This window comes from Muscardinus avellanarius (genome assembly GCF_963383645.1).
Source record: "Muscardinus avellanarius genome assembly, chromosome: 16".
NCBI classification, from domain to species: Eukaryota; Metazoa; Chordata; class Mammalia; order Rodentia; family Gliridae; genus Muscardinus; species Muscardinus avellanarius.
In genome coordinates, this window is record NC_137802.1 from 45,748,272 (window position 1) to 45,820,360 (window position 72,089).

The 72,089-nt window shown below is 43.2% G+C and overlaps 1 protein-coding gene across 1 annotated transcript; it reads left to right on the forward strand.

Moving 5' to 3' along the window:
* Positions 1–29,000: 29,000 nt before the first annotated feature.
* SPOP (speckle type BTB/POZ protein) lies at positions 29,001–50,539 on the forward strand (the record flags this gene model as incomplete). Its single annotated transcript, XM_080713771.1, has 9 exons — positions 29,001–29,078; positions 29,869–29,990; positions 33,125–33,276; positions 33,387–33,514; positions 40,354–40,531; positions 43,390–43,445; positions 43,937–44,059; positions 47,599–47,741; positions 50,395–50,539. 9 exons carry the CDS (start codon positions 29,001–29,003, stop codon positions 50,537–50,539), a joined length of 1,125 nt encoding a protein of 374 aa, XP_080569897.1.
* Between the last annotated feature and the right edge of the window lie 21,550 nt (positions 50,540–72,089).

A 72,089-nucleotide genomic window follows, 5' to 3' on the forward strand; every position in this document is an offset into this window, starting at 1 on the left:
TTCTGTGTAGAATCTGATAAATGTGACAACTTTGCATTGAAATGTTTTCTTTTCTCTACTATATCCAGTAGCTGGTTTTTGTAAACTTCAATAACGACTCACCTTTTCCCTTTTTTCCTTTTACTACTTTTCAATTCCTAGAATACTTTAACCCACGAAATATGGGACTATTTAGTACTCATTAATCCATTTCATATCACTCTTTTTTTGAAGGGGGTGGTACTGGGATTCTACCTACATTCCCAGGCCTATTTTTTTTTTTTTTAAACAGGGTCTCTTAAGCCAGCATGGCTGGCTTCGAACCTGCACGATCCTCCTGTCTCTGCCTCCCAAGCGCGGGGATTACAAGCGTGCGCCCCCACGCCCGGCTTCATATCACTCTTGTTACTTTAGAAGTTTAGTGTGATGCAGACATAAGTGTTATTAGCAAGGAGTTTCTTGGAGCTTAGCAAAGCAAGTATTTTAAAAATAGTCTTTACATTGATGTTACATATAAATTTTGTTTAGGTTTTATAGCAGAGTTTCCAGAGTAAAAGGGAAAATAAAACTTCATGGTATTCCAATAAGAATATAATAGTTTTCTAAAGACTTAAGATAAGATAGAGCATGCTCTTAAAAGGGTCGTATGTAGCCGGGCAGAGTGGCACACACTTGTAATCCCAGCATTCGGGAGGCTGAGACAGGAGGATGGGGTTGGCGGACAGCCTCAGCTACTTAGTGAGGGCCTCCACAACTCAGTGAGACCCTGTTTCAAAATAAAGAATAAAAAATAGGGTGGGTGGTGTAGCTCGGAGGTAGAATGCCCCTGGGATCCATCCCTAGTACTGCACACACAAAAGATCATATGTTTCAGTGACCAATGTTTTTCATATATAAATTTTTCTCAGGAGTCTTTATTCCACCGTGCTTTATTGTTATTGTGAGGATGAGGGTATTTTTAATTTTTATGCTCCACTTTTACCCCTTTAAACCTGGATCCCAATCAGCCTCCAGTACTCATAATCCTGAAGTGTTACAAATGAAAACTGTTACTCTTCTCTAATCACACGCTGCCTGCAGCAAGAGAACTTCCTTTCTTAACTAGTTTGGGCAGCCACCTGTCTCATGAATATATGAACTATCTTTAAGATTTTGAGAAGAATTTATATGCTGAGTATTTTTTTAAACCATTGGTGAGAGCTTAAAATGGAATTCAGAACAATAACTCTAACTAGAATTTCGGATACTTGTGTATTTCCTCTCAGATTTGTTCTTGTTTTAGGATATGGCTCAGGTCATAAGTATTGTGGTTGGAAAGTACCTTTGGATCTAGCTGTGATGTTAACATGAAGTAGTTCATCAAAAGTACAAGTGCTGTCTTATAATCAAGAACTACCTGTCCTGTCACCAGCGGGCAGTTAGGGTTAGTGAATTATCTTCCTTATGTCAATCAGAGTTTGAATGGAATTGGTCACTTGCTTTGTCACATCAACCCCAATTTTTTTTTTTTTTTTTTTTTTGGGTACTGGGGATTAAACCCAGGGGCACTCTACCTCTGATCTTTACCCCCAGCCCTTACTATTTTTTATTTGGAAATAGGGTCTACTCAGTTGCAGAGGCTGGTTTTGAACCTTCGAGGCTCCTGTCTCAGCCTCCCAAGTACTGAGATTATAGGCGTGTGCCAGCACACCTGATTCAATGCCACATTTTATACAGCAGAGACACTCGTATCTTAAATTTTTTTTTTTTTTTTTGCAGGTCTGGGGATGGAACCCAGAGGCATTTGACCTCCGAGTTACATCCCCTGCCCTGTGTTTTATTCTTTATTTTGAAACAGGGTCTCACTAAGTTGCAGAGGGCCTCACTAAGTAGCTGAGCCTGTCCGCTGTGATCCTCCAGTCTCAGTCTCCCAAATGCTGAGATTACAAGCTACCACGCCTGGCTTAAATCTTTATTTAGAAGAGTGTTATGTTCTTATTAAACTCATCACCATGGAGTTTTGTTTCCCCATCTACTCTGAACTCTTCTATAAAACTTATTTTAGTTCTTAATCATAATCATATAACCCTCTTGGGATATTTCATCTGGACACATAACAGCTTTTATTGCTAAAATAGAAGCCAAAATATAATGTAAAGAGCTTTCTTCTTGAAATTACATTTTGTTTGCATAATTCTTTCTTTAAAAGAAAGAATTTTTTTTCTGACAATAAAGGTAAAATGTGCTTTATTTTTACGAACTTAAAAATAACAAATGGTATGCCGGGTGTGTTGGTGCACGCTTGTAATCCCCGCGCTTTGGAGGCGGAGACAGGAGGATCACACAGGTTCGAAGCCAGCCTTGCTGGCTTAAGAGACCCTGTTTCCAAATTAAAAAAAAAAATATGTCTGGAAGTGTAGCCCGGAGGTAGAAGGGTTTCCAGGAACCCCAGTACCACCCCCCCCCACAAAAAATAGTATGAAGGAAGCAAGGAACTGAGTCTTAATGTTATGTATTTTAATTAGTTCATTAATAGTTACGACACTTGACACTTTACACTCTACCACCAATCCATGAGCATTCTTGTGTCTTTGCCCGTAGCAGCATTGTTATCATTCAAACAGGTAGTGCACATTTATTAGTGGGAAATATAATTGTTTGTATCAACTAACTTTCTCTCCCTTCCTCCTTCCCTCCCTCCCTCCCTACCTTTCTCCTTTCCTTTCCTTTCCTTTCCCTTCCCTTCCTTTCCTTTCCTTTCCTTTCTTGTATTGGGACTAGAACCCAGGGGCATTCTACCTCTGAGCTATACTCCCAGCCCAGTTTTTTATTTTTTATTTTGAAACAGGGTGCCACTAAGTTGCAGAGGGCCTCACAAAGTAGCTGAGGCTCTCTGGGACATCCTCTTGTCTCAGCCTCCCAAATGCTGGGATTACAAGCACCACGCCTGGCGACTCTGTGTCAACTTTAGAAGTGTTAACTATGACTCACTGATATTAAGAGCATAAGTCTGAAACTTGTTAGTAAAATAAGCTTTATTATTATTATTATTATTATTATTATTATTATTATTATTAGTGGTGGTACTGGGGTTCCTGGAAGCCCTTCTACCTCTGGGCTATACTCCCAGACCTATTTTTACATTTTTATTTGGAAACAGGGTCTCCTAAGCCAGCGCACGCGGCTGGCTTCGAACCTGTGAGATCCTCCTGTCTCTGCCTCCCAAGCCCGGGGATTACAAGCGTTAGCCACCACTCTGGCTAAGCTTTGTTATTTTGAGACAGAGGGGAAACATTGTGTGTGTTTTTTTTACTCTGTAGAGTAACTGTCTAATCTTTCAAGGATTGAATTGAAAAGAAAATATTAATTCAATCATTTATTTAGTAGGCATTTGTTTCTAGCCTTCCGTGTGCCAGACATTGTCTAGGTGCAACATCAAAACAGACAAGAATTGACCTTTTGTGGAACTTATTTTCCAGTTAGAGGGAATATGCTGTAAAAATACAATATGGTAGATGACTTCATGTGGTATAGAAAAACAATAATGAGGCAAGAATAGGATTGTGGCTGTGGAGGAGGGATTACATTTTTTAGGGTGTCCAAATGCCTCACAGAAATGATGACAATTAAGAGAAAACCCAGCAGTGGTGAGGGGGCATGGCCCTAGAATCTCGAGGGGAAGGGAAGGGGTTGTCCAGACAGAACATGCCAAGTGCAGAGCCCCAAGACAGAGACAGGCCTATTCTATCTATCTTAAGGAATCACGGCAGAGGAGGGCAGTGTGGCCGGGACACAGTGAGCCCAGGTGTCTATCAGACAGAGCGGCTGAGGGGTCAGGGTGCAGACGGTGCAGGGGCTCTGTGGCCATCGAAGGACTATGGCTTTTACTCTAGAATCTGATGGGAAGGTTTTAGAGATTCCAACAGAGGACAGAATGAAACTTGTAAAACAAACAAACAAACAAAAATACTATGTCATGGCTTCTCTTTTAAAGCTTTTGTTTCTTTGATAATTTGAGTATTAACTAGTGGCTATTGGTGAGTGCTCATATGTAGACTTAAACATTTCTATCAGTAGAGAAAAATTAACCTGAAAGTACAGATATTTTGAGTATTCTAATTAAAATCAAAGAGGAAGAATGCTAGGACATCCTTTCCATAGATATTAATTCCTTGGTGTCTCTGCTTTATTACCAGGTGTGGTACTTGGGAGTACCTGGGAAGCTGAGACAGGAGAATTGCAGGTTTAAGGACAGCCTTAGCTATGTAACAAGACTCTCAGCAACCTAAGGACCCCATTTCAAAACAGAAAAACATAAAAAGGGCTGGGGGTGTAGCTCAGAAGCTATGTCATGTGAAAAACATTATATTTACTCCTAGATATTGAAAGGTAGATAGGTAAATAGGCATCTACTCTATTAGTTTTTTTGTTTTGTTTTGTTTTTTTGAGGTACTAGGGTTGGAACCCAGGGGCATTCTACCTCCAAGCTACACTCCCAGCCCTAATTTTTATTCTTTATTTTGAAACAGGGTTTCACTGAGTTACAAAGGGCCTCACTAAGTAGTAGCTGAGGCTGTCTGAGAACTGCAATCCTCCTTTCTCAGCCTCTCAAATGCTGGGATTACAAGCGAGTGCCACCATACCCGGCTTCCTGTTAGATTATTTTAATAATGGGTTTTTATTTTATTTTGTGGTACTAGGGATTAAGTCCAGGGGCATTCTACCTATGAGCTACACCTCCTGCTCCATTTTTTTATTCTGAATTAAGGTCTCACTAAGTTGCTAAGAGCCTTGATAAATTGCTGAGGCTGGCTTTGAACCTGTGATCCTCCTGCCTCAGCCTCCCAAGTGTTGGGAATACAGGTGTGTACCACTACACTCAGCTTATAATGGATGTTTTGAATATTTTTATTATGAAATATGACAGAAAATATACAAACATAACTATGGTTTAGGAATTAATTTATTATAAAAAGCAAATACCTATAAAACCATCAGTCAGACCAGATATCATTACCAGCACCCAGAATAAGCTTTCTGTGTCCCATATAGATTTTAACCTATACCATAGCTCAGGGTAACCACTATTCTGTGTGTGATAATTATTTCTATCTTTTGCTTTATGATTTTTGCCATAACAAGTGTAGTCTGTTTTTTAACTGTGTTTAAATGGAGTAATACAATATGTAGACTTTTGTGTCTTTCAGAACCTAACAGTGTATCTTTCATCCAGTTTTTATATAGAAATATAGTGAAATTTCATTGCCATATTAGCATTCTGTAATGTGAACATACCACAATTTATCCATTCTGCTGTTAATGGACATGCAGATTGTTTCTAGTTGTTGGCTGTTATGGAAGATTCTGCTAGGAACATTCTTGTTTACATATGCTGGTTGACATGTATAGGAGTTTTTCTAGGTCATCTATTTGGGAGTGGAGTTGTTGATTCTTCTGTGTTAATAGATAATGATGAACTGGTTTGTACCCAGCAGGAGAAATGATAAATAGTTGAGTTGGTGGATATGCCAGTTACCCTGATAATGATCATTACATATTATCTACTTGTATTGAAACGCCACATTATGTCCATAATTATGTATGATTACATCATTTAAAATTTAAGCCGGAGCTGGGCATGGTGGCGCATGCTTGTAATCCCAGCATTTGGGAGGCTGAGACCAGAGGATCGCGGTTCACGGACAGCCTCAGCTACTTAGTAAGGCCCTCTGCAACTCAGTGAGACCCGGTTTCAAAATAAAGAATAAAAAATAGGGCAGGGGGTGTAGCTCCGAGGTCACATGCCCCTGGGTTCCATCCTCAGACCCGCAAAAAAAAAAAAAAAATATATATATATATATATATATATATATGTAATATATATAATATATATATATTACATATATATGTTGTGTGTGTGTGTGTGTGTGTGTGTGTGTGTGTGTGTGTGTGTGTGTGTAAATTTAAGCCGGGTGTGTTGGCACTCACTTGTAATCCCAGCATTTGGGAGGCTGAGACAGGAGGATCATGGTTCATACTTAGACCCTTTCCAACTTCGTGAGACCCTGTATCAAAATAAAGAATAAAAAATAGGGCTGGAGGTATAGCTTGGAGGAATGCCCCTGGATTCCATCCCCAGTACCTCAAAAAAAATTAAAATATTTTGGGCTGGGAATCTGGCTCAAAGGTAGTGATTGCCTAGTGTGTCCAAGGCCCTGGATTCAATCCCCAGTACCACAGAACATTTTTTAAACTGTTATTTTCCGGCTGGGCGTGGTGGTGCACGCTTGTAATCCCCGTGCTTGGGAGGCTGAAACAGGAGGATTGCATAGGTTCAAAGCCAGCCTCAGCTACTTAGTGAGGCTCTCAGCAATGCAGTGAGACCCTGTTTCCAAATAAAATATAAAAAAGGCCTGGGAATTTAGCCTGTAGGTAGAAGGCCCCTGGATTTCATCCCCAGCACCACACACACACACAAAAAAAAAAAAAAAAAAAAAAAAAAACCCAACCCTGTATTTTCCAAATTGATGCCACCAGTATGTCCATCTTACTGATGCTGTGAGGGTGTCCTTGTTCCTCCTATCCTTTTTGCCTCTTGCTAGGTATCAAACCCAGGGCCCCCTGCATATTAAGCAAGTCCCGAACCACTGAGCTACAACTCCAACCCCTCCTCCTAGTCCTTATTAGTACTGTGAGGCTCTTTACATTTTGCCAGTTCACTGGGCCTAAAAATGTTAATTTGGGCAAATTAACCAAGAAACCAAAACCTAAAACTTAGAAAAGGATTAAAAGTATTGGTTTCTGCTTTAAGAATCACAGATACTCAAAGGGTTTTTAATATTATAAGATGGTTATCTTCTCTGTAAGAGAAAATTACATATGTGAAGGCATTTATCTTTCTTGCTTCAGAGGTTAAGGAAACCTTTCTCCTTCACCACTATGTCTCAACAAGAACAACAATAACAACAACAACAACAAAAAATACTCTGCACAGTTGGTGCTCAGCAAATACTTGTTGAGTGAATTTGACCTGCTACTTTTTTTGGTGGTACTGGGCTTCCTGGAAACCCTTCTATAGACTCCAGGCTACACTCCCAGACCTATTTTATACTTTTTATTTGACAACAGGGTCTCTTAAGCCACCACAGCTTCAAACCTGCGCAATCCTCCTGTCTCCGCCTCCCAAGTGCAGGGATTACAAGCGTGCGCCACCATACCCGGTTGACCTACTACTTTTTTTTTTTTTTTTTGGTGGTACTGGGGTTCCTGGAAGCCCTTCTACCTCCGGGCTACACTCCCAGATCTATTTTTACATTTTTATTTGGAAACAGGGTCTCCTAAGCCAGCGCGTGTGCGGCTGGCTTTGAACCTGCGCGATCCTCCTGTCTCCGCCTCCCAAGCGCGGGGATTACAAGTGTGCTCCACCATGCCCAGTTGACCTGCTACTTTTAACTGAACTTCGTGGAACTTTTGTAGGCTTTATTTTATGGTATCTGATCAAGACTGCCCTGTGTTATTGTCAGTAGTGTAGCATAGTTTTTGATGGTGGCTCATTCTAAAATCTATCATAGTCTAAAAGAAACCTTTTTGTACTAATGTACTGGTTAATGTTGATGTTTCAGGAGATTCTATTTTACCGATGATTTATGGAGTATTTTGTTTTCAAACGGAAGGAAAGATAGTGCCAGAATTTTCTGCGTAGGTTAGGCTCCTAGAAGCCTTGCAGCCACTCTTATTCCTGTGCCTGTTTTGAGTATCTTGTCCTACCATATCTTGTAGGATATGGTAGAGGCATGGTGGTGTTGCTTAGCCAAGGAACTTCGTTCTCTGTGAAGGTATATACGAGGTCTTAGGTAACCCAGCTTTTAGTGGACCCTCGTCCCCTGTCTTATTGTAGTAGCTATTTCTTGAAACCATGGCTTTCATTAAATGTGTCTGTGGAATGACTAAACTATGTAACTTTTTAGAAAGGGATATTTCACATTAAAATTTTATGGTAATTTAGCATTTTGTTAGCTGGCAAAAGTGATCATTCCTCTCGTGTAAATACTGACATAAGCGAGTCCCTTATTTCCTCTTTTGTTGCACTCATAGGCCAACTTATTAGAACTAGCTTGGATATTTCTTTTACTTCCAAGTATAATATTTTGAGAGATGACTAAAAATAGCGCATCCAAAGCTAAGTGATGAGATATAAAAAAATGGTAATTTTGTCTAGTAAATTACCAGTCATTTCTTTGTAAATATATTACGTGTGTGTGTGTGTGTAAGCTTTTACCCTTTTAAGAATATCCAAAGTAAGGAAAAACTTGTATGAGATTTAGAATCAGTCTGATTCATCATCTGTTTGTACCAGAGATTTCCTGTTAGACAAGAGAAATTAGAGTTTTCCCACTAATTTGATGTGGTGAGTTGTTATGTAGTTTTATTTTAAATATTGAGATACATAGAAATATTTACTATGACTAAAAAATGCACAACTCGAGTGCAATCTACTGTTTCATTTTAGTGAAAATAGTAGGTATAGTTGACAGCATATAAGGTTAGCCTGTGAGATTTTTTTCAAAAATGTTAAATTTTTTTTGGTGAACTTTAAAAAGTTTTATTCTAAATATCCCTACCTGAAATAAGTTTGAGCTATTTATTCAGTCTGTTCTGCTGACTGCTAAATACTAGGGTAAGGCATTTAGCAGTGCTTCACATTAAAGGTAATGGGTAACAGATTTTTTTTGTTGTTTCTTTCTTTGTGGTACTAGAGATTGAATCTCTATGTCTGAGTTACACCTTCAGGGTTATTTTAGTTTTTATTTTGAGACAGGGGCTCACTAAAATTATTTGCTGAGGCGGACCTCAAATTTGAGGTGGTCCTGTCTCTTATAGGCCTGTGCCACCAAGCCTGGCTTGGATTTAAATATTTCAACAGTTGTTAATACATGATATGGAAACCTTAGAGTTATTTCTCCCTGGGAAAGATCTTCAGGTGTATTAGAATTATAGTTTATATAAAAGAGACACCTTTAAAGCAATGCATAGACTTCATTTTACTCGATAGAGAGTTTGATTTTGGGCAGATTGCCTTTGTGTACTATACCTTAGAGCTCATCTCTTTATAGGTAACTTAAAAAATCTTCCTACCAAAATTATTACCATCTTAAATGTTTTACATTGCAGTATGGGAATTTTACTTTGTGGTATGAGATCTTTGTCTCAAATGTCTAAATGCCTATGTATGGTTTTACAGTCTTGTTGGGTGAAATATGTGTGTGTGTGTGTGTGTGTGTGTGTGTGTGTGTGTGTGTCTGCCTGCCTGTCTATCTGTCTGTCTGTCTGTCTGTCTGTCTGTCTGTCTGTTTGTATCTGGTGCAGGAGATTGAACCCAGGGGCATTCTACCTCTGAGCTACATCCCCAAATTGGTTTCAAAACAAAACAAAACAAAAGGGGCAATTTAATCTTTTAAATTCTGACACTATTCATTAGGAGCCAGGAAATTCTAAGACAGATAACCTGTCACCTGTCCCCTGTTTTGTCTGCTGGTGTGGTTTTACTTTTTCCTTGAGTCATGAATTTTGGAATGAACATTTAAAACTGATAACTTTCTGCCCATCCTTTGTCTCACTTAGTTTTACTGAAAACCTTAACATTAACATTGAATTTGGCATATTTTCAACAACTTAACAAAACAAGGGACTAATTTTCTTCAGATGATTTCTAGGTAAAGGCAGATGGGTCCTTGTAAACAGTAGTCAGGTATCTTTCGTTAAGAACATAAAGGGGAAGATGGAACACAAACATATCTCAATCTCCATCGCAGTTGGAGGGAGCTCTGGGTGCCTCTCATTAAGAATGGGACTCCAAGGAGCGCTGCAAATGCCCGACACAAGCCTTCTGGTTGCACTTGTACTGAATTCTCTGGAGCATGTGGGACTTTTCAGTTTCCAAGTTAATGAGCCTATTCTGAACTGTATGCCCTAAGTTTAATCTAGACTTTTACCTTTTTGTGTATGTGTGTGGTACTGGGGATGGAGTCCAGAGGCATTCTACCTCCAAGCTACAGCCCCAGCCCTATTTTTTATTCTTTATTTTGCAACAGGGTCTCACTGAGTTGCAAAGGGCCTAAGTAGCTGAGGCTGTCTGCGAACCGCAATCCTCCTGTCTCAGCCTCCCAAATGCTGGGATTACAAGCGTGCGTCACCATGTCCGGCTAGACTTTTACCTTTGAAATTCATTCCTTGAATTTCTTCTGTAGACAAATAGTATTAGCAAAAAATTTTTCTAAATGGTTTGATTGAAGAAGTATAGATGGCCAAAGAGAAATGCCTGTTGAATTTGACTTATATATAAGGCCAGAGAACCCTGTGAGGTTATGTAACCTCTATTTGTTTTATGAAATAACTCTTCTGTTTTTTAATTCCTTACAGACTGGACATGTTTAAATAGTATTAGAACCAACCCTTTCATCTCTTTACTATGTAGATTTTATAAGGTCCTTCAGTCATAGCTGAAAGGAGAGGGTAAGAGACCATATCTCTTAAATGGAAAAGAACATTGGTAATATTAAGTATGTGATAAATAGAATCTTCTTAGCCATAAAGTAACCTTCTTTTTTCTGCCTCCTACTCTTAATTCTTTTCCAGTTCTTGTTTAGAATAAGTCATTTTTTTCAGTCTAGAGGAGAATCTTTGACAACATGTGGGATGGTGTTAAAATCTTCATCTTTCCCAAGTTCACTTATGTGGCCCTGGAGAATTTTGCCCAAGTCATTCAGTGGAATCAACACATGATTCTAATTTGTGAAAGTGGAGCTGTTGCTGGGTGGTAGGTTTTGCCTTTCAGACTTCATTTCTAAAGTTGTTTTCTTTTGGAACTGGGAACCACTTTGAAGTGGAATATCCTCTTTAAAATCAGGTTTGTTTCTTGATTTGAATTCATGTTGTTCCATTTCAGACATCTCCCAAGTGATGGATTTTGAAAGTGACATGTGGAGAAGCTTAATCTGATGAGCCCTATCTGCTGCTATTTTTTTTTTTTTTTTTTTTTTTTTTAGCAGCTGGTGGTTTTTCTTCCCAGGCAGGGGTTCTGTAATTAACAACTGTAGCACATCACCTGATGGTATTAACCTAGACCTTTTTGCAGCCATGTTTTATTCAGCTGGATCTTCTATCCAAGTGGAGCTAGGGATTTTTCCCTCTTGTGTTGTTACATGGATGTATTTAGCTTACTAGTCATTTGTATCTAAATTTAAAAGCATTACAGCCAGAGGGTGGTGGTTTACACTTGTAATCCCAGTACTTGGGAGGTAGAGAGAGTAAGATTGCAGGTTTAAAGACAATCTCACTAACCTAGCAAGACTGCTTATTCCCCCCCCACCCCGCGGTACTGGGGGTTGAAGCCAGGGACACTCCTCTACCTCTGAACTATACTCCTAGCCCTATTTTATAATTTATTTTAAAAAAGAGTAAGTTGCAGAGGGCATCAGTAAGTAGCAGAGCCTGGCTGCAGACCTGTGATCCTCCTGTCTCAACCCCCCAAGTACTGAGACTACAAACATGTGCCACCTCCTCCGGCTAGTTTTTGTTTTAATTTGCATATCTGTGGTGACATATGATGTTGAACATCTTCTCATGTTTATTTGCCATCTTTGTCTTTTTTTGGGGAGATGTCTGTTCAGATTTTTTGCCCATTTTTGAATTGGTTTTTCTGTTTTTTTATTGTTGAGCTTTGAGATTTCTTTGTATATTTTGAATACAAGTCCTTTTTCAGAACTGTACTCTGTGTGTGTGTGTGTGTGTGTGTGTGTGTGTGTGTGTGTGTGTGTGTGTGTTGTTGTGGATGGAACCCCAGGGGCATTCTACATCCAAGCTACACCCCCAGCCCAAATTTATTTTTTTTTTATTTTGAAACAGGGTCTCACTAAGTTGCAGAGGGATTCATTAAGTTGCTGAGGCTGACCACAAACCTGCAGTCCTTCTATCTCAGCCTCCCAAGTACTGGAATTACAAGCAGGAGCCACCATGCCCAACTCCAATTTTATTTTTTATTTTGAAACAGGACCTCACTAAGTTGCTCAGGCTGGTCTTGAACCTACAATTCCCCTGTCTCAGTCTCCCAAGTACTGGAATTATAAGTGTGAGCCACCATGACCAGCTCAGAACTGTATTTTGCAAATATGTTTCTTAGTGTAGCTTGTCTTTCCATGTACTGAACAGTGTCTTCTAAGATTTCTTTTTTCTTTTTGTGGTAATAGGAATTGAACCCAGGGGCATTTTATCTCTGAGCTACATCCCCAGACCTATTTTATTTATGTTTTGAAACAGGGTCTTGCTAGGTGTCTGAGAGTCTCTCTATGATGTTGAGGCTTTTCTCAAACCTGAGATCATTCTGTCTCAGCCTCCCAAGTCCTGGGATTACAGGCATGTACCATCATGTCTGGCTAGAATTTTTATTTAATGAAGTCTAGTTACTGTGTGTGTGTGTGTGTGTGTGTGTGTGTGTGTGTGTGTGTAGTACTGGGGTTGAACCCAGAGCCACTCTGCCTCCAATCTGCACCCTTAGCCCTATTTTATTTTTATTTTGAAGCTGGCTCTCACTAGTCTGATCAGAGTCTCACTACTTGCTGAGGCTGTCCTCCAAACTGCAATCCTCCTGTCTCAGCCTCCCAGGTACTGGGATTATAAGTGCATACCATCATGCCTGGCTATCAATTTATTCTTTAACAAATCCTGGTTTTGGTGTCATCTAAGAAATTTTCCCAGCTGGGCGTGGTGGTGCACACATGTAATCCCCGTGCTTGGGAGGCCGAGACAGAAGGATCATGCAGGTTCGAAGTCAGCCTCAGCTACTTAGTGAGGCTCTCAGCCACTTGGTGAGACCCTGTTTCCAAATAAAATAGAAAATAGATCTGGGAGTGTAGCCTAGAGGTAGAAAGCCCCAGGTTCCACCCCGAGTAACACACACACACACACACACACACACACACACGAAAGAAAAAAGAAAAGAAATTTTCTCTGTTTTTTATGCTGCAGATTGAACTCAGAGCTGCTCTACCACTAAGCTATACTCCTAGTCCTTTAAAATTTTTATTTTGACCTGGGCATGTAAACCATGCCTGTAATCCCAGTACTTGGGAGGCTGTGACAGGAGGATTGCAGGTTCAAAGACCCTGTTTCTTTTTTCTTTCCTTTCTTCCTTCCTTCCTTCCTTCCTTCCTTCCTTCCTTCCTTCCTTTCTTTCTTTCTTTCTTTCTCTCTCTCCTTTCTTTCTTTCTTTCTTTCTTTCTTTCTTTCTTTCTTTCTTTCTTTCTCTTTCTTTCTTTTTGCAGTACTGGGCATTGAACCAAGGGTGCTCTACCTCTAAACTATACCCCCAGCTCTATTTTTTATTCTTTATTTTGAAACAAGGTCTCACTGAGTTGTGGAAGGCCTAAGTTAACTGAGGCTGGCTGCGAACTTTAATCTTCCTGTCTCAGCCTCCCAAGTACTCATTACAAATATGTGCCACTATGCCCAAATGACCCTGTTTCAAAGCAAAAATTAAAATAAGGCTGGGACTGTAGCTCAGAGGTAAAATGCCCCTGGGTTCAATTCTCAGTAAAATACACACACAAAAGCAAAACAAAAACTTGAGATGCCATCCTACAAGGTGTTGAGTAGCCTCAGCCCCTTTCCAGGACAGACCTCTGCATTTGCAGTAGAGGTGCATAGCATTCTCCCTGGACATATTTGGAGTAGAGAATCATACTAATATGTCTGTATCAATAACTCTTACATAATGGATAGTTTTAGGAGGAGGGAATGATTCCTCTGCCCTTAATTTAAATCAGCAATACATTTTTCTGGTTTGTTTGGGTTTTTTTTTTTTTTTTTTTACTTTTTTGCTAACTACAAAAGTTGCATTATTATTGAAAAAGTGAGAATTATTCCATGTTTTAACCTTTGAGCTGGCAGCTAAGATCTCCTTGGGGACAAGGACAGTCTGTAGTTATTTATAATCTGAAGAAGGGCAGTACAGCTGTAAACAGCCAGCACACACTGAGAGTGGGAGTCAGTGGGAGCGTTCTGCTCTCTGCTGCATCCAGTGACTTGAGAACTTTTCATGTACCTTCCTGTTCATCTTCAACTTGACTTTCTCTGGATGAGCTTACTAGCCAGGTCACTCCTATAAAACTCTGTAACACTTACATTAAGTAAGAAGGGAAAAAGTAGCTTATAATGTACAAAAGCATATCTAATCCTCAGTAGTTTCAGAATCTGTCCTTGCTTAAGAAATATCTGCAGACTGGAAACATCTTAATGGTGCTGATCTGCTGAATGCTGTACTCATTTCTGAGTTTTCTTTTTATATAATAGTGGCAAAAACAATTCAACTCTTTTTTTTGTTTGTTTGTTTGAGTTGAGGTATTGCTGTGTTGCCTCAAACTCCAAGTTCAAGTAATCTTCCTGCAACAGACTTCCAAGAGACAAGGCTTACGGGTGCACGCCACCATGCTGGCTTTAGCTCTTAATTAGAGAAGTTTTTGACTGTGCCAGAAATATGTTCTGTATCTTAGCCTGGTCTAAAAAATTACTTATTTACCTAGACATATTATTAATAATATATGTGCATACTTGTCTACACATATCATGTGCGTTATTTAATGTTATCTTTTCTCCACATCTAAATTTTAAGGGAATCGCACCTATTGTCAGATACAAAAATTAGATCATCTTTAAATGCTAAGGAGCTGTTCAACCAATCAATATATTGGAATTTTATTATATAGAATTTAACTTGAAATAATTTGGATGTTTAGGCTGGGTTCCTGGCAACTGCTGTAATAGTACATTTGATAACCAGATTGACATTATGTGAACTGTGCTTCTGTCAGTATTGTGGGTTAGGATCCCTTATATCCCTTCAATTTTCCTTTCAGAAATTTTTTTTAAATCAAAGAATAGTATAAATAATTTTGGAATGAATTTGATTAATTTTTACAATAAGAATAAGATAAACTTTTGTTTTTGTTGTTGTTGCTTTTTTTTTTTTTTTTTTTGGTGGTACTGGAGGTGGAACCCCAGGGGCTTTCTTTCTTCCTTTTCTTCTTCCTCTTCTTCTTCTTCTTCTTCTTCTTCTTCTTCTTCTTCTTCTTCTTCTTCTTCTTCTTCTTCTTCTTCTTCTTCTTCTCCTCCTCCTCCTCCTCCTCCTCCTCCTCCTCCTCCTCCTCCTCTTCCTCCTCCTCCTTCTTCTTCTCCCTCTTTTATTTTTTTATTTTTTATTTTTTTGGTGGTACTGAAGGTGGAACCCAGAGGCTTTCTATCTCCGGGCTATACTCCCAGACCTATTTTCTATTTTATTTGGAAACAGGGTCTAAGTTGCTGAGAGCCTCACTAAGTAGCTGAGACTGGCTTCGAAACTGCACGATCCTCCTCCTGTCTCAGCCTCCTAAGTGCGGGAATTACAAGTGTGTACCACCACGCCCAGCTAAAACTGGTAATTTAAAAATATTGTTATAAAAGTATGCCTAGATACTTATAACTATATTTATTCAGCAACTCCTAAACTTCAACTTACTAAGGAAAAAAATGTCCCCCCCCCCAAAAAAAAAAGAATCTAGTTATTCAACAGAAATTTCTTGGAACAGATATTTATGAGTGCCTTTTAGGCACAGAGGAGTGCCATTCTCCCACTGAGTCTTAACGTCTATGGGGGAAGACCAGCAAGTGAGAAAATGATAATGTGATATTTTTGGGTATTATAAATAAATAAGGGTAATATAAGGAGAGGAACAGGCTGAAGTGGAAGCTACTTCAGGTTGGGTGTTGAGGGAAAGACCTTTCTGAGGATAGTACATTTTATTTGAGGTGAAAGCTACCTGAGGGAAACACTTCCCAGGCTGAGGAAAGAGCCTGTGCCACAGGATAAAATTAGAGGCGGAGGACTAAAGCACGGCTGTTGAGAAGGGCAAGTGTTGCCTGAGGTCAGGGGGCATGCCAAGGCCACTGCACTGTAGTCAGGACAAGGGGGTTGGTTATTCCTAAAGGCTCCCAATTCCCTTTAATTTTCTAAAATTTATTTTAAAAGGTAGTGTATTCACATGGCTCAAAATTCAAGAGGAATATAGTGGGAGTTTTTCTTCCCACCTGCTACTTAGTTTCTTTTCATAAACATAGCCGTTGTCTCTAGAGTTCTGTGTAGCTTTTCAGTGATGTTCTCTATGTTTTAAAACAAATATATATTTTCTGTTAAAAATTCATATATTTTTTAGCCAGGCGTGGTGGCGCACGCTTGTAATCCCCACACTTGGGAGGCAAAGACAGGAGGATTGCGCAGGTTCGAAGCCAGCCTCGCTGGCTTAAGAGACCCTGTTTCCAAATAAAAATATAATAAAATAGGTCTGGGAGTATAGCCTGGAGGTAGAAGGGTTTCCAGGAACCCCAGTAGTACCACCAAAAAAAAAAAAAAAAAAATTATGTGCGTGTGTGTGTGTGTGTGTGTGTGTGTGTGTGTGTGTGTAGCACCGGGGATTTAAACCAAGGGCATTCTACCTCTACACCCCCAGCCCTATTTTTTATACTTTATTTGGAAATAGGGTCTCACTAAGTTGCAGAGGTCCTCACTAAGTAGCCGAGCTGGCCACGAACCTGGGATCCTCCTGTCTCAGCCTCCCAAGTACTAGGATTACAAGCATGTTCCACCACACCCAGCTTATTCTTCATTTTATTTATTTGTTTTTGGGTTTTGTGGTACTGGGGATGCAACCCAGAGGCATTCTACCTCCGAGGTAGACCTTTAGCCCTATTTTTTATGAAACAGGGTCTCACTGAGTTACAAAGGGCCTCATAAGTAGCTGAGGCTGTTTGCTAACCATGATCCTTCTGTTTCAGCCTCCCAAATGCTGGGATTACAAGCATGCACAACCATACCTGGCTCTTACTCTTTATTTCTGAAACAGTCTCACTAAGTTGCAGAGGGTGTCACTAAGTAGCTAAGGCTGGCCGCAAACCTGTGATCCTCCTGTCTCAGCCTCCCAAGTACTGGGATTGCAAGTGTGCAGCCACCATGCCCGGCTTATTCATTCATATTTTTACAGATGCTTATAATTACAGCATATATCTGTATTGTAATTCATTAATCTATCCATTGTTGATGGACTTTTAGATTACTTTCATTTTTGTGTGTTTGTTCACAAGTAAATACTACAGTGAAAAATATTTTTCTTTTGGTACTGGCGATTGAACCCATGGGCATTTCTACATCTGAGCTACACTTGCAGCCCTTTGTATTTATTTTTTCAATTTTTTCAATTTTTTTTTTTTTTTTGGTGGTACTGGTGGTAGAACCCAGAGGCTTTCTACCTCCGGGCTATACTCCCAGACCCATTTTTATATTTTATTTGGAAACAGGATCTCACTAAGTTGCTGAGAGCCTCAGTAAGTAGCTGAGCCTGGCTTTGAACCTGTGCAGTCCTCCTGTCTTAGCCTCCCAAGTGCGAGTATTACAAGAGTGCGCCACCACGCCCGGCTATTTTTTCAAATTTTGAAACAAGATCTAAGCTTGGTGTAGTGGCACAAGTACTAGTAATCCTAGTACTTGGAAGGCTGAGACAGGAGGATCACATGTTCTTGGCCAGCCTCAACTACTTAGTGAGGCCTTCCACAACTTAGTGAGAACTTATTTCAAAATAAAGAATAAAAAATGCTGGCCGTTGTTGTGCGTGCTTGTAATCCCAGTACTGGAGAGGCTCAGACAGGAGTATCTCAGGTTCCCCAGCCAACCTCAAATACTTAAAGAGGCTCTTTGCAACTTAATGAGACTCTGTTTCAATATAAAGGATAAAAAATAGGCCTGGGATAGTTATAGCTCAGAGGTAGAATGCTCCTGGCTTTAATCCCCAATACTGCGATCAATCAATCAATCAATCAAACAAACAATTGGGAGTGTAGCTCAGAGGTAGGATGCCTCTGGGTTCAACCCCCAGCACCACAAAAACAAAAACAAAACAGATCTAATGCTGAGGGCCTAAGTATTCTGAGGCTGGCTTCAAACCTATGATTTGCCTCTCAAGTACTAGGATTACAGATGCACACCATCTGCCAAGCTGCAAAACCATTTTTTATTTATTCATTTTTTATTTATTTACTTTTTGTCTGTTGCTGGGGATTAAACCCATAGACTTTCTACCCTAGAACTATACCACCAGCTTTCTTTTCTTTTCTTTTCTTTTTTTTTTTTTTTTTTTTTTTTTTTTTGGTGGTACTGGGGGTGAAACCCAGGGTCTTTCTACCTCCAGGCTATACTCCCAGACCTATTTTACAGGCTTTGAACCTGTGCGATCCTCCTGTCTCAGCCTCCAAAGCGTGGGGATTATAAGCGTGCGCCACCACGCCTGGCTATCAGCTATTTTTTTCTTGGTGCATTGTAGTGGGGTTAAGATGATAGAGGCATACATGCACACATCACTCCTTTGGCCCTTCTCTAGTTCCCACCTCATTCCCTCTCCCTCCTTCTCATGTTTGGCTTAGTGATTGACTAGGATATGTTTATGAGTGAACGCCATGTACATAAGGGGATTTCCCTCTTCGTCCCTCCGTCCCCCTCAGGTAGGCCTCCTTATTTGCTCATCTGTGGTTTCTCCCTCTTCATCCAGAGTTCCTCCTGTGACCCTTCTTCTCCCTAGCTTCCACATATTAGGGAGAGCATCTCAATAGATTGCTAAGAGTCTCACTATGTTGCTGAGGCTGTCCTTGAACCTGTGATCCTTCTCTCTCAGCCTCCCAAGTACTAGGATTACAGGTGTGTGCCACCATGCCAGGCTTATTTGTCTTTTTAAATAAATCAATAGGGATAAATTTCTATCCGTGGAATTGCTGGATCAGAGGGCCTCTGCATTTCTTATTTTGAAAGACATTGCCCTTCCCAGAGATTGTTAACAATTTGTACTCCATCCAGAAATGTTCTCCTTACCCTGGGCAAGTGTTATCAAACATACTGATCTTTGCCAATTCAGTAGACGAATCAGTGTCATTTATTTGCATTTATCTATGTATGGATGAGAGTTGAGATCTTTTTATATATTTAAGAACCATTGGTAGTTCTATTTCTGTAAACCATTTGGGGTTTTTTGCTCTTTTTTTATTGGTACTGGGGATGGAACTCAGGGGCATTCTACCTCCGAGCTACACCCCCTGCCCTATTTTTTATTCTTTATTTTGAAACAGGGTCTCACTGAGTTGCAGAGGCCTCACTAAGTAGCTGAGGCTGTCGGTGAACCACAGTACTCCTGTCTCTGCCTCCCGAATGCTGGGATTACACGCGTGAGCCCCATGTGTGCCCCACGCCTGGCTTTGTTTTGTTTTTGTTTTTTTTTTCTCACTTTTTTAGTTAGGCTCTTTGTTTTCTTTTTTCTTGATCGCTAGGTTTATTTAATATTGCTAAATCCTTCCATAGGCATATTGTTTTAGAATTTTTTAAAGTAAAAGTAAAAAAAGTCAGGCCTATAATTTTTAAATTTTTATAAATCATAAACCTGGTAAAAGACTTAAGAGAAACTGCAATCCTTTCTTTGCTGATTGAGAGCTCTCTTTATCACCCTTAGTTTCATTTTTAAGAAGTATCTCTAAATTAAAAGCAAAAACACACAGGTTTAACATTTTGTTAGATTATATTGAACTGTAAAAAGTTTACTCATAACAAATATTCAAAAGTCATTCAAACCTTGCGACAAAGGAAGTCAGTATGACCTGTAATAACTGTCCTTGGGGTAATAAAGAAATTATTACCCCCTGGGCTGTACATGCTGAGTACACGATAGCAGAAGAAACAAAAGCTCCTTTTAGGTTCGTCACATTAGTTTCTCAAAAATGAGTATACCCAAGTCTTTTGTGGTTGTTGTCCTTTTTTTAATCAGCAATCTTTTTGGCATCTTTTTTGGAAAATGCAAATATCTCTCAGATTTGAAATAGATACAACATTGGGAGTTTTTTTTTTTTTCCCCTTTACTTGGAAAATGTAAAAGGCTTTAAACCAAAAATAAAAAGGAAAGGCTTTGTAAAGTCCCTAAACCACTGTCTGGCAAGAAGCTATGTTCTCAGCTTGTACATGCTGTGTATTACGTTGTACCACATGAAATTGCCGGTATTCAACTATTTTTGGCATACAAACAGTTTTATGGTTCAAGCTAATAACTTCACAGTCTCATCATTTTAAAACTGATAGCCATAGCTCTTTCTTTTTCTTTCTCTCTCTTCTCCTCTCTCTGACTGCTTCTCCTTTTGACCTGCTGCCTAAATAAATCTCTTGGCTGTAAAAACAAACAACAACAACAACAAAACAACTGATAGACATAAAGCTAACTCAGATATCATATATGAAATCCATGCCTGTCTGTAAAGCTGTGGATAAATAGATTAGATTGATGATGGAGGGATGCTTAGGGAAAACCAGTGAAAGACACACAAGTTGACTGCACGTGCTGTCTATGTAACACTTAAGAGAATGTTCTCGCCTTCCTGCATGTGCTACAGGTTAACCATTGGGACATTCCCTCCATCATCATCGTCGTCGTCGTCGTCGTCATCATCATCATCATCATTTTGTGGTACTGGGGGTGGAACCCAGAGGCTATACTCCCAGACCTATTTTTTTGCATTTTATTTGGAAACAGTGTCTCACTAAGTTGCCAAGAGCCTAAGTAGCTGAGGCTGGTTTGAACCTGTGCGATCCTCCTGTCTCAGCCTCCCAAGTGCAGGGATTACATGCGTGCACTACCATGCCCTGCTTACCCTTTTTATTTATGAGACTGAGTCTCGCTCTATTTCCCAGACTAGCCTTAAACTTGAGATCCTCTTGCTTCAGTCTTCCAGATAGCTTGGATTGGATTATAGATGTAGGCCTCCAGACTCAGCTGTACAGGAAATTTCTCTATCTTGAAAGAATTCTAGCCGGGCGTGGTGGCGCACGCTAGTAATCCCCGAGCTTGGGAGGCGGAGACAGGAGGATCGCGCAGGTTCGAAGCCAGCCGTGCGCTGGCTTAGGAGACCCTGTTTCCAAAATGAAAATGTAAAAATAGGTCTGGGAGTGTAGCCCGGAGGTAGAAGGGCTTCCAGGAACCCCAGTACCACCAAAAAAAAAAAAAAAAAAGAATTCTAACGTGTGTGTGTGTGTGTGTGTGTGTGTGTGTGTGTGGTCCATATTTACTGATTTGTGTTTCTAGAATGAAGGAAATTACAACCAGTCTTTCTCCCCTTTTAGAATGAAGATATACTTAGTATTTTCCGTTTTGTTTCTTTTGTTTTGTTTTCTAACTCACTTCTATTGAAGCTGGAATTTGAAAGTACCAGGCTAAGAGTTTGGGGCATTGTAATTTATCCAAAAGAATAAATTAATGATCCTAATTACAGTGCAAATCTTAAATGCTCAGCAATTTTAAAAGGGTGTTTTAGGGCTAGGGATGTAGCTCAGTGGTAAAGTACTTGCCTAGCATGTGATGGAACCTTGAATTCAATCCCCACCCAGCACTACAAAAAATTTAAAAAGGCTGTTTTAGAAATACGTGAAACAACAAAAATCAGAAAAGTGATGAACTTGAATGCATGGATATGTGTTTTAGTCATCAAAATATTTTTACGGAGTGAATACATTTAGTTTCAGGCAGTGTGCTAAGTGGTAAAGGATAAAACAGTTGAAAGTTCTGTTTATGTAGCTTAAAGTCTGCTGGAGGCAGAAGTGTTTATAAGTATAAAAGAAGGCAGAAGAGAAGTACAGGTTCAATTGAAAAACACTGTAGGTTCAGTTCAAAGAATTATTTGTATATCATGACAGCATTAGTACATTTTCTTTTTTCTTTCTTTCTTTTTTTTTTTTTTTTTGTACTGGGGATGGAACCTACGGGCATTGTACCTTGGAGCTACACTCTCAGCCCTATTTTTTATTCTTTATTTTGAAACACAATCTCGCTGAGTTGCTAATGGCCTCACTAAGTAGTAGCTGAGGGTGTCCTTGAACCATGACCCTTCTGTCTTAGCCTCCCAAGTGCTGGATTACAAGTGTGTGCCACCACGTCCGGCTTTATTAATTAATTAATTTATTTATTTATTTATTTTGCAGTACTGGGAATGCAACCCAGGTGCATTCTACCTCCGAGCTACACTCCCAGCCCTATTTTTTTATTCTTTATTTTGAAACAGGATCTCACTGAGTTGCAAAGGGCCTCACTAAGTAGCTGAGAATGGTCGCGAACCGTGATCCTCCTGACTCAGCCTCCCAAGTGTGGAGATTACAAGCGTGTGCCAAAGCCGGCTTTATTCTTTATTTTGAAACAGGGTCTCACTGAGTTGCGAAGGGCCTCGCTTAAGTAGCTGAGGCTGTCTGCTAACCACCATCCTCTGGTCTCTGCCCCCTGAATGCTGGGATTAGAAGTGTGCGCCACCACGCTCAGCACGTTTTCTTTCTCTCTTCCTCCCCCCACCCCCTCCTCTAATGTCTGTCCTCCAGAGTTTAACCTTCTCATTAGAAATCATATTGACTCGCCGGGCGTGGTCGCGCACACTTGTAATCCCTGTGTTTGGGAGGTGGAGACAGGAGGATCTTGCAGGTTTGAAGCCAGCCTCCCTGGCTTACAAGACCCTGTTTCCAAATAAAAAATATAAAAATGGGTCTGGAAGTGTAGCTCAGAGGTACCCCTGGGGTTCCAGGAACCCCAGTACCAAAAAAAAAGAAAGAAAGAAAGAAAGAAAGAAAGAAATCATTGACTTAAATATCTTATCAAAAATGGTTAATAGCATCTCATAATGCCTGCTAGGAGGCATTCCTTCAGAGATTCCTATTAGTTGTTAACTGATACTACTTTTTTTTTTTTTAATTTTTTTTTTTTGTGGTGCTGGGGATTGAACCCAAGAGCATTCTACCTCCAAGCTACATCCCCAGCCTTATTTTTTATTCTTTATTTTGAAACAGGGTCTAAGTTGTGGAAGGCCTTACTAAGTATCTGAGGCTGGCTGTGAACCCGCAGTCCTCCTGTCTCAGCCTTCCAAGCACTGGGATGACAAGCGTGTGTCACCACTCATAGCTTTGTTTGAATTTAAGCAGTATTACAGATGACAGAGATATTTTGAAGTACATTTCATGATGTGACTCAGAAGAGGTCTTTTCTCACAGGCCACCATTTAACAGAGTAAGTAGGAAAATAAATGGTGGTATGTGACAGATATGTTCAGCCTCAGAGTTGTCAACAATACTAGAATGTTTGGTAAGCTCTGGGAAATACATTTCTCGTTAGAGAACTTGGATAATCTTGTCTTAACTTGTTTGAAGCTACGAACAATATGTTTTGGCTGTAGTTGTCTCTTGCAAAGATTCTCAGACTCTGACCCTCAAATAGATCTCTTCTAAAATTGTTTTTTTGCTGTGCATCTGCAGCAGTTGGCATGAAGTGCTAGAGAGTGCAAAGTAGCACCAGGCTACTTTGCTGATGAACACTTTGCCCATGGTGCCTGCTATGAGTGAAATTAATTAGACTTGTGCTGTCCTAGTCAATTTCCCTCCCAGCAGGTTGTGTGGGTAGAGCTCCTGAGAGTCTGAGTCTCTAGTTCTACTAGCTGCTGGGCTGAACATTTTTAAAAATTTTAAGATGGTTGGTGATGCACACAACACACACACACACACACACACACACACACACACACACACACACGGCTACAAGATAAGTCAGAAATGGGAAAAATGGAGAGAAAGAAATGGCCAAGACCAAAATGGTATTCTTTTTCCTCCTCTTGTTTATAATAATGGACCAAGATTCAGTAGCAATAATTAAGGCACTTAAAGTAATCTTTTTAAAAATTTGGCCTTTTGGGGGGATTAGCAACTTGTAAATTGTTCATTGTTGAGTAAATTTGAAGGTTTTTTTAAACTTTGAGTTCAAATTAATATTTTATAGTGCTCAGTGCAGAGTAGAGCCTGTAGCACACACCTTCAGAGCCAGATTTCATGCTCTTAAGTAACATGTTAAATTCACACCTTCATTGCCACCTTACCCGAAAGTAGGAATCTTGAAATTTCATTCTGGCCAGTAATGGTAACTAGGATTAGTAAAATTGCCTAATTACTAGACATATAAACAGTTTTGTGAGAATGTGTTTTCTTTCAATTGCAAGCCTCCCTTGGAGGTGATCACAGTGTCATTTGATTACTTTTTTTTTTTTTTTTTTTTTCGGGTCTGAGGATGGAAACCAGGGCATTTGACTTCTGAGCTATACCCCTAACCCTATTTTTTATTCTTTATTTTGAAACAGGGTCTCACTGAGTTGCAGAGGGCCTCACCAAGTAGCTGAGGCTGTCTCTGAACCGCGATCCTCTGGTCTCAGCCTCCTAAATGCTGGGATTACAGGCGTGCGCCACCACGCCCGGCCTTGGTCGCTTTTTTTGATGTTACAATGGAATCATGAAGTGCATGAACAAAGAAATCCTAAGCGCCATTTTTTTTTTTTTTTTTTTTTTTTTTTTTTGGTGGTGGTACTGGGGTTCCTGGAAGCCCTTCTACCTCTGGGCTACACTCCCAGACCTATTTTCTGTATTTTTTTTGAAACAGGGTCTCTTAAACCAGCGCGGCTGGCCTCGATCCTCCTGCCTCTGCCTCCCAAGCGCAGGGATTACAAGCGTGCGCCACCACACCCGGCCTAAGTGCCATTTTAGTGCTTAGTTTGTTGCTTACGTGAATCAGCGCATCCCGTGTATAAGACTTCAGGTGACTACATGGGATGCTTTAATTGTGAATGCTCATAGGATAATGTTTACAACCAAAGGGAGTAGCTTTTTTTTTTTTTTTTCCTTGTGGTACTGGGGTTCCTGGAAGCCCTTCTACCTCCGGGCTACACTCCCAGACCTATTATTTTTTAACCTTTTCATTTGGAAACTGGGTCTCTTAAGCCAGGGAGGCTGGCTTCAAACCAGTGCGATCCTGTCTCAGCCTCCCAAGCACGGAGATGGGGATTACAATCCCTCCTGTGTTTATTACTTAAGTAGTCAGCAAATGTTGTCAACTGAATTGTTATTGAATGATTTTGTTGTTGTTGTTATTTGTACCTTTTTCTACCAGGGATTTGAAACATTGCAAAAATGCATTTTTTGTTTTTTGTTTTTTGTTTTATTGCGGTACTGGGGATGGAGCCCAGGGGCATGGTACCTCCGAGCTACACTCCCAGCCCTATTTTTTATTCTTTATTTTTAAACAGGGTCTCTCTGGGTTGCAGAGGGCCTCACCAAGTAGCTGAGGCTGTCCGCGAACCACGAGCCTCCCAAATGTTGGTATTACAATTGTGCACCACCATGCCTGGCTTTTTGCAAAAATACTAACATAAAAGATAACCGTTCAGAGAATTATAACAAAGGGAATGATGAAGTTAAGAAAATAAAGCTGTTACAGAGACTATACGATCATATACAAAATATATAGAAGGCATATAAATAGCCTATAGTTTTAAGAGATGAGTCGCAAATTTCTTAGGGTTTCCTAATAGCCAAGTAAATGGCAACATGGTCAGTTATAAAATTGTGTTGTCTATCCACAGCTGAAAACTAACCAGGTGTTCAAACAAGAAAATTCTTCCTTGGATATTGTAAACTAGACAATGTGTGATAAAATAGATCAGATCCTTACACTGTCACTACTCTCTCCACACACACATACACACCCCAAGGAATAGTATATATGAAAGTACCTATTGTCCCTAATAGAGACTTGTATTGGCATATTTGTTTTATATTGTCCTTATTTAATCTTATTTTATTTTTTGGCAATAGGGATGGAACCCAGAGGCAATCTACCTCCAAGCTACACCTCCAGCCCAGTTTTAGGGTCGATCTCATTAGGTTGATGAGAATCTCACCAAGTTGCCAAGGCTGGCTTTGAACCTGTGATCCTCCTGTCTCAGCCTCCTAAGTACTGGGATTACAAGCATGCACCTGGCTTATTGTCCTTGTTTTAAATCAAACAGGAGAAAGTTGAAGTGTCTTACATTCTTTACCCAGTCCTATTCTTTCCCTCCTTCTCTGATCATAAAACTGATACATGCTGAGCGTGATGGCACACATTTGTAATCCCAGCACTTGGGAGGGGGAGACAGGAAGATCCCAGATTCCCCGCCAGTCTCAACAACTTGTGAGGCCATCTAACTTAGTGACACTCTGTTTCAAAATACAGAATAAAATAGAGCAACTTAGTGAGATTCTGTTCCAAAATAAAGAGTAAAATGGGGCTGAGAGTATCTCTCCGAGGTAGAATGCCCCTGGGTTCAATCCCCAGTACTTCCCAAAAAACAAAAACGCCTGACTATAGCACGTTAGTGCGCTTCTTTTTGTGTTTGCCTCTACTGTGTGCACATGTCATTCTAAAATTTTCTTTTTTTATTAGCTCTGTGCTTGGTGTTCAAGGTGTTATGGAACTAGTTTATTCATTCTAAATTCTGAGATACAGTTTTCCATTATGTGGAAATAATTCAATTTAGTTATCTGTTCCCCTACTAATAAATTTTAGTTTGTTTCTAGTTTTCACTCTTCCAAGCTATTACATTGAACACTCCTATCTTTGTCTTCTTGTGCCTAAGTGTAGTTTCTCTAGGGCAGTGGTTCTCAGTATGGTTTTTAGGAGTAGCATAGGGTGTGCTAGTGCTAGATCACCTGGCATCTTGTTAGAAATACAGCCTCCTGCCAGGCATGGTGGTGCACGCTTGTAATCCCAGCATTTAGGAGGCTGAGACAGGAGGATGGCGTTTGTGGACAGCCTCAGCTACTTAGTGGGGCCATTTGCAACTCACTGAGACCCTGTTTCAAAATAAAAACTAAAAAATAGGGCTGGGGGTATAGCTCAGAGGTAGAATGTCCCTGGGTTCTATCCCCAGTACCACAAAAGAAAGAAAAAGGGAGGGAGGGGGGGAGGGAGGCAGGGAGGGAGGACAACCTCCTGTAACAGCCCAAACCTCAGAATCAGAAGCAACTTTGGGGATGGGGCCAGCAATCTGTTTAAGAAATGATTTTGATGCACTCCAATTGAGAAAACTCCTGCTCTGATGTGTACATAGGTATATTACTTATTACTGGACAAATAAATAGTTCTGTGAGACTTTTTTCTGTCAAATGCAAACCTATCTAATCCCATATAAAATAAGATTACTAAATTTTAGTATACATACTAAAGTACACATACTTTAAACTTGGTTAAATATGGCCAGATTTCTACATATATTACTGATTTACAGTCTTGAAAGTTTCCGTTTTTCCATACATGTTATGATTGTTTAAGAGCTATTTTCTTTCTTTTTGTGAGTGATATTTTATAGGATTGATTGCTGACTTTTGTGTTGATTTTTGTAGAAATAATTTATCAATTTTTATATATTAATAAAATAGCCCCTTGTCATGCATTTTTTCTAATTTGTCCTTTGTCTTTGTTTATGTTACTTAAAATTACCATATTCATCAGTTTTTAAAATTGTGTATATTTAAAATATGGCAATATGTTTTCGTGTGTGTATACATAATGAGCTAGTTGCTATATTAAAGCCAGTTATCTACTTGGCAAGTGTGTGTGTGCGTGCCTATGCACACCTATAAGAAAAGTACCTAAAATGTGCATAATATAATTAACTGTAGTGTTTTATGTTGTACATTAGATTTCTAGAGCTACTCTTTCTATTTGTACTTTCTGTTTACAACTTTGTGCACTTTAGCCTATATCTCCCCATTTCTTCCCCCAAATTCTTTCTTTCTCTCTTTCTTTCTTTCTTTCTTTCTTTCTTTCTTTCTTTCTTTCTTTCTTTCTTTCTGTAGTGCTGGGGATGGAACCCAGGGGCCTTCTACATCCAAGCTACACCCCCAGCCCTATTTCTTATTCTTTATTTTTGAAACAGAGTCTCACTAAGTTGCAGTGACCTCGAAGGGAAGAATTTTGAGTTGAATTTGATTTGTTATCAGTACACCCCATTGACATACATAGCAATTATTCAAAAACGTCTAGGGTTTATAAAAAGTGAGAGAGGTTTGGAAAGCATTTGTGTGTTAGGAAGCAGAAATTTGACTGTTAAGATGGATGTAGTTGCCATAAAGAGACTGTAGATTGAGAAAATAATTGAGGATTAAACAACAGGGAGCAACAGTGGAGGAAGAGAATCCCAATAAAAATGGAGGATTGATCAGCAAACAGAGAGAGCAAAGAGAAGAATCTAGAAAATTAAGTAGTGAAGAGAGTATAAAGTGGAGAGAGATCTCTAATGCTACAGTGAAAGAAGCATGTCTAAGGAAGGTGTAAAAACATTGCCCTTCAATAGAGCAGCCATAGCAGGCATAATGGTGCACACCTGTAATCCTAGTACTTGAGAGGCTGAGACAGGAGGATCACAGGTTCTCGGCCAGCCTCAGCAATTGCAAGGCCCTCAGCAACTGAGTGAGATTCTGTTTCAAATTTTAAAAAGCTGGGGTTGTAGCTTGGAGGTAGACTGCCTTGGGTTCAATCTTAGTACCACAATATAAATAAGTAAAAAGAGCAGCTAGCAAAGTATTAAGGAATAGAAGACTACTCCTGTGTTGGAAGTGAGATATAGGAGGAGATGAGGCAAAGAGGAATATCAAGGTCATTTTGTATTAAAGCATCTGTGCCCCAAGGGAAGGAGCCAGGGGAGGGAGCCATCCCCGCCCCCCCCCCCCCCACACACAACCACAGAAAAAAGGCTGGTGTTAGCCTTCAGGCAGCCTTTTCAAAGATGTGTTTTATATACCCTTTGAGTAAGTTCACTTGGTAAGATAATACCGAACATTGTGCAGAGGTTTCAAACAGGGTGATATAATTGTGAGTCTTCTCTGAGGATAATATAATAATAGGATAATAAAAGATAATCTTTCTTTTTTGGTGGTATTGGGAATTGAACCCAGGGCCTTGTGCATTTTAGGCAAACACTCTTATTACTGAAGCAGAGCCATTTAATAAATTATTTTGCTTGTTGGATCTCATCAGGGTGAAGAAAGAATAGAAATCTTTGTCCCCTGACTTTGGAAACCTTGTTTAACCTTCAAACTGGCGATGTCAAGGGTTCCAAGTCCTCCACCTCCGGCAGAAATGTCGAGTGGCCCTGTAGCTGAGAGCTGGTGCTACACACAGGTAAGATCATGCATCTTAGGGGAGGATTTGGTGGACAAAAGGAATAGAATTGCCTTTCTCCATTGAGTTTCCTGCTTCCTGGGGAAATAACTACCAAAAAGCATTTCTCAGTTTTCCACATGGAGCCTGACTCCTGGAGGCTAGTGTTTGTTAGTGGTGATTGAAAGGGGAACTCTGAATCTATATCCATTTACATCCCCTTGAAGGAAATGTGTTCCTGGGTCCTCTGCTGTGTGAGCCAGGTTTGATATTTGCAGCTCCAGGTGGTGGCAGCACTCTTAAATCGCAGGCTCGTTTTAGGAATGCTTTCCCACCTCTCCCCGTGTTTTGTTGCTGTTTTCTTTTTTTCCTGCCCATTTCCCCCCCTTACTTTCCATCTATTTCTCAGAATCTTAAAAGAGTTGTAAACGTAGTTGATCAGGCTGAGACAGGAGGATTGCAGTTTCAAAGCCAGCCTCAGCAAGACCATGTTTCCAAATAAAAGGGGCTCGGGGTGTAGCTCAGACGTAGAATGCCCCTACCCCATCACCCCCCCCCACACACACACACACACATACAGAGAAAGAGAGAGAGAGAGAGAAGTTGATCGCTGCGAGATTTTTTAAAATTATGGATGAAGGAACTAAAGCAGGAAAAAGCTGAACCTCTCTGCTGTCAACAGTGTCATCGTCCTCTCTGGGATCATGTAGAGAAAGGAGAGAGGGGAAATGCTTACCTAATCTTCAGCCTGTTTTTTTTTTCTCCAGGTTCCCTACTTCCTATTAATTTCTTCTGGGTTTTGTATCAACAGATCAAAGTAGTGAAATTCTCCTACATGTGGACCATCAATAATTTTAGCTTTTGCCGGGAGGAAATGGGCGAAGTCATTAAAAGTTCAACCTTTTCATCAGGAGCCAATGATAAGCTGAAATGGTGAGGAAGAATACCTCTAGCTGTAAACATTTTTCTATAAGTTGCCTTTTTTGTTTGGTTCAATGTAGTGCTGATTAGAATGTAAGTTCCTTGAAGGCAAGGACTGTTTTGTTCTTGGTGTATACTCAGTGCTTAGAACAGCACCGAGCCTGTAATAGGTGCTCACTGCGGAGTTGTTTCATTTGTTCAGTGAGTTTATCAGAGATCAGCAAACTCATTTTATAAGGTAACATGAATCAGTATAGAGGGCCAGTGTTAGAAATGATATCCATGTATGGCATGAGTGGTGTTGACTTGCTTTGCAAACAAGAAAGTATCCCGAAAGAAGCAGTGACTGTCAACTCTGGACAATAACAGATATCTGTGAATAAGGGCTGACCATTGCCAAAATTTTTTTCCAAGAAAAGTGAGAAATCTAGATTTTAACAGATAATCTTATCTTTTAAATTGCCTGCTGCAAGAGGATTTATTTGCCAGTGTAACTGGACTGATGAGGATGTAGGATGGGTTTCATCCCGCAGGCCAGTGGTTGGATCAAGGACACCATTTCTCTCTCTGCCCATTCTCCATGCTGTTTGACATCTCAAGTCTAGCTTCTCTTGTCCTTGAAAGAGTGGATGGTAGTGGCAGTGCTCATAACCCATCATATGCTAACAAAATCTTAGAGCTTTCTTTGAACTAACTGTGTGACCAAGATTACTTCCCGTGCTCTGAATCAGCTAGAGAGATCTGGGTTCCCTGAACCCCTGTGACAGTGATCTGAGAAACAGAGGTCAGTCTCATCTCACCCATGTGTCTTCTCGAGGAGGAGGAGCAGGCTGCTAAGGATATACCCATACGCCCATTGCCCAGACCAGTTGATTACCAACTGGAGAGCTGCTTGTTCATCCCTTTAGCATTTGTTGGCTATGTACATTTAAGCAGTATACCACTAGGTATTGAGAGAAAACATTTAATTTTAAATCCACATCTTTAGTGTATTGTATAGTGATATATGTGGCATCTGCACTCCCCAAAAAAGCATTTGAATTAGGCCACCTGTTTGATAGGTGCCTAGATCCTGGCAAAGCTCACGGATGCATATGGCCTGTGTAGTCTGTGTGGTAGAAGCAGGGTCTAAACCACATGCACTTGGGCTAATGACATTTACAGCTTAACTCAGTTGAACCTATTTAATTCTGTCTGGATTTGAGTCACCAGTAACAGATTATCATCTCTAACTACTGAGAAGCCTGGTCTGTAACTGCACCCTGTGTCATGGGAGTCTATTTGTCTGTGCTTCTTCCTCTATTCTGCTTCCTTTATTTTAATCTTAGACTGGTATTGCCAGATTGAGCCAGGCATGGTGGTGTGTGCCTGTAATCCCAGGACTTGGGAGACTCAAGAGGATTGCAGGTTCAAGACCAGCCTCAGCAATATAATGAGACCCTCATCAACTTAGCAGGACCCTGTTTCAAAATAAAAAATAAAAAGGGCTAGGAATGTAACTCAGAGGTAGAATGCCCCTGGGTTCAATCTTCACTACCCCCCCAAAAAGAAAGGAAAATAAAAAGAATATTTTTGTCAGATTGGCATATTTTAAAGATCATGTGCATGCCTGTAATGCCAAGTCCTTGGGATGTTCAGCCAGGAGGATCCCAGGTTCAAGGAGGATCTCAGAATACAGGCTTTCAACGACATTGTTTTAGAATAAAATAGGACTGGAGGTACAGCTGGAAGGTAATCCTACTGAGTTCAATCTCTAGTACCACAAAAGAAGTAAATAGTTAAGTAAGTAAGTAAAAAATGAAAATGATGATACACTGTTTAAATATTTCTCTGGAATGCTTTCTTCTCTCCTGCAGTGATGTTAAAGAATTCATTGACTTTTTTACTAGTTTTCATGGCTTCTTTATTGTCCCAACAACATTAGGGCTGCCTTTTTTTTTTTTTTTTTTTGCATTACTGGAGATTAAACCTACGGCCATTCTATATCTGAGCTATACCCACTGCCCTATTTTTTATTCTTTATTTTGAAACAGGGTCTCACTAGGTTGTGGAGGGTCTCACTAAGTAGCTAAGGCTGGCCACGAACCACGATCTTCCAATCTCAGCCTCCCCAATGCTGGGGTTACAAGGGTGTGCCACCATCCCTGTCTCAAACCTGCTTTTTCTGAGGTTGAAGATTGCACTATAACAAGACTGGGCTGAATTTTAAAATATTTTAGGAGAATGAGGGAGAAAGATGAGTGATTTTGGAGAAAAAAGGCAGAAATAAAAAGGATGTTTGGATTCTAGAATGTCCATTTGTTTGTTTGTTTGTTTATTGTGGTACTGGGTGGGTATTTAGTCCCAAGGGCACTCTACTTCCAAGATTCTGCCCAGCTCTATTTTTTAATTTTTTTTCAGGTCTGGGGATGGAACCCAGGGGCATTTGACCTCCATGCTATACCCCCTGCCCTATTTTTTATTCTTTATTTTGAAACAGAGTCTCACTAATTTGCAGAGGGCCTCACTAAGTAGCTGAGACTGTCTGAGAACCACGATCATCCAGTCTCAGCCTCCCCAATGGATTACAAGGGTGCGCCGCCACACCCATCTATTTTTTAATTTTGAAACAGGGTCTTTCTAAATTGCTGAGGCTGGTTGCAAACCTGAGATTCTCTTGTCTTAGCCTCACAAGTACTGGGATTACAGGCATGTGCCACCATGCCTGGCTTGTTATTTACTTTTAAAAAGGTAATCCAAACCGGGTGTGGTGGCGCACGCTTGTAAACCCAGCATTTGGGAGGCTGAGACAGGAGGATTGTGGTTCACAGACAGCCTCAGCTACTATTTAGTGAGGCCCTTTGTAACTCAGTGAGACCCTGTTTCAAAATAAAGAATAAAAAATAGGGCTAGGGGCATAGCTCAGAGGTATAATGCCCCTGGGTTCCATCCCCACTACCGAAAAAAAAAAAAAATTAAAATAAAAAAAAAACAGATTGTTCTAGAAAAGTAGTTCCCACGTAGTCATTCTACTGAAGCATAATCTGATATGGGCCTTGAACTTTTCTTTAAACATCTCTCTTGATTCTGATGTTTTTAGTTTTTTACTATTATTTCACAATATATGAGGATACTTTTGACACTTGTGTTTTACCTGTTTTGAGCAGGTGTTTGCGAGTAAACCCAAAAGGGCTAGATGAAGAAAGCAAAGATTACCTGTCACTTTACCTTTTATTGGTCAGCTGTCCAAAGAGTGAAGTTCGAGCAAAATTCAAATTCTCCATTCTGAATGCCAAGGGAGAAGAAACCAAAGCTATGGGTAAGTTCTTCGTACTGTTCAACTCTGCTTTCACATCCAGCAGCTGACAGGTTGTGGACTTGAACTGGTTTTTGAGTAACCCTAAATATGACTTTTTTTTTTTCATCCAGAGAGTCAACGAGCTTATAGATTTGTGCAAGGCAAGGACTGGGGATTCAAAAAGTTCATTCGTAGAGATTTTCTTTTGGATGAGGCCAACGGGCTTCTCCCCGATGACAAGCTTACCCTCTTTTGCGAGGTGAGTTCTTTTACCCTGCTGTGAGACTGGCAATTCCCAAGCCTGATGGGTATTCATAGACTTAATTGTATTGTACCAGGCATGTGAAATGAGAAAAATCCCCTGGTGGAGTGGTGCTGTACAAATGTTATTTATGTGACTGACTGAATTGTCTCATGATTTCAAGGTTATTGGGCATCTCAGCTTTCTGCTTGTTACTGTTCATAAAAATAAAGATTGTGTATGCTATCTTAGTATGTCAGTTTCCAGTTGTGTGGGTCAGGATTCCAGATTTTCACTATGGGTTTTTCAAATAGCATTTGGAAGGGCTGTCACTAAGCAGAGAGTGACCAACTGCTTGACTGTATGTGATTGTTCCTGACACTTCTGGCTCCTGCAGCGGGAAGTCCACCTGTGTTTGGCGATGGGTCGCTTTCCTTTTCTGCTCTTTGAACTAGTGACTTCCATCAGGAGTTGTATGCTTCTGGCTTGTCTTACTAGATCATCGTGGAATAGGAAAGCGGGAACTACACTTTCTAAAGGTGAAAGCTGTGTAACACTTGCTAACTCAGAGGTAGCTATAGGCAGGTAACTTTTCTCTCCGCGGGCCCAAGAACCTTTGTGGGTTTACAGGAGAAGCTGTGAAGTAAAATTCCAAGACCAAGAGTGAGTTGAGAGGTGGTTTCTTTAATGAGTACTGTCTATCCTAATTAGTCATTTCATGTTGTTTTCCATACATTTAGAAATACTCACAAACTCGTATTACTGTAAGAAATGAATAAAACCTCCAGTCAGCTGGGGTGTCAGTGCCCCTATATATTCAATGGTCTGGGAACCACTTCCTGATCAGTGGAATCAGGAGATGCACTGGAGAATCACTTTACCTTCAGGGGGAGGGTGCAGGCAAATTCCCCAGCTGCCAGTTTCTTCTGTCAAATAATAGGCTCGCACTATGAGTTACGACATTCTAAAGGCACATCAACACTGATGTAACGGAAGGATATCCCTTAGGAATCTTGCCCTTTTGCAGAAGAAGCCTGGCCAGAAGTAGCAGGCTTCTATATTTCAACAAAATAGTTGCTAATAATTAAAAAACTTTACAGGCATAGTTTATTAAAATACCATACTGAATACGTAAAGCATAGTTTGCATAATAGCTGTTACCTCTCCATTTTAATTGCTAAGTAAAGGAAGGAAATACTAGAGTGATAGTATCTATGTAACTATTAAAATGTAGCAGTTATTTTATGTCTGATGAGCTTGAAATTTAAATTACTTGCAAGTCCTACTGGTCACAGCTCATACTCAGTTGACTGAGTGAAGAAAACAATTAGATGGTGTAGTGTGAGGTTAGATGCTATGTAAATAGAACATCCGTTTTAATCTTCACTTATCTTAGAGACTTGTATTTCAAGGAAAACTTTAAAATAGTGGGAGAGTCTAATTTTGTTGGAAGTAAAAGCCAAAATTGGAACTGTTTTCTGAAGAAAAGCTCTTCTAAGTATCGTATCTGGTGTTTTAGGCAGTGCGTCCCCTTTATCACAGCATTTCCAAGTCCGCAGTGGGGCCAGCCTTTCTCCCATTCTTCTTCCTCTTTCCCCGGTCCATTCCAGCTGCTCCAGCCCCTGGGTTGGCATTCTTGATTTGGAAACAGTTGGCCTGCCCTCACTTGGCAGTCTCTTACCCTGTGGTTAAGTCTGAGGCTGTGTTCCATCGTTCTCTCTCTTCACTTCCCCATATGAAATTCTCTTAGGAGAAATCCTGTGGTTAAGTTTAGATCTGCCTTACTGACTTAGAAGGGAAGTGAGATGACACTTTGGAAACGAGGAGATGTTGAACAGGGAAACGTCTGCTGAGTTCTGCTGATGCCATCGGTTTCTTACCATCGAACCAGGTGTGCCATCTGTTCTTCTCACACTTCTCTGTTGGCCACAGGTGCTGAGTGTTGCTTCTCATACTTGGGATTGTGCCTAGTGAGACTCGTTTCTGTTCCAAGGCTCTCTGTGGACTTAGTAGCATTCAGCATTGCAAGACGGTTGCGTAGGTGTGTGTATTGGATGTGTGGGTTTTCAAAATGTCTGTAGCTCATCTAAGTTCTTAGCATTTTTCATAACTGAATCATTTTGGTACAACTTCTGTTCCTTTGACCTGTTGTTTACTATGGTTTAATTAGTGATGTGTCACGATTAGGGGTATGTAGGTGACATCCACCTGGAAATTTAAGTTGTGAGTGTGCCATTCCTCCCTCAGCCGCCGGCCCAGGCACTTAAGTGCAGTGGTTTCAAGGACTTTTGTTGTTCTCAGAGGTCAAAAGAGGGAATCCTAGGGCTAAAGACTGAGATGCGTTTGTGTGTTTGGCCTTTATATCGGTGGTATTACTATTTACCAGTGTTTAAGTGAAATTAGATTGTGAACTGAAAATGCCAAATGGATGGCCTTGTTTGTGGTGTGTCGCAGTGGGCTCACTTTCAGTTCTCAGTAATGTTTTGTCTATTAGGAAATGTGGCCATTCTTCCAGGCCGATTTTGCTTAGTTAACTTATCTGGAAGCATTTTCAAAGCTTTTTCTGAATTGTCCCTTATCACAATGCTTTGAGCTAGGTCAGTTCTGTTTTCTTCATTTCATGTTACAGGGAGAAAATCAGTGCCTTGGAGGTCAGGTAATTTCTCCTAACATTGTGCAATAAATTAATGTCAGGGCCATGTCAGCTCTCCATCTCCCGTCTCTTGTCTGCGGCACTATACCAAGTGGAGATGAATGTCGTTCACTCAAGAAAGCACAGGCTCTCCAAAATTTTCTTGGAGTATTTACTTTGGTAATGAAAGAAAAAGACATGAAAGCATGTTTAAATTACACTTTTAATGTTCTCTTTAATAATTTGTCCCATAGAAAATCTTCATGAAATTTTCAGTTCTATTGACCAGTTCTCTCTCTAGCTCTTTATATTGAAAATAAATAGCAGTCGGCAGTAAAGGTGCATGTATTCCCCCTTCATCCTATATGCCTTTGGCAGATAGGAGATTCCGTGCCTCTTTGTGATGTTCCAAGTAATGATAAAACACAGCTGGGCATGGTGGCACATTCCTGGAATCCCAGTACCTGGGCAGGAGAATTGCAGGTTCAAGACCAGCCTCATCAACTTAGCTAGACTCTCAGCAACCTAGTGAGATCCTGTTTCCAAACAGAAAAGTGAGAAGAGAAGTGCTTGAAGGTAGAAAGCCCCTGGATTCAATCTCCAGTTTTTCCCCAAAAGAATTTTAAAAATTGAAATAGGAAGAAGCATATAAAATTCCAAATATGAAATATCCAGATACTAGTTAACTCTTTTAAAACATGGTTTCTATTCTCAAACATAGACTGTTTCTTCATAACCTGGAAATACGTTTGTTTTTTTTGCAAATTTTAAATAAATGGGTCTATTTTTTATCATTATCTTACTAATGAGTTCTTTGTACATATTAGTTACACTCTATAAAGTACAAATATTTGCTTGTCCTTGACCTACAAAAATGTTTTGTTTTGTTTTGTTTTTGTGGTATTGGGGATGGAACCCAGGGACTTTCTACCTCTGGGCTATACTCCCAGACCTATTTTATATTTTATTTGGAAACAAGGTCTCACTAAGTTACTGAGAACCTAAGTAGCTGAGGCTGGCTTCGAATCTGCACACTCCTCTGGTCTTAGCCTCCCAAGGACTGGGATTATAAGTGTGCATCACCACGCCCGGCTCCAGAATTGTTCTTTTCCTATGCAACATCATTGTTGCTTATAAAGCATGATAATGTAGTAAACTTAATACCCAGTCTCTGAGATTTGTTTTTCTATTCAAAGCATGAGAAATAGCTGTTTTCAGTGTTATCCTTCCTTTGCTTATTATTTGTATGCCTGAATGATATATTGTTTATTGTTCAGATTGCCCCCCTTTTTTTGAACTTTATAAAAATGATGTTATCTTAGGCTTTTTCACATTATATTTCTAAAATTTGTATTGAGATGTAACTAATTTTTAGTGCCATGTAATCGTCTCTAGTCTGAAGGTTCAATTTATTTATTCGTGCTCTTATTGATTGACATTTAGGTTTTGCTTTTCTTTTTCCATAAGAAATAGTTCTGCTACTCAGAGTAATTTATATGTTGTATTTGTTTATTTTTTTGTCTTTTAATTATATAGAAGTTAAAACGTGTATTTCCAAGGGTTTTCCTTCGACTTTATGTGTAGATGAAATACATAAGAATTGGCACGATCTTTAGTCTTTTATGAAATTTTCTTTTTAAGAAAAGAAATTGACTTTAAAAGTGAGACCCTTTACAACTTGAAATTGAGGGGATTATGCTGCCTTCCTGAGACATTTTCATGCATTCATTTATAAGACGACATAAATGTCACAGTCACGTCATCTTCACAGCTGCAATTTTGAATGAGTCTCCATAGTCAGCTTTATAGGCATTAAAAAAATCTTTAGTTTTTCTCAAAATGGTCTCATTTTAGCATCATCATTTGAAGAGGAAAACAATCCCGTTCTAAGTTAAAAGTTTGGGCTCTGAAGACTCATTTGTGAATGCCATTTAAAATTTATTTTTAATTAAGCATATTTAATGTTGGTAAGAGGTGCCAGACATCCAGAGCTCTGGAGACTCCAGGCATCTATATATCTACAGAACAAGCCTGGCTCAGACAGGAAAGGTACAGTCTCCTTCCTGCTGTGTTCCTTTCTCTGTCCAGAGAGCAGAATTGCCCCAGTGAAGGGTATCATGGTCTTTAGGCCCCACTCATTAGGCCCCACTCATTACCAAACATGGTTCTGACCAACAGCAGGGCCACTGGTTAACCATAATTTATGTGAAATTTGGCTTATCTCTTGCCAATTCATTTTACCCAGTCTACTAAATTGCCATCAACTGTTAATGACTTTGGGCTCCTGTCAGCCTGGTTTAATTCAAACTAGGAACACAGTGCCAAAAGCATTCTCCATTCCCCTCATTGGCTGTCCCCAGAGATTTTTGCCTTTCCCTGTGAGGACGTTAGATTTAATTGGTCTTTTTCTTTTAAAAAAATTTTTTTAATCGGTATTTCAGAACTAAGAATATAACTTCTACTTTTGTTAATGTTATATAAAGAATTAAGGGTGAGCCAGGCATGGTGGTGCATGCTTGTAATCCCAGCATTTGGGAGGCTGAGACAGGAGGATTGTGGTTCGAGGACAGCCTCAGCTGCTTAGTAAGGCCCTACTGTCAGGTCAAGAAACTTATTCACTTGTTTAGAACTAGTTGTCATGGTCTTAAGCAGTGAAGTAGTCAAATTCAATTATGAATGTGCTTAGCATTCATTAGTAGCTCAGACACTAAAGGTACAGTTTCCTTCCTGCTGTGTTCCTTTCTCTGTCCAGAGAGCAGAATTGCCCCAGTGAAGGGTATCATGGTCTTTGGGCCCCACTCATTGAGGCCCTTTGCAACTCAGTGAGACCCTGTTTCAAAATAAAGAATAAAAAAATAGGGCTAGGGGTATAGCTCGAAGTTAGAATGCCCCTGGGTTCCACCCCCAATACTAAAAAAAAGGGGTGGGGGGCTGTGTTAATATGTGAAAATGGCTGAAGCAAGTTAGAAATCTTAACAGAAGACAAGAGAAAGTTTCTGTTGGGGTTATTTGTGCTTAATCCTGGGCTATTAAAATAATGTTAAAATCTGAAAAAATGTGCTACTAATGAATGCTAAGCACATAGTTGAATTTGACTACTCCACTGCTTAAGACCATGTCAAGTAGTTCTAAACAAGTGAATAAGTTTCTTGACCTGATAGTAGGGCCTCACTCTTGTATAGAAGGGTCATTGGTTGAGCCATTAACTGCCTCTGGGTTTATGACTATGGCTGAGGAATGACTTGCATCTTGAAGGTTAAAAGAAATCTGGGTCATTTAAGATGTTCCTCAGCTGTCTTTCTTGTCTGACTCTTAGGAATAGCAGGAGTAGGGAGCTGGTTTTCAAGGTTTGCAAGTCCTGCTTAGATTCAGCTTTTCAACCTGAATGTGATGTAGGAGATGAAGTGCGGAGATGGTTGTCAGGCAGACAGCTGCTTTGTGGGGTCTTACTTTTCATTTGGTAACTCTCGTTGAGAATGTTATGTGATTTATAAATTCTTGTAGTTGGTACTGCAACAGTTCTATTTTTCACTGACCTATCTGAAGTTAGCTTCGTTTCTATCTGGACTGAAACGATTCAGTTGATTCAGCTGGTTAAAACATTCTCCTGCTGAAGCTGTGGTTGGATCCCTTTGTAACATGGTATTGTCATTCTGTTCCAAAGCTATAAGTGTATATACAGCTGTGTCCAGCCAGAGAGAGACAGAAAGATTTTAAAATCTATATGTAAGGCCGGGCGTGGTGGCGCACGCTTGTAATCCCCGCGCTTGGGGGCTGAGACAGGAGGATCACACAGTTTCAAAGCCAGCCTCAGCTACTTAGGCTCTCAGCAACTTAGTGAGACCCTGTTTCCAAATAAAATATGAAATAGATCTGGGAGTATAGGCTGGAGGTAGAAAGCCCCTGGGTTCCACCCCCAGTACCACCAAAAATAAAAATAAAAATAAAAATAAAAGAAATAAAGAAAAGAAATTATAGGAGTAGGAGATTTGTGGGGCTCTCTTGCCATTGTCCTGAGATGGTATAAAATATGTATGATTTTGATAAATAAATTACTTGATCCAGAGGGTAAAGCCTTGATTTGGGGAGGAATTTTCAGTAGAATATGACTAACATTGGTTTCTGAATATTTCTATAGCAAAGAGGCAAACGCCATTTCTCTATCTGGTAGAAAGAAAATTCCTGGTAACAAAAACTTTTGATTGTGTTTTCTTATCTTACACAGGTGAGCGTGGTACAAGATTCTGTCAACATTTCTGGGCAGAATACTATGAATATGGTGAAGGTTCCTGAGTGCAGGTTGGCAGATGAGTTGGGAGGACTATGGGAAAACTCCCGGTTCACAGACTGCTGCTTGTGTGTTGCCGGCCAGGAGTTCCAGGCTCATAAAGCTATTTTAGCAGGTTAGTATTTTTATTCCTGAGTTGCTTGTAGTTTTAGCAAAATAAGGAAAAACAGTGGCTGTATAATCACCTTTTGAACAGCTTTCACTTTTTTAAATTGGCAACAAAAACCCTACAACTAAATAGACTTTTATATTCTGATGACATTAATTCTCCTAAGCAGAAAGACGGTTCTCCATAAAAAATGATATTTCTGATTTTCCTCTCTGTAGTGGACTTAAGCTACCATTTTCTTTCTTGTTCTCTTTTTTTTAGGAGGTACTAGGGATTGAACCCATTGAGCTACATCCCCAGCCTATTTTATTTTTTATTTTGAAACAGTTGCTGAGAGCTTCCTGAAGTTGCTGAGGCTGTCCTCAAACCTACTAGGCCACCATTTTCAAGGACATGTTATTGGTGTACAGAGGTGTTTTGAAAGGCTGTGCACCTATTAAGAGCAGGCATCATCCCTTAGGGGCTGCGGTTGTAATAAAGAGGATTCTCTATTTAGGACTGAATACCATCTAGCCGAGTCCCCAGCCCTAAAGGGCTTAGCCCTGTCTACCATATATAATCATACTAGAAGAATGAGACTGTTGCCACTCAGGATCAGGTCTTGTTCTAGTAGGTTCTTGGTCTATAAGACCAGAAAGAATGATCCAGAGAAGCAACTGACAAGAGAGGACAGACTTCACCCCACAAGAAGGGGTAGCAGAGAGCCACAAGCCATCAGACCTGTGAGGAGATCACGTGAACTTCAAGGGACTCTTCTTACCACCCTCTCAGATATGCACCTGGCAGGCACAGTCTGCTTCATTTCTTATCTCATTCATTCCCTTCCCAGCTAGGTGTCACTGTTCATGTTAAGTCAAGTTGTTGGCTCTTAGGTTAGTGGCTGCATGCTTAGTGGGGCCTCAACATTGCCAGTGTGTCTTGATTTTTATTTATATATTTGTGTGTTTGTATGGTTCTGGGAATTGAACCCAGGGGCATTTTGCCTCTGAGCTACTCCCCCAGCCCTAGTTTTTAATTCTTAATTTGGAAATAGGGCCTTACTAAGTTGTGGAGGTCCTCACTAAGTAACTGAGGCTGGCTGTGATCCTCCTGTCTCAGCCTCCCTCCCAAGTACTGGCTTGGCATTGTTTCTTTCTACATATGTAGGATCAGCTCCCTTTATTTCTCTCAACAGTACACATTTCAGACGTTAGCCACTGTCTTTTAACGTCCTCCAGCTCCTAAAGGATGACCTTGCATACCGCATCCAGGAGAACGTCAAGGCCTCTTTGCAGGAGCACCCTCTTGCCACTCACCTGCATCCTCAAGGGGGAGGGGAAAACTTCTTTACGTACAGAGCAAACTATTTTTTCCTGCCTCTGCTCTGTTCATATCCCATCCTGCCTTTCCAGAATCCTTACTCCGGCAGTTATTCATATCCCCCACTTCCAGAGTGAAGTTTCTTGAGTTAGCACGTTGACTCTCTACTTCTTTCCTTCCAGTTATCCTCAGTTCACCTCCATACAATGAAAGCAGTTTTCTAAAGTTATATGCATGACCCGCTAGTTCCTAAATCTGAGAGACTCTTTTATTTCCTGTATTACATGGCTCTCCTCCCTGGTTTTCTGGACTCCTAATGCATGGCCTCCCGTCTCCTACTTTACTTGTTTATTTAAACATAAGTAGGGCGTAAGGGTCTACTTGAGTTTCATTTTCACTCTACTTACCTTCCCTGGGTGATTGTATTTATTCCCACTCTGCCAGATGTTGTCTCTCTACTGATACACAGTTGTAAGACATGCCTTCCCTGTTTATTAAAAGCATCAACTCTCTAGTCTTCAACTTCTATAATATGTTTCTTTAGTGCCTTATAGTTTATGACTCTTCTGAGATAAGAACAATGAGAATTACTATCCTTTTGGTAGAGACTCAAATACTGAGGTTAAAAGGGTTAAGTGATTTGCCCAAGAAAATAGTTAAGAAAAGGCAGAGCTAAAATTAGTTATTTCTGACATGAATTAAAGGCCAAAAGTTCCAGTTCCCTGTTAGCTCAAAGGCCTCCTACATATTCCATCTGCTCTTTCACTCTTAGGTAGTGGTTGGTTGTCTCAACTTTGACCCAAACCCCATTTTACTCAGCAACATAAAAACAGTTGAATTCTTAGCCATTTTATTACTTTTCATAGTTGAAATTAAGTTCACTTATTTTTCATGTGTTCATTAGACATTTACATGGGTGGGAATATTATTTCTCAATCTTTCTTCATTACACCCCCCCCCCAGGAGAAAAACTAGGTTTATATTCTCCCTAATGAGAAAAATTAAATAATTTATCAGGAAGAGTCAGCTCTGTAGGGCCACAAGTCATTGTACTGTCTATGATCTTTTCCCCACCTCTTTGAGGCAGCGTCATCTCTATTAAGACTGCACAGCTTAGCAGGCGGTACCTTGCCATGGATGAGCATGCACACCCTCTGGCTGGCTCATGCTGTGGAGCGCGGCACTTGGCCTTGCTGCTGTGTGGCCGGGAGTGGAGAATGTATGGTGTCTGGTTCCACTTAAAACCCAGCTTAGACCATGCAGATCTATACAGATCTATACAGTGTTGCCACCCAACATAGACAGCTTAGTAATTAATTTCCTTTAAATATGGATGAGTGGGAAAGAGCTAATAAATTGTTTTAAAAGTGATACTTTCACCTTTTCCTTTATGTATCATAATTACTCATTTGGTATAATATATGAAGAAAGGAATTTTATAATTCTAGTGTAACCTGGGGCTATATAGGACTGGGACAGGAAGGGAAATGATTTCTTCATAACAGAGGAGAAATAAGAGATTCCCATGTGATAACCTCATCTGTTTGTTCTCGTTCACTTTGTAGCTCGTTCTCCAGTTTTTAGTGCCATGTTTGAACATGAAATGGAGGAGAGCAAAAAGGTATGTAAGTGGATGGAGACGGGTCTTTTTAGCCAGGTGATTAGTTAGATGATTTCCCAGTTTGACAGCAGATTTGTTTTCCTTATTTTCCCCTTACTTTGTAATTAAATTGTACTCCATTCTAATAACACAGACACCTTCTGAGAGCAAAGAGAGGTGGTCTGTGAGTACTCCAAGTAAAGTGGACTCAGTCCCCAGGCAGACCATCCAGCGTCAGGTGAAGATATTGGACAACATTTCTATTTAGAAAGTTCAGAAAAATAAAGGTGAAAAAATCAAAGAGTAGTTTTGCTGTTGTATTTGAGAAAGCAAAGGGTACTACTTCAGATGGGAAAAAAGGGTATCATCAAATAGGACAAGGAGACATTTTCTATTTGTGTTAGGTTTTAAATGACACAAGCTTTTCTCCTCACCAGAGCTTAGAATCATGAAAATAGTTTAGGAAATTTGTTCTGTTGGAATGTTTCTCATTTTCAGTTTTTCTGGCATAGAATCGGGTTGAAATCAATGATGTGGAGCCTGAAGTTTTTAAGGAAATGATGTGCTTCATTTACACGGGGAAGGCTCCAAACCTGGACAAAATGGCTGATGATTTGCTGGCAGCTGCTGACAAGGTGAGATAAGAACAGAAAAATCATTGCAGGACTTAGGAGTTACTGCCTCTCTGAGCTTTGTGAATGGGTTTCTGTGTTGCACCATGGATAAAATAAGCATATATTCTAATTCAGCCAAAACAATCTCATTTATACCTGGTGCTCCAACACAATTATTAATAGCATCTTTTTTACTCTCAAAAATCTACTGCTTCGTTGCCGGGCGTGGTGGCGCACGCTTGTAATCCCAGCATTTGGGAGGCTGAGGCAGGAGGGTCGTGGTTACAGCCTCAGCTATTTAGCGAGGCCCTTTGCAACTCAGTGAGATCCTGTTTCAAAATAAAGAATAAAAAGTCGGGGTAGGGGCGTAACCTGGAGGTAGAATGCCTCTGGGTTCCATCCCTAGTACCGCAATAAAAAGAAAATATATTGCTTCAAATGGTAAACTGTAGTGTCACCCTAACTATGGAAAAAAAAAAGATAATTTTAATGTTTAACTCTCTTCCCCATCTCAAATTTAACCGCACTGAGAGTAAAGATTCAAGTAATACTCACATTTGACTTATGCTTTATAATTGCAAGAATTTTTTAAGTTCATTTAAACTTTGTCAATAAGAGGATAGTCTTTTACCTAGTGTCCTGGTTAGTATTTTCTATGTTTGCTAAGCAGTTATTGAAATACACCATAGTTCTTCTAAAAGATAAGATAATCAATAGCTCTTTGTCAGAAAAAAGAGACACTGAATTTATCCAAGTCAAAGAGTTGCTGTTTTACTGCAGGATTTTTCAACCTATAGCATGCTAATGTGTACTGTGAGTTTTCTAAAGGGAATGTGAGAGCATTTCTCCAGTTTAGTTAGCCCTGGAGTCTTTTTTCTTAGGGATCACCTCTGAGGATTAGTTGTCCCCAAAACACACTCTGGGAAGTTGATTTTCACTGTGAGGTCACCGCTGCAAGGCCGAGGGCCTGTGGAAATACCACCTGCAGAGCAAAAGCTTGGTATTTACCCTATAGAACCTTTACTTATGTAGGGGGCAGAGACAGTTGATGTGAGGATGTTAAAAGGTCTTAACCCACCAGCAGCAAACCCCTTGAGAAATAAAACACCCGGCTGAAAGTGCCCCTCTTCTTGCCATGGGACTACAGCGCCCATCTGGTAAGTGGGCTCCATCTGAAGGGTACCAGAGCCTTCTCAGGCAGAAAGTCTCCTGGTGCCTCCCTTTGCTCCTGAGGACAGGAAGTCACAGTGGAGGCTTTATTTGTATTGATCAGCTTTTTGGAGTGCTTGTAGATAATAAGCTATATAGACCCAATTAATGCTCCTGATGAAGACTGGAGCAATAACCATGTCCTTCTTACAATCTTTCAAGACTTTACTAATGTAATTAGCAGTGTGAAAACTCTATACTCTTCCAGGCTACATCAGTTCTGACCAGAAAAAACTTGCTTTCAATAGAGATGGTAAGAAAACACTCACTGTGAGCTCTGGGAAAGTAGAAGACACAGCCCAATACCTGCTTTTCATAAAGTCTATATGGTTCTGCTTAATCTACCCCTGGTTTTTAATGAAGTAGTCACTTATTCTTATATCACGTATTTATTCCCCTCATCTTCTATATTCTGTTAGAACAAGTAGCATCTTAAGGCCCACTTGTTAGACAGGAATACTGAGACTCATAGTTGTATGTCCTGTTTAGACCCAAGCTTAAACTTCTGTGTCCCTAGGTTATCATTCTTGCTTCTCAGCCAGAGAACCTGCTGGCGACCTACTGCAAGCACACAGGGCATGAGAATCAGCCTGCCATTCCAAGGATGTTATTTCCAACACAACGTGTAAACTTGTGTTTTTAAAAGACAAAGCAGCTGAATCACAGCAGTACTTTAAATTTATGAATGAGAAGTAACTGAAGAGTGTACTTTGAAATTCCATTCAGAATTTCCTGTTAAGACAGTCTTTGTTCCAAGCCCATTTGAAAACGTTTTTACCTTTACACCTCCCTGTGAGTTTTAGGAAAACAGAGTAAGAAATCTTTCATGGAAGGATCTAAACATCTAAAATTTACCCAAGAGGCTGAAACAGCTTCTTTTGAGCTTTTCCAGTCTCCTGGGGACATGTGTAATTAGACCAAAAACAAAACAAAACACGTCGGCCAGGCCTGGGAGACACAATTTCAATCTCTCGAGTAAGTACTGCCATTAGGCAGGTTTTTCAGAAGCATAATTAAGAAAAAAACTTTGTCCCCCAAGGGACAAGAATGGCTACTTTTGTCTAATTATGCAGTAGGGATCAGAGCTATTCAGAGTGAACGTCCTTTTAAAAGAATATATTAGAAAGGATAAGAGGAATCGTCTGTGCAGCACCGTGTGGAGTGAACATTTACTCAACCTTTTCCAGCCTTTTAAAACAAAAATGGCAACCTCATTTCTTGCTTGTCTAGTGTCATTCCCGTTTTCCATGGAAACTGTTTTCCAGTTACTCAAATGTAAAAAATTAAAGCTGCACCAAAACCAATAAAACTTTTTTTTTTTGCTGCAGGAGGTGATAGTGCCAGCAGATATAGCTCCCCTCCCCCAAAATTCATAACAGTAAAATTGTCCTGGTTGATTGCCATAATTCAGCCCAGAGGGTGCCATGCCACTGAGCTTTGAGGCCCTCAAAATGGGACCTGTAAGGAGGCCGTGGAGAGCCTCCGCGCAAACCGTTCTCCTGTTAACTGAATAATGACACTTTGTTTTGCGTCTGCTTTTATTTCCTCCTCCTTTTTTATCCTGGAAGTTCCTTAGTGAGTTCATAATCTCATACTAGAGAGCAAGTAGTTAAGTTGCATCCAACCCATTAGCTAGTCCAGGTGTGCCCAGCATTAAGTGAGATCCTTTTCTGCCCCTTACTTAGAAAAGAGAAGTTTTCAAACTGAGTCGGATCCAGGGGTTCTGCTGCTTTGTCCTTTTACCCTGAGAATCCTAACCTCAACCCCAATAAAACAGGACTTCATTTGTCCTTTCTGTTGAAAAGAGGCCCTTTTTCAAGAATAACTAGTGGCAGGGATGCTAGTGAAAGTCACCGTGGGGTTTCTTTTCACAGCCTGGGGGGCCAGTTGCAGTATCCTGCCAGCATGCTGACAGTGCTCAGGTAGAAAGGACTGTGTTTTACCCTAGTCAGTTCTAAATAAAAGGATTGCGGCAGATTTAAATGTAATGTTTCTGTTGGTTTGCCACAGACCTTCATTTTAAGGGTAGGAGGTGATGGTTTAAGAAGGATTTTACTCATAAGAGATAAATTCAGGATGTGGGTCAATTCTGTGATTGCCATTTTTCTAATAGGTAGACTTTAGGATGTGAGTGGCAGCAACCCAGGCTGTTTTAGCTGTCTTCATTTCAAGCTTAAACAGCTAGCCTTTAGCGTATGGTTATGTTTTATAATTGCAATAGTAGCTTTCATGCTCTGAGCAGTTGTGTTCAGTTTTCCGGTTAGACAGTGATTTCTGCTATGAAAACAACTTCCATAGCGGTCAGCCGAAAGCTATTGTGCTCTGACGACAGCGGTGCTTGTGTTTTACAGTATGCCCTAGAGCGTTTAAAGGTCATGTGTGAAGATGCCCTCTGCAGTAACCTCTCCGTGGAGAATGCTGCAGAAATTCTCATCCTGGCTGACCTCCACAGCGCAGATCAGTTGAAAACTCAGGCAGTGGATTTCATCAACTAGTGAGTTGGCATCTTCAAAGTTCCTCTTTCAGAATAATTGGGATAGCTAAAGAAACGAGAAAGACTTTGAATTAGCAAGTAAAACAGGCGCATGGCTTCATTAACCTTTTGGTAGTAAGTACAGAGTTTTCATCTTTTCCTTCAGCTAAATAGTATGGAAAATGGTTTGTTTCCGGATCAAATCCTGTTGGTAAGTGTTTTACTTCCAAATAGTGATAGAAATTGGTGTAAATGATGACCCACTGTCCTGGAAAAGCTGTGTGTCCCCAAAAGGTAGCATTTTTACTTCACCTTCACCAGCTTAATAAAAGGTAGACATTTCTGGGAGAATAGAAGTATATTTTTTATGATTTAGTAAAATGTCTGTGGTGAAATGGGGGAAAGAGATAAGATTGTTAAATATCTGTTTGAAAAAGAAGTGCTCAGCTAGATCAGTGTTTTCATTCTAAGGGCAGGTAACCTGGCCACAGTGCTTCCTGAAGTTCTTTGAAGGGCCGAGGTGGTTAGTGCCAGTCGTCCGTCTTCTCAGATGGGCACAGCCTCTTCCCTTGCCTGAGAGGGAGCCAAAGTTGGGAGGGAAGCCCTCATGGCAGCAGCTCTGGGAAAAGACGCGTCTGAGACGTGTTAGGACATGAATGAGCAATTTTTAACACGTAAAATGCCCAAAGAAAGTAAATATGAGCTGGCTGTGGTGCCGCACGCTTGAGATCCCAGTACTTGAGAGGCCAAGACCAGAGGATCGCAGGTTCGAGACCAGCCTCAGCTGCTTATTGAGGCCCCCTGCAACTTAGTGAGACCCTATTTCAAAATAAAGGATTAAAAAAAAAATAGGGCTGGGGGTGTAGCTCAGTGTGTTCCTGGGTTCAATTCCCAGTAACACACACACACACACACACACACACACACACACAGTATGTTCTATAGGTCTAGTTGTAAGATTGTTTCCTTACTGTTTATTATCTTTAATATACTTTTGTTGGCACACTATAATGTCACAACATAATGAGATTTAGATTGATAGAAATATATATGCATATAACAGTTGGTGTGTCTCCAAATCCTACCCTGCTTCCTCTCAGTTCACATTATTGAGATTGATATCGATAGCCACACATACATAGCATTATTGGAACTGTTTCCTTTAAGGCTGTTTCTAAGGGGTTACCAATCTAGTCAGAAGAGGGAGGGAAGAGACCAATAAAGTTAAAACTATGGAGTGCTCACTGTGTACTGAATGCTTGGTGTTTTAGAAATTTACTCAACCACTGAATGAAAAGTATCCCTCTTTCTGTGTGTGTGTGTGTGTGTGTGTGTGTGTGTGTGTGTGTGTGCGCGCGCGTGCGCATGCACACATGTGCGTGCACAGGGAATTGAACACCTCCAGCCTGATTTTATTTCTTATTTGGAAACGGGGTCTTGCTAAGTTGCAGAGGGCCTGGATAAGTTGCTGAGGCTGGCTTCAAGCCTGCGATCCTCCTGTCTCAGTCTCCCAAATACTGGCATTACAAGCATGTGCCACCATGCCTGCCTCATACCCCCTTTTTTGACAGTCAGGTATGATCTGCTTCGTGGTTACTGATAAACAACAAAGCCAAGCAGAAGCCTAGAGCTTCAAAGCTTTCTTCTCTTGTTTTATTTTTTTGGGAGAGGGAGAGAGAGAGGGAGAGGGAGAGGGAGGGGGAGGGAGGGAGGGAGGGAGAGAGAGAGAGAGAGAGTGTGTGTGTGTGTGTGTGTGTGTGTGTGTGTGTGTGTGTGAAGTAACTGAGGATGGAACCCAGGGTCATTCTACCACTGAGCTACACCCCCTACCCTATTTTTTATTCTTTGTTTTGAAACAGGGTCTCACTGAGTTGCAGAGGGCCTCACTAAGTAGCTGAGGCTGTCCGCGAACCGTGATCCTCCAGGTCTCAGCCTCCCGAATGCTGGGATTACAAGTGTGCACCACCACCCCGGCTTTTTATTCATATTCTCTCTCTCTCTCTCTCTCTCTCTCTCTCTCTCTCTCTCTCTCTCTCTCTCTCTCTCTCTCTCTCTCTCTCTTGGTGGTACTGGGGTTCCTGGAAGCCCTTCTACCTCCGGGCTACAATCCCAGACCTATTTTTACATTTTTATTTGGAAACAGGGTCTCCTAAGCTGGGATTACAAGCGTGCACCACCACGCCTGGCTTTTTATTCTTTATTTTGAAACTGAGTCTCACGAAGTTGCCGAGGGCCTTAGTAAACAGCTTAGGCTAGCTGCAAACCAGCGAACCTCCTGGCTCAGCCTCCCACATACCAGGATTACAAGCGTGTGCCACCATTGCAGCTCAGACCTTTTTGACTGAGGGAACCCTAGTTTTTATCTTTTATTAGCATCATTAATGAATATAAAGAACATTGACAATGTTGAGAAGAGGCAGAGAAACATGCCACTTAATTTTGTTTTTGAGAAAATAGTGGCTCAAAGTTCTGTTTTTTAGGACCGTAGCAGCCATGGCTGGATCACAAGTTGCCCCTTGTCTAATAAGCATATTCTCTGCTGCATGTTAAGGGTTCTGAGTGTTTCCTGCATTAACACTCTTTATGCCAAACATGGAAAATTAGTCAATCTGGGTGGCAGTCCAGTCCGATTTCTGCTCGCTCTCTCTGACATCCCTCTCTACGTTTCTCCTAGTCACGCTTCGGATGTTCTGGAGACCTCCGGGTGGAAGTCAATGGTGGTGTCGCATCCCCACTTGGTGGCTGAAGCATACCGCTCCCTGGCCTCGGCACAGTGCCCTTTCCTGGGGCCCCCTCGCAAACGCCTGAAGCAATCCTAAGGTCCTGCCTGTTGCGAGACTCCAATTACTTTCCAGAAGCAGCAGCTACCGCTGCTGCCACTGAGCACCAGGTAGACAGCGCAATCTGTGGAGCTTTACTCTGTTGTGGGGAAGAGACTGCATCGAGGCCCCAGACTTTTAAAACAACGAAATAACTTGGGGGAAGCGGGGGGAGGGAAAGGCCCAGGACTCGGGCCGCTTGACCTGGTGAAACCCTGTTGCTGCGTCACCATGTTCCCTTTGGCCCGGCCGAGTTTGACTCTGGGATTCAGTTTGGGTGCTGGCTCTGAGCACATCCCAGCTGTGGTACTTGGGAGAAACCTGCCTGCGTCTGACTGAGCAGAACCAATCATCAGGTGCCTGGAGCAAAAAGGAAAAAGGACATTAAGTTTTAAGAGAAGGGAATAGGAAAGAAGAAAGAATTTTTGAAGAATTTTTCAAAAAATCAGTTTGTGAATTCCAATAATATTTATGTTGAGAGAAGCAAATTTTAGTCCTTCCAACTGTGCTAAAACTTGGATGTCTGTGAATACTCCTCACCATCATACAAGTATCAGAAGAGCCCGCTTGTTGTTAGCACTCATTGTTTGCAAGAACAGAATACATCATTTTATCTTCTTAGGAAAGTGAGAATTGAAGGCGGAAGGGGAAGGAGGTCATTTGATCTAGAAGACGAGTGTTCTTATGGTAGTGGCTTTTGCAAAAATCTATTGGTGTTGAAAACTGGAAAAAATAATTCATCCAGAATTCATACTGTCTTGACAAGAACTATGGTTCTCTGTTTTTAGATATTGTGGAAAATGTTTTTTGCATTTTTCTCTGATTTTATTTCTCTTCCCTCCCCCTTCCCTTTTTCTAAAAAAAAAAACCAACAACAACAACAAAACAAAACAAAACAAAAAGCCCACACAACAAAAAGAAGAGAAGATAAAATGAAATTTTATTAACTGCTGTGTGAAAAACATCCCAGCCCAGATTGCTCAGCTGTCCATACCCGACTTGTCGCCTGCATAGGAGCCAGTCCTGTTCCTTCCGATTAGCCCCTCTTCCTACGGGGGAGAACTTCCAAATGTTAATTTTTTCTTTTTGAAAATATAAATAATTGCTATTTTGTACTGTGTGGTACCTCTGGTCTTTTGTTTCATTCACCTGCCTTGTCTCGAGTCCGAGTTTCTTGCTTAAGGGATTTTGAAGGCCCTGTTTGACCCCTCCTCTTGCAGGGATTATGTTTGAAATGTCTAGTAAGAAGCAGGGATTTATTTATTCTTCGTAATCTCTAGTTTCTTTTGTGAGCTATCAACATCTGCCAGTCCTTTGTGCTCCTTGAGTATCTGACGGTCCACATCCTAGTGGGGACCAGGCCCTACCCCTGCCAAGGCTAGTCATTGTCCTGGGCTTTTCTGCATTCTGTATGTTTTAAGACCTAATCCCCAATCTTCTTTCTCCTAACTAAATATAAAAGGATCCAGGAGACATGGATGCCGAGATTAAATAAAGGGAAATTGTTGTCTCTGGCTGGACCTATCATTCACTTGATGTGTTTCCAGAAAAGTTAATGTCTTAACTCCCGGTGGGCCCACAAGAAGATTCTGGGGCTCCCTGCCAGTCTTTCTCATAGCTCTGTTAGGACAGTGGGATGCCCTGGAAAATGCATTAGCCATTTGACTATGGTGTGTATTGTTTGAGCTTAGATGGAACTTCAGCTTACTGTACTTCCATTTCCTTTCAGTGGATTTTAGCTTTTTCAGATCTTCCAGTTTTCATTTATCTCACCACCCCTCAAATGACTAGGTATGACCTATTATCAGTACAGCCAAAGGCAGGATTTGTTATTAGACAACTCTCTGCGGCACTTCCCAGTAGCCATCGATGTTGCCTGTGTGAGAAAGGGCCCCATTCTAAATGTGCTGCCTGCTTCCTGAGCCTCCAGATCAGCACAGGGTCCCGGACACAGAGTCTCTCCTGCCCGCATTGTCTCTCAGCTACCTGCATCTGCTCTGTGTCTCTCAGTTCTCGGCTCACTGTCTTCAGTGTCAGCTGAACTTCCTGCGACTTGATGAGTCTGGTTGGACAGAATCGCACCTTCACATTCTGTAACCGGGAGAAGGTGAAACCCAGGGAAGGAACATGCCTAAGGTCACGCGACTATTGGGTGCCAGATCTTCTAAAGTCATATCCTGGAGATTATGTAATGAACTGGAGGAAGTTCCATTTCTGGAATGTTAGGTACGAAATTGGAAGTTAAGCTTGCTTCCTCTGGGAATAGCAAGAACAAAGCCTTAGAAAGGTGTCTCTAAGTGGCCTGTTCTGCAGAGGTCTCAGGAGGTTGGACCAGATTTGCTTTCCTCTTCATTGACAGAAAGCTTGAGGTTGGGGACTGGTGGGTTCAGGGAATACGCCCTCAAGAGGGTAGCAGTCCTGGCACCCAGCTCCTGGCAGGATGAAGATCCCTTCTGAGATTTTCAGTATTTTCAGTATTTAGGCCCTTTATTATGGGTACAAAGCTGTTAGGATTTTAGGTACAGGTGAAGCTACTCAATGTTTCTCCTGTCATTATATTTCTGGACATGTTTGTTTTTGTTTTAAACGATACAGTTGAAGCCATCTGGTTGTGACAACATCAGAGTCCCAGCATACTGTTCATAAACCTCCCACTGCCACCACCCCTTCCCTTAGCTCCCCCACATCTGAAATTTAATTCAAGTTAACTCCACAATCTGGGGCATGTGCTGTCACTGCAGAGATGTCCGTGCCAGTGGAACAGTTGGAGATTTCAATTCCACAAGGATACGGCTTATTTATCAAAACAGTATTTCAGGCAAGTAGTTCCACAGAACCTTTGGAGTCGCAGTTTCAGGTCCAAATAGAGTATCTGGCATCATCCCTGCCTCCCCTCCCCCGCTGTTGTCAGTCCCGCAAATACCTGGCCATCCGTGGAGAAATTGTCCTGTCTCTATGCGGAGAGTACATCTTTCTGTGTTATTAGGTGGCTCCGATGCCTTTATGGGTTTTGACAATCTTGCCCTTCTTTTCCTTTTCACTGGTAAGGCTGCTTGCTGGCCTTTTAGCACTTAAAGGTCTTGCTGCCGCTGCTGCTGCTCCTCCTTATTACTTTTTAAATTCTAGCCAGGGACATGAAGATCCTTACCGAGGCCAGTTCTAGGCTTGACCACTCCGTGCATTCCTTTTTAAACCTGGCTTAATCTCTGGTGGGATCTCCATATTGTATGAGCCCATACTCATGAAAGGATGTTTATCATGAAAGCTTGTATGTTTATGAGCAGAACAACAAACTGGGTGTGGAACCGCACTTTGAAACTGACTGTTGGCTTTCTTTCGGCCCCTCAACTCCTATAAAAGAACAACGAAATTTCCCCAACGTGACTATATTGGATCCTTTGGTTTATCTTTGTCAAAGACAAATTTTTTGGCTGGAGCCCAGCCTTTTATTTTCCACAACTAATTATCTTTTTAATCAGCCTGGTCTCTCTGTAGTTCCTTTGTCTCATGACTTTTCACTGAACTCTGCCCTCCATCATTTAGATTCATTTTTGATGGCTTGCTGACTAATCTTAACATTCAGGTGAGTATCTTTGGATTGCTCTTTATGTACGTGAATGCACAAGATAGATATGCTTCCCCCTTTTAATTTCAGAGGTGACTGCGCCACAGTGGGTCCTTTGACCCAATAGGTGGGAGACAGTGAGCAAAAAAGCAGATGTAGGACGATCAGTCTTTGGGCTAATGAGCTGGGAGAACCAGAAGCTTTGACCTCCAGACGAGAACAGAAACTTGAATGTTGTTGACTGATGGGATCTCTGTGCTGCCAAACCATTAGCAAGATGATCGCTCCCCCTCTGTAAATCCTGTAATGTAGAGTAGGAAGTGGCATCTGGAAATGTTGTGTGGTACTGATTTCTGCAGCTCTAAGGGGGAAAAAAAAAAAGAATTGTAGCCTTGAGGGAATTTAATACAAGCAACAGAAATGATTAAGGAGTTGAACGAGATCAACTCTAGGGGAAAACATTATGAAGATAAAATGTCCATCATTCCAGTATGGGAATCTAGTACCTGCAGTGGACTGACGCCACGGGCATTCTGAACACTTGAGGACTTGGCTTACACGGTTCCCCTTCATTCCAGTTGTGTGGCCTTGGAAAGTGACACTGTGACTTCCTCAAGGTCGCTCAGCCTAGCCCAGAGCCAAGAAACACAGAAGGCAAAGGGATAGCTTTGGGGCCGAGGCCCGGAGACCAAGAGAAGGCGAAAAGCCTAGAGTTTGCCTGGCAGTGATGTAGACTCGTCTATTCATAATGCTCAGTTGAAATACAGAGAAGATTAACCTCTCGAGAGGTAGGAGTGCATGTGTGTGTGTGTTAGTTGCTGGGAATTGAACCCAGTAAACCCCTATTTTATTTATTTTTATTTTTTATTTTGAAACACAGTCTTAAGTTGCTGAGGCTAGCCTCAAACCTGCAGTCTTCCTGTCTCAGCCTCCCAAGTACTGAGATTACAGGCTTGCACCACCACACCTGGCTTCTCAAGACCTTTCAAAGGGAACTCTTCAGCCCAGATAGGCGTGGTGGTGCACACCAAGGCTCTCAACAACCTAGGGAGACCTTGTTTTTAAAAAAAAATGCCGGGCATGGTGGCACATGCTCGTAATCCCAGTATCCGGGAGGCTGAGACAGGAGGATCACAGTTTGCAGGTAGCCTCAGCTACTTAGCAAGGCCCTTCACAACTCAGACCCTGTTTCAAAAATTTAAGAAAAGACTAAAAAGTAGGGCTGGGGATGTAGCTCGGAGATAAAATGCTCCTGAGTTCCATCCCCAGTACTGCAAATAAATAAATTAAATAAATAAATAAACAAGCAAACAAATAAATAAATGGCTGGGATTGTAGCTCCCGGGTTCAATTCCCAATACTTCAAAAACAAAACAAATGAAAAACAAAGGGCGCTCTTCACAGACTGAAGGGGGGGGTGCCTTCAGAGGTTACTTTCTGTTCATGTCCAAGAAAACTTCCAGGGTAGTGGGGTGAATGCTCAAGGTCAGAGAGAAAAACTCAGGCCACTGATTGGATGAACAAGTGCTGAGCACCTAGGAGGCTCCAGGTGTGGTGCAAGGCTGAGCCTTGGGCAGAGGGTTGGGCATCTGCTCTGCTACCTCGGTCTAATGGAGGAGGCTACAAGGCTACAAACCAGAAAGGCCACAGAACCGAAGTGGTTGCGTTAGAACAGTTTCTGTCAAATGGCAGAGGGAGAAGCCAAGAATGAGGAGGAAGTAAGCAGACAAACAGTAAAAGCTCTGAAGTTTGGCTGGGAGAGATGAAGGGAACGTATCCCACTTTTAAGAATTTATATCTCAATCTAGTCAGTCAATACATTTGTTTTTGTCTAGCAGTAATGATATGTTATTCCATAAATTATGGACATTTAATCATTGATATTTGTATTATAGCGAAAGTCATGTTTGTAGAATATTTATACAAACATGACTGTAATTAATATAAACATGACTATAATTATAGTCATGAGAAAGAAAACAGTCGCTGGACATGGTGGCACACACATGTAATCTAGCATTCGGGAGGCTGAGACCAGAGGATAGAGGCTCGTGGACAGCCTCAGCTACTTAGCGAGGCCCTTCACAACTCAGCGAGACCCCGTTTCAAAAATAAAGACAGAAGATAGGGGCCTGGGGTGTAGCTCGGAGGTACGATGCCCCTGGGTTCCATTCCCAGTACTGCGAAGGAAGGAAGGAAGGAAGGAAGGAAGGAAGGAAGGAAGGAAGGAAGGAAGGAAGGAAGGAAGGAAGGAAACAGGCACCTTCTTTAATCCATGCACTATTTTGAGACTGATTTCCTAAAGACATATTCCTGTGCTTCAACTTATCCATCTTCCAAGTAAAAGTTTGCTTCACACATCTGCTTAAAATGTTCTCATGGGTCAGTGATTTGGTTCACTGCTGCGCTACTAGAGTTCCCAAATATGAAGCCCCATTTGGTAGCCTTTGCCAGTTCTCACGGTGTAAATGCCCCCATGGTGTAAATACCATGGCTGACTTCAAATCACCAAGGTGACCTCACTGAACAGGAGCTGGGGAGAGATGTTCAGGGCGTCATTATCAAGTATCTGAACCATGTACATGCAGTAGATACAAATAAACTCATGAGCAAAGATATAGTATAATATAAGGAGGAAGAGATTAATTTCAAGTCCTTATTGCCTTTATTAATGATATGGTAATATAATTTCTTAATAATGCTGATTAACAACCAGCTCTCAAAATTCCTGAAAATTTAGTTACTGGCTTTAGGGAGCCAATGTGAACCAGCTCCGGTATACTACTTGTATGGTTTCAGATTTGTCCTCTGTCATCATCTCTGTGCTTATTTCCTGTTATCTCACAACACTTATCACACTCAGCCGGGCGTGGTGGCGCATGCTTATAATCCCAGCGCTTGGGAGGCTGAGACAGGAGGATCTCATAGCTCGAAGCCAGCCTCAGCTACTGAGTGAGGCTCTCAGCAACTTAGTGAGACCCTGTTCCCAAATAAAGACAGGTCTGGGGCCGGGTGTGGTGGCGCACGCTTGTAATCCCCACGCTTGGGAGGCGGAGACAAGAGGATGGCGCAGGTTCGAGGCCAGCCACGCTGGCTTAAGAGACCTTGTTTCCAAAAATAAAAAAAGTATAAAGTAGGTCTGAGAGTGTAGCCTGGAGGTAGAAGGGCTTCCAGGAACCCCAGTACCACCAATAAATAAATAAATAAATAAATTAATTAATTAATTAATTAAATAAAATAAAAAACAGGTCTGGGAGTGTAGCCTGGAGGTAGAAAAGCCCCTGGGTTCCATCCCCAGTACCACACACACGCAAAATAAATACACTTAGGATGGGCCCAGGGGTGAATGCCTGTAATACCAATGACTCAGGAGCCTGAGGCTGGAGGAATGCAAGTTCAAGGCCTGCCTCAACAATTTGGTAAGACCCTGTCTCAAGATAAAAAGGGATAGGGACGTAGCTCAGTGGTAGAACGCCCCTGGGTTCAATCCCCAGTACCACCACATACCACATAGAAGTGTGTGTGTGTGTGTGTGTGTGTGTGTGTGTGTGTACATATATACATACATACACTTATGTAGTAATGACAAAATGAAATACTACCTTTTACTCATCTATAGATAAATTGACATTGATACATAAGCCAAGAGTTATGCACTTTAAGTCGGGCGTGGTGGCGCACGCTTGTAACCCTGTGCTTGGGAGGCGGAGACGGGGGTCGCACTGGTTCGAAGCCAGCCTGGCTGGCTTAAGAGACCCTGTTTCCAAATAAAAATATGAAATAGGTCTGGGAGTGTAGCCCGGAGGTAGAAGGGTTTCTAGGAACCCCAGTACCACCAAAAGAAAAAAAAAAGTTACGCATTTTAATCTCTCTAGAAAATTAACATTTTTATTTCTGTCTCCTACCAATGTGGGAAGTATGTATTTTATTAAATATTTTGGAGCCAGGAGTTGTGGCATATGCTTTTGTAATCCCAGTACTTAGGAGGCTGAGACAGGAAGATCACAGGTTCAAGAACAGCCTCAGCAATTTAGGGAGACCTTGTTTTGAAACAAAAATATAAAGGGCTGGGGTGTAGCTCAGAGGTAGAATGTCCCCAGTACCATAAAGAGAAAAAGAAAAGTGTTGACCATTAATAATAAACAGGCCTCATCAGGGACAATTGTCCAGATCTGCAATCATTCCAAGGGTATGGTCTCCATAGTGATTCCTTCCCACCTATTGTCTCTGAACACATTTTTTTTAGGAAAAAAAGAAAGGAAGCAGGCATGGTGGTAGACGCTTGTAATTCAAGCATTCCTGAGGCAGAGACCAGAGGATTGCGGTTTGAGGACAGCCTTAGCTATTTAGTGAGGCTCTTGGCAATTCAGTGAGACCTTGTTTTAAAAACTAAAGAATAAAAAACAGGGCTGGGGGTTTAGCTTAGAGGTAGAATGCCCCTGGGTTCCATCCATAATACCACCAAAAAAAAAAAAAAAAAAAGCCAGGTGTGCCCATGTTTATAATCCCAGTACTTGGAAGGCCGAGACAGGAGGATTACAGGTTCAAAGCCAGCCTCAACAACTTAGTGAGGTCATCAGCACCTTAGCAATAACCTTGTTTCCAAATAAAAGGAGTCAGGCGTGATGGTGCACGCTTGTAATCCCAGCATTTAGGAGGCTGAGACCGGAGGATTACAGTTCGTGAACAGCCTCAGCTACATAGTGAGACCCTTTGCTACTCAGTGAGACCCTGCTTCAAAAATAAAAAAAAAAACACAGGCAGGCATGGTGGTACACACTTGTAATCCCAGCATTTGGGAAGATGAGACCAGAGGATTGCGGTTTGTGGACAGCCTCAGCTACTTAGTGAGGCCCTCTGCAACTTAGTGAGACCCTGTTTCAAAATAAAGAAGAAAAAATAAGGCAGGGGGGTGTAGCTCAAAGGTTGAAAGCCCCTGGGTTCTATCCCCAATACTGTGAAAAAAAGAAAGAAATAGGTCTAGGGGTGTATCCCAGAGGTACAAAGTGCTGGGTTCCATCCCTAGTACCACCAAAACAAAACAAAAACGTTTGGGTGTGGCCAGCCTGCCAGTGCGTGGATTCCCAGGATCCTCTATTCACCAAAGTTGAAGAGTCTTTTCCTTGATTTGGGCCCTTAATGAATTTTATAGCCTTTCTGCTTTCTTCTCTAATAAGTTCACTTATCTGTTGGATATGCAGTGTTAGCCTGTGCGATATCTAGGTAGACAGCGGTGAGTAAAACTGACTGTTCGTGTTCTTGTGGGAATTTAGAGTGTAATGGAAAGAGAGAGTTCATAATAATCCCACAAATTTATACTTTTAAACCACGGCAAGGGCCCTGAAAAGAACACAGGGTACAAGGCAAAGCTGTCTAGGGCATGAGAAAAGCTTCCCGAGGAAAGCAGCTTCGGGGTCGGGAGATGGCAGATGAGGCGCTCCTGCGGCGGGGTTGGGAGCCCGCTCCACACCAAGGTCACAGAAGTGAGGTCCTGAGGCGGGAGGAGCCAGCCATAGGGGCTGAGCTGAGGTGTGCGTGCCCTGCCCAGGTCACATTTGGGATTCTGGTACTTAGAACTAAGAGCAAGGGGAAATCCACTGAGGAGTTCTAGGCGGGAAGGGATGTGTGTTTCAGTGGCTCGAGGGTGGGAGAAGGCAGGGCTAGCGGAAGTAAAAGGAGGGGTGGCAGGGCTGGCGAGCAGAGGCCTCTGAGCGACAGATCTAGGGGCACATTTGGCAGAACATGGCGGGATGGAGAGAGTAAGGAGGAAGAGGTTTTTGGCTTAAGAGATTAATAGACCAGTGGAACAGCAGATAGGCTTCAGGGAAGTTACATCATTAATTCTATTTTACTGTGTGTGTGTGTGTGTGTGTGTTACTGAGGATGGAACCCAGGGGCATTCGACCTCCGAGCTACACCCCCAGCCCTATTTTTTATTCTTTATTTTGAAACAGGGTCTCACTGGGTTGCAAAGGGCCTCACTGAGTAGCTGAGGCTGTCCACAAACCACAATCCTCCTGTCTCAGCCTCCCAAATGCTGGGATTATAAGCATGCGCCACCATGCCAGGATCTATTTAACTTGTTGGAAATGAGATGCCTTGAGATGTCCAAATGGAGGTATCACATGGACTGTCGAATTTATAAGTCTAGAGCTCAGAGAGGACTAAAGGAGATGATCTGGGAGATGCTGGACCATCGGTGTCATCCAAACCCAGGGACGTCTGAGATCAAGGAGGAATATAGTGAAAAGACAAGCAGGCCCAGGATGACACTTTAAGAAAGGAATTCTTTCCTTCTTTTTTTTGTGGGACTAGGGATTGAACCCAGGGCATTCTACCTCTGAGCTACACCCTCAGCCCTATTTTACTTTTTATTTTTGAAACAAGGTGTCACTAAGAAGTGGTAGCCAGAGGGCTATAGGAAGGAAATATTAAGTCAAAAGAACCAATACATAGCTGGGCCCACTGTCACAGGCCTGTAATCCCGGTACTTGGGAGGCTGAGACAGGAAGATCACAAATTCAAGGCCAGCCTCACAGCCTGTTTTGAAACAGGCCAGCCTATTTCAAAATAAAAAAGTCTGTGTATATATCTCAGAGGTAGAATGCCCATGGGTTCTATCCCTAGTATCATACAAAGAACAACAACAAAAAAAAAACTTTGAAAGTATTAACATTGAGAAAGAGTCAAAAAATGCCCCTTGATATGAGCAGCATAGAGGTCTTTGGTAACCTTAGCCAGGGCCATTTCAGAAAAGGAGCCTGTGTTAGCTTTTCATTGCTATGACAACAACCTGGGGGGGGGGGTACATGTGAGGGGAGCTTAGAGGAGCAAAGATTTACTGTGGCTCTCGGTTTCAGAGGTTCCAGTCTGGGGTCAGCTGGCTCAGTCACTCTCAGCCCGAGGTAAGGCAGAACATGACGACGGCAGGGCGTGGCAGAGGAAAGCCACTCAGCTCCTGGCCGCCCAGAAGCAGAGAGATGACAGACAGAGAGGAAGAGGCCAGGACAGATACAGTCCCCCTGGACATCTATTTCCTCCAACTCCACCCCCAGCAGCGCCGCCATCAGTGGATGAGATAGAGCCCCCTGATCCAGAAAGTCCCAAAGCCCCGCCTCTGCCTCATACTGCACTGGTGACTAAGCCTCCAACACCTGAGACTTTGGGGGACAGTCACATCTAACCCATAGTGGCCCCAACGGGGATGAGGCCAGCAGTGGCAGGAGGTGAGGAATTGGAAACAGAGTAGAGGCAAGTCTCTAGAGCATGGCTGAGCAGGGAAGGACACAGGACGGTGCCTGGAGAAGACAGATGATAGAGGGGGCATTGTGTTCTCTTTCTATAGGATGAAAGAGACTTGAGCATGTTTAAAGCTGATGAGAAGTAGAACAAAAGTGGTTAAAGCTTTGTGGTCTAGTGGAGAGGAGACAGTCTACGGGGAGCTGAGTGCTGCGAGGAGGGGGCGAGGCTGGAGCAAGGAGGAGCGCTGACTCTGTGCGGAGACTCCTGCAGAAACCAGTGGGCTTGTCTCACAGGGAACAGGGGAGAGTTTACATCTGGTGACTTGAATGTTTTTCAGCTTTAAGATCAATGGGGAGGACTCTTGGGAGAAGGCAGAGCATGAGGTGAACCCGCTGTGGGGAAGCGGAGCCCGCACAGGTGGAGCTGAGGGGCCGACTCGGGCATCTGGAGCCGGAGAGCCTCTCTCACCACCACTCATGGTGACCACAGGGCTGACCTGGGGCAGCCTTCACATTTTCATCTGTAAAATGGGTATATGGCATAGAGTTCTCAGTGGGGAGCTAATGAGAAAATACATGTCACGGCCTTCATGTGGCACCTGGCATTGAATAAAGGCCCTAGAAAGGTGAAGTCCCACTAGTGTCGCTGGCGTTGCTGTGCGATTGCTGCTGTCTCTAAGCCCTCTGTGGCCCTGAGTCGACTTTATTTGGGGATTTCTGGGATTGAAATGTAATTCTTGGGTGAGGCACTGAGACGGCACCGTGGGGCATGTGGGAACCTTCTGCAGTAGGACGAGGGGAGAGGAGCCCAGAGAAGACCGCAGTCCCATCCTTGCCCGAGGCAGAGGAAGAAGAGTCCACTGAGGCCCGGGAATCTCGTGTTCACTCTTTGTTTTGACTCTCACCGCCGTCACCATGACCCGCTCAGAAGGTTAGGAAACGGAGGTTCTCAAGAGGGAGGTGAGAGGCGGGGCAGATGCACTCTGGCTTCTAGGTATAAAAATAAGGGTTTCCAGAGGAAGAACCTTGGCTCCCAGAGCCCATGATCCTTGGGCCGTCACCGCCTTCCGAGTGCTCCGCTGGGGACAGATGGACACATCCTTTTGCTTCTTTTTTTCTTCCTTTCTGCCTGCCGTTCCTCCCTCCTAGAACATGGAAGCTTCCATTTTTTTCTCCCCTGTTTTCCCAGACATATCTCTTCCCGTCTCCAGTCCTGCTCACTAGAGTGACATCTTGAGCCTGATCCTGCTGCATTTGAAAAGAAGAAAAAAAAAAAAAACCTCTCTCCAATGAGCCCTCCCGTTCCCATCTCTGCGGAGATGTGGCAGATGGCAGAGCCTGGCGGAGCACAGCAGCCCCCATCCCAGCCTGGGAGCAGCCAGGACCGGTGAATGGGGCAGTTACAGGCCTTTCTACACCCATGTACACCCGCCCACTTGGGGTCCCCCAGGCCAGAATTGCTCTCGTGTGCAGCAGCAGTGGCGGCAGCAGCAGGCGGGAAGGGTGTGACTGCCTCTTCACTGTGTCCCTCCCTGTCCCTGTGAGAGACCCACGGGGCGACCAGGTTCAGAGTTCATCTGAGTCAGGACTCACCGACCGGGCCCTGTGCAAACCCATGCACACAGCCCTCTGGAGTGCGCAAGGAACCAGCCACACCAGGCCAGTCTTCGGGGGACTCAGCTTATGGCCAAACAAACAACGCTCCTCACCCCCGAGGATACAGTCCAAGACGGGGACACGTTTCACACACCCACTCACAGGGGGACCCCAGAGCCATCCAGGCCAAGATCAGTGGAGAGCGGAGACAGCTGGGTCTGACCAGGCACGGGTGGGAGGCTGTGGGGCCAGCTGCCTGGGAAGGAACGGCCGGAGGGCGCCCTAGGCCTGGACCGCGTGCTTGGCCGCCTGCTCTCCAGCTGTGCAGCCCATGCTTCTGAATAAAGACTCTTTGGCCACCTGCATTCCCTGAGCCTTGTGTGTGTTTACAGGTAGAGATCCCACAGCTCTGCGCAGACAAAATCTTTTACTCACACAAGGGCATCCACGGCCCAGCTGAATGGGATTCTGGGCCCAAGAACAGTAGGAATGCAAATAAGTACCCTGCTCCTTACTCAGAATCAAGGAAAACAAAGATTTTTATTTATTTTTTTATCCTGGGGATTGAACTCAGGGGCATTCTGCTTCTGAGGTATTACTCTCAGCCCTGTTTTATTTTTGAAACAGTCTAAGTTGCAGAAAGCCTTGATAAATTGCTGAGGCTGGCAACTGGAACTTGTGATCCTCCTATCTCAGCCTCCCAAGTACTAACCAAGTACTAGGATCATAGGTATGTGTCACCACACCCAGCTAGACTCTGTGTGTGTGTGGGGGGGGGGTACTGCAGATTGAACCTGGGGCAGTCTACCTCCAAGCGCCACCTCCATTTTTTATTCTTTATTTTGAAACAGGGTCTCCCTGAGTTGCAGAGGGCCTCACTAAGTAGCTGAGGCTGTCTGCAAACCGTGATCCTCCTGTCTCAGCCTCCTAAATGCTGGAATTATATACATGCACCACCATGCCTGGCTTATTTTTATTTTTTGAAACAGGGTCTTGCTAAGTTGCTGACAGCCTCACTAGTTGCTGAGACTGTTCTCAAACTTGGGATCTTTCTGTCTCAGCCTCTCAAGTACTGGAATTATAGGCACGCACCACCAAGCCTAGTTTAGATTTATTTTATTTTTTGCGGTACTGGGGATTGAACCCAGGAGTTTCTACCTCTGAGCTATACCCCTAGCCCTGTTTTTTATTCTTTATTTTAAAACAGGGTCTCACTAAGTTACAGAAGGCCTCACTAAGTACCTGAGGCTGGCCAAGAGCCTGTGATCCTCCTGTCTCAGCCTCCTAAATACTGGGATTACAAGTGTGTGCCCCCACACCCGGCTTAGTTGTTTTTTATGTGTCATCTTCTTTAGACATGACAGACTTCTGACCTTCCCTAGGGTTTGTTTTTCCCTTGCAAGTTGTTCCTGCAGTGAGGAACGAGGGAAGCCATGACCATTCTCCCCATCCCTCCCAGCCATGGCTGGGATCCGGGAGGGCTGTGGCCTGGGGCTGTGATCTGAGCCGCTGCTCTCCAGCACTGCCTCGGTGCCAAACTGTGCCGGATGCTTGACTTGTTCCAACTCACAGCGACCCTCCAAGGGGTGAAGAGCACCCCCGTCTCACAGATGAAGAAAGTGGGCCATGAAGATGCCTGGCAACTTGCCCCTGGTCTCTAAAGAGGGAGTAGCAGAGCAGGGATTGGAATTCAGGCCACCTGGCTGCAGAATGTGTCCCCTCAGCTAAAAGATAGAGAACCCAGCCCTCTCCTGCCTCCCCGGGGATGCCTGGGAGCCCTGGGCTGTGGAGCTAGACAGCAATAACCCAGCCACTGACAGCAGTTCTGCCCCTCTTGGTCACCTGTGAGCAGGTGCCCAGTGGGTAAGGGGACGGGATCAAGACCACGTGGCAGGTAAGACTTGAACCCAGCTCTCCTCAAACAGCCTGCTGAGGCAGGGCCTTTGCTCTGGCCCCAGGTGAGCACAGCCCAGGCTCCCCAGGACCCAGAGTCCATCCTTTCCCAAACCTCAAAGGGCATCCATGATGCCGGGCGTGGTGGCACACGCTTGTAATCCCAGCATTCAGGAGGCTGAGACCGGAGGATCACAGTTTGTGGACAGCCTCAGCTATAGGCCCTCTGCAACTCAGTGAGACCCTGTTTCAAAATAAAGAATAAAAGCCAGGCGTGGTGGCGCACGCTTGTAATCCCTGCGCTTGGGAGGCTGAGACAGGAGGAGCGCACAGGTTCGAAGCCAGCCTCAGCTACTTAGTGAGGCTCTCAGCAACTTAGTGAGACCCTGTTTCCAAATAGGTGTGGGAGTACAGCCTGGAGGTAGAAAGCCTCTGGGTTCTACTCCAGTACCACCAAAACAAAACAAAAACAAAAACAAACAAACAAAAATAAAGAATAAAAAATAGGGAAGGAGGTGTAGCTTGGAGGTTGAATGCCCCTGGGCTCCATCCCCAGACCTGCAAAAAAATAATAATAATAAAGGGAGATTCATGATGACGACGACGACGACAACGACTTCTTCCTTCTTCTCCTCCTCCTTCTTCTTCTTTCTATTTTTCTTTTTTGGTACTAGGGATTGAACTCAGGAGTGTTCAATGTTCTATTCCCAGAGCTATACCCTCAAACCTTTTTAAAAAATGTTTAATTTTTTTTTTTTTTTGGTGGTACTAGGAATTGAGTCCAGGAGCATTCTACCTCTGAGCTACACCCCCAGCCCTGTTTTTTTTTTTTTATTCTTTATTTTGAAACATGGTCTCACCGAGTTGCAAGGGGCCTAAGTAGCTGAGGCTATTCTCAAACCACAATCCTCCTCTCTCAGCCTCCCAAATGCTGGGGTTACAAACATGTGCCACCATGCCTGGCTAATTTTTAAAATTTTGAAACAGGGCCTTACCAAGTTTCTGAGGCTAGCCTTGAACCTGCAATCCTCCTGTCTTAGTCTCCCAAGTACTAGGATTACAAGTTTGTGCCACCATGCCTGGCAAGAGAAGGTACATTAGGAGTCAGAAGACCATGGCTTTCCCTACAGCTAAGTAGTCCTGGTCCTGGGTGAGACCCTCCATCTCACCTGAGCTTCTAAAGACCTTTCCAGAGAAACAACATTCCGTCTCTGGGAAGGGGAGGAGAAGAGCGTGCCGACACCAACATGCAGTCTCCTTTCTTGGCTGCCCCCTTCCTGGAGGGCCTGGGAATGCTCCATGCAGCAGTGCAGCATGGCAGCTCACCTTCCCACTATCACTTCTGTCCCGCCAGCGGGGTGAGGCCAAGATCGCGCAGCAAAGCAATGTCCAGCGAGGCACAGGGGAATGGCTTCCGTGCAGACTCATATTCAGGGCACCCGCACTCATGCCGTTTCACTGACTACACCCCAGAAGAAGTACCACGCAGCCCTCTGGACAGGGCACAAACTCGCCCTTGAGAAGCCTCTAGATTGAGGGAAAGGGTGGCGTCCACCTCTTTTTAGTCTAGAGGGGACGACTGCATTTTTTTTTTTTTTTTTTTTTTGGTGGTTCTGGGGTTCCTGGAAGCCCTTCTACCTCCGGGCTACACTCCCAGACCTATTTTTATATTTTTATTTGGAAACAGGGTCTCTTAAGCCATCGTGGCTGACTTTGAACCTGCGCGATCCTCCTGTCTCCGCCTCCCAAGCGCGGGGATTACAAGCGTGCCCCACCACGCCCAGCGGCCAACACCATTTCTTGCTCTGAGCGTCCCCAGGCTGGCAGGTACACAGAGCCACCGATACAACCTGAGCCAGGAGATGACACAGGCTCTTTAGAGGCTGGGGTGATGGGCGGCAGGCAGAGGAGGCCGGGTTCAGGAACAGCTGGAGAAGAAGGGGTGGGGACGATGGGCTCATTCCCTGAAGTAAGGGGCTGCTGGGCTGGAGCTGGGGAAGGGAAGCTGAAGTGGGGAAGAGGGTTCTACTTCCTCCGGCTTCTCCTTCCTCTTGGGTCTCTTCTTTCTGTTCCAACCCTGACGTCAGAGTGATCCCGACAGAACCTCTCCTCTAGGGTGGTGGCTCCAGTCTGAACCAGCACCTCTTCTCCTGGATCTCCGCTCCAGCGGAGGCCAGCTGGAACTTTCAGAGGATTTATTAAACAATATTTGTTGAGTGAATAAGTACTAAGGAAGAACAGAAGGAGTATTAACGGATGATGTCCACAAGGCCTAAAAATAGCCCAGCTCACGAGTCTGGGTTTCTGAGTCTGTCCTTGCCAGGGCTTGGCAGGCTCTGGCCTGGTGAGGCTCCTTCTGCTTTCACGGGAGGAGCTGGTAGAGGCCCAACTCCACAGGGAGCTTACTTGTCCCCAAGAAACCACATGGCCCTCTGCAGCCCACCCAAGTCGGCCCTTCCTCTCCCTCCCCCCCAGGATGATGGCATGTTGAGGAAAGACCCCATTCTTGGGGTGTAGAGAGACCCCATCACAGAGAAATCTGACCATGTCTGCTCTGACCAAGTGGCCCGGGCAGGACCAGGGTCTCAGGAGCCCTCAGATCTGACTTTAAACTGCTGGTCTTGCCCCTACCTGAAGACCAACACTGAGAGCTTCAGGCCTGAGAGCCTGGTCTTCTGCTCAGCTGTAGACCAGGCAGGAGCCGGGCACCCCGGCTGGTCCATGGAGTCTGTCGCCACCAGGGAGAGAGAAACCCTCACAATTCTGGTTTCGCTGAGCGCTAAAGGGGCAGCCGCTACTATGCCCCTTGGCAGTGCCCCTCCTGTCACAGGCCCCCTTCTGCCTTGAACTTCCAAAGCTGTGTTGTTGCAGGTAATTAAAGGGTTTTAATTAAATTAGGATCCCATCTGGCTGGGATCAGTCAGGCCCTTAACGAAGATTGTATGTCACCAACATCAGACTGTGGATGGGGACTCAGACGTGTGAGGGCTGCATTTGGGGACCAGAGGTCCTTCAGACAGGGCTAGTGAAGCCTCCTGGGCCCCCAGGGGCTCCCGGCCATGCAGCAGCTTGATTCATCTCCAAAAATGGAGGCCATGTGCCCTAGGTGCCAGAGGAGGCGAGAAAGGCCAGAGCGCCTCCAGTTCATTCTGGCCTGCGAGTCCCTACACCTCGTGTGCAGGTCTTATCTCAGTCTTACAGAAGAGGAAACTGAGGCCCACAGGAACAAAGTGCTCTAGCACATCCAGTGAATTGGGTGGAGATAGAAATGGAAATCAGAACACAGTGGATTGAAGTCAGAAGCTTGATTTTTCTGAGGGGTAGGCAGTATGGCATGCCTATAATTCTAAATACCTGGGAAACTGAAGCAGGAGGACTGCAAGTTTGAGGCCAGCCTGGGCAATTTAGCAAGACCCTGTCTCAAAAGAAAAAGGGCTGAAGCTAAAGCCGGTTGTGGTGTTGCACACCTTTAATTCCAACATTTGGGAGGCTGAGACCGGAGGATCACACAGGTTCGAAGCCAGCCTCAGCTACTGAGTGAGGCTCTCAGCTACTTAGTGAGACCCTGTTTCCAAATAAAGTATAAAATAGGTCTGGGAATAGACCCCGGAGGTAGAAAAGCCCCTGGGTTCTACCCCCAGTACCACACACACTAAATAAATAAATAAATAAATAAATAAATAAATAAATAAATACTTAAAAAAAAAAAAAGAGTGCTGGGGGTGTAGCTCGGAGGTACAATGCCCCTGGGTTCCATCGCTAGTACCACAAGGGAAAAAAAAAAGGCTGGAGCTATTGCTCAGTGGAAGAGTGCCCACAGGTTCTATCCTAGTACTGAAAGAAAAATAGAAAAGAAAAGAGAAGAGGAAAGGAAAGAAGAGGAGAGTAATGAAAATAAGAGAAGAGAAAAGGAAAGAGAAGGGAAGGGAAGCCAGGGGTGGTGGCGCACGCTTGTAATCCCAGTACCTGGGAGGCTGAGACAGGAGGATCACAGGTTTGAAGCCAGCCTCAGCTACTTAGTGAGGCTCTCAGCAACTTAGAAAAACCCTTTTTCCTTTCTTTCTTTCTTTCTTTCTTTCTTTCTTTCTTTCCTTCCTTCTTTCTTTCTTTTTTATGCAGTACTGGGGATAGAACCCGGGGGCATTGTACTTCGAGCTACACCCCCAGCCCTATTTTTTAGTCTATTTATTTATTTATTTATTTGGGTGTGGTACTGGGGGTGGAACCCAAGGGCTTTCTTCCTCTGGACTACACTCCCAGACCTATTTTATACTTTATTTGGAAACAGGGTCTCACTAAGTTGCTGAGAGCCTCACTCAGTAGCTGAGGCTGGCTTCAAACCTGTGCGATCCTCCTGTCTCCGCCTCCCAAGTGCGGGGATTACAAGCGTGCGCCACCATGCCCGGCTTATTCTTTATTCTGAAACAGGGTCTCGCTAAGTGGCAGAGGGCCTCACTTAGTAGTTGAGGCTGTCCGCGAACCGCGATCCTCCAGTCCCAGCCTCCCAAATGCTGGGGTTACAAGCGTGCGCCACCACGCCTGGCTTTATTATTATTTTTAAACAGGATCTTGCTATGTCCTGAGGCTGGCCCCGAACCTGCAATCCTCCTGTCTCAGCCTCCCAGGTACTGGGATTGCAGGTAGGTTTCACTGGGCAGCCATGGGCACAGCTAACAATTGTAGGCGCCCGTTACTATGAAGACAGGGGAAGTAGATCTCATGGGACAGTTAACCATCTCTGCACTGTGCATCTGGGGCAGAACAAGGACAGGAGCCTCTCGCCAGGACTCTCTCACCTCCCCATACCAGGAGCAAGGCTGGAGCTAACACCATCCTCTCTCCAAAGGCAAAGAGAAGAGGAAGCAATGTTTGATGAGCAACTCATTTAGTTTCCCCGTTGATGTTCCAAGGTAGGTAAAATCCCTAGTTTTCATAGAAGGAGACGGAGAGATTGGGTCATCTGTCAAGACCACGCAGCTAATATGTTATAGGCCCAGGATGGGGACCCAGATAGCTTCCTGCACACACATATTACCTTTTGAGTGGTTCCGGGGGGAGCTAGCTTGTCTCTTGGGACCACCTAGCCAGGTGGCCTTGACTTAGGTTTTACTTGACTGGATTTACTTTGAGGTCAGCCTCTGAGCCCTGCAGGCCAATAGGAATCAAGGTCCCCTATAGAGCCGGGACCTGATCCCCCAAAGGCGAGTGCCAGGTCTCCTCTGGCGTCCGTGCCTTGGAGATGGTATCAGCTGTCACTCCAGGACTTTGGCATCATCAGCAGGTGCCCCCATCCTGCCTCTGCCTGGGGGTGCAGACGGTGCCTCTTGTCACCCCGGCCCCCGGTTCTCCCAGCAGCACCACGGGACTCAGAGTCTTCAGAAGTAGCATTTCTCTCCCACTCCAGCCATGACACTGGATGGCTTCCCACAAAGCAACTGATTCCTCGTCCCCCCTCCCCTGCACAGGCCACTCGATGAGATGATCCGGGTCCCTGGCCATCCTATGACCTCCAGCTGCCTCCACCCCAGCAAGTCTGCACCCCCAGCTGCCCACCCACCCTCCCTGTGAGCTCTGAGCCTCGCACCGGAGCCTGCCACCGGAGCCTGCCACATGTAAGGTCATCGGCTTTCCTGGCAAGATGGGGAGGGGGTGAGTCAGTTCCTGCTTGCTCATCTGGGGGAGGGAGAGTCGGAGGGGGGCAGACACCCATTCGCTCTTGCCTTCAGCTCCATCAGGAGGAGGAGGAGGCTTGGCTGCCAGCTGACCTGCCACGCATTCCCTCTTGCTAGCTCTACAGACTGCTGAGACGGTGCAGCCCGGTGCCAGGACACCGAGTGGAGGCTCCGCAAGGCCTCTGCGTGGAGCTGAAGGGCAGAGGCAGCCTCCAGGTGTCCTGACGCTTGGAAGGAACGAGAGGTTCTCCTTCATCCCTTGTGCAGTTCGTGGCCTCAGAGAGACTTCAGCCTGAGGAGGGAGGCATGGCTTCTGCCCCAGGAACCTTCAGTACAGAGGACCACCAGCCCCTGCCCTCCCTCGGGGAGTGCCCAGTCTGGCAAGGGAGGCACAGACCCTGGCCCCAGGTCCTCCCCAGTCTGAGGAGGGATACAAGCTGCGTCGCCAGTCTGGGGGCTTGTTTCAAGGGCTCCATTCTGATAGTGGAGACGAGATACCCGCCCTGGGGATGGGGGAGCGGGACAGGACTAGCTACACAGTCACTAAACACCCCTAGGACTGACGTTTCAGATGCCCCAAGGGTGGTGAGGGAGGCTGTGTCTGGGGAGGGCAGAGCCCTGACCTGCTCTCTTGTAGGTGTCGGGCTCCTTCAACGGGACCATGCTCTCCGAGTGGGACCCAGAGCACTTTGGGGGCCTGGGGTCCAGCTCCATGGGGCACCACAGACACTGATCTCAGGGGTGGAGGTGGGTGCCTTCTTAGCCAGAGGACGTAAAAGGGCTTTTACCCAGGCGAGGACAAGCGGGCTTGAGAAGTATCTGGTGGGTAGAGTAGGGACCAGAGGCCTGTTCCAAAGATTAAGATTTGGAAGGAAATTTGTTAGCAAAATCCGAGCTGAGGAGAACACAGCCTGGTTACCGGGGAAGGCAGAAAAGGAGGAATGAGTGTGCGTGAGGGGGAAATGAAGTTATTAAAACGAACCCACCCCCTGTGCAGGCAGAACCGCGTGCCAGGAAGGCCGAGCCCTCCAGCTGTCAGCAGCATCTGGCTCTCCTTGCTCCCGAGGAGGAGTGGGAGGGGCTGGGTCAGAGCGTCCCCAGGTTCTGCTGAGAGTTGGGCCAGGCCAGACAGGGGAGGGGGCGGGGGGCCAGCCCCACTGCCCTGCCTCTCCTCCCCCAGACCCCGCAGCGCTGTGGGATGGTATCTGGGGCATCGTAGGTTTGGGAGCCTGATTTTAGCAGTCCCAAGCTTACCACGGCAGGGTCCCAGCCCCTGGGCCTCTCTGAACTCCAAGCTCCTGTCCATGGGTGGGACGGGAGAGAGGTGTGGAGGGGCAGGTGTGTCTCCAGTCTGCTTAGGAGCAAAGGCCCCAGGAAGCGGGGTACTGGGGAAGGCTGGAATGGGAGCAGGAGCCCCAGCTGCTCTTTCTGGGTCACTCCACACAGGCCAGGCTGCACTCGGGTGGCTACGTACTGCAGTGACAAGGGGTTCCCCTGCTCAGTGCTGGTGGGCATGGGCAGGGACTAGGAGCGCTGAGGCCATCGCACCCTCATGCTAGGAATCCTCTCACTGTGCTACACTG